Source organism: Papaver somniferum, chromosome 2 (assembly GCF_003573695.1).
Source record: "Papaver somniferum cultivar HN1 chromosome 2, ASM357369v1, whole genome shotgun sequence".
NCBI classification, from domain to species: domain Eukaryota; kingdom Viridiplantae; phylum Streptophyta; class Magnoliopsida; order Ranunculales; family Papaveraceae; genus Papaver; species Papaver somniferum.
In genome coordinates, this window is record NC_039359.1 from 200,117,969 (window position 1) to 200,190,057 (window position 72,089).

The 72,089-nt window shown below is 37.0% G+C and overlaps 2 protein-coding genes and 2 long non-coding RNA genes across 7 annotated transcripts; 2 read left to right on the top strand and 2 right to left on the bottom strand.

Annotated features, from left to right (window-relative positions):
- The first annotated feature begins 9,268 nt into the window (after positions 1-9,268).
- LOC113352574 lies at positions 9,269-11,331 on the top strand. Its single transcript, XM_026596383.1, has 4 exons — positions 9,269-9,686; positions 10,218-10,561; positions 10,664-10,751; positions 10,886-11,331. Exons 1-4 carry the CDS (start codon positions 9,269-9,271, stop codon positions 11,329-11,331), a joined length of 1,296 nt encoding a protein of 431 aa, XP_026452168.1.
- A 9,260-nt stretch (positions 11,332-20,591) lies between these two features.
- LOC113352575 (ethylene-responsive transcription factor ERF086-like) lies at positions 20,592-21,698 on the bottom strand. Its single transcript, XM_026596384.1, has one exon. It carries the CDS (start codon positions 21,696-21,698, stop codon positions 20,592-20,594), a length of 1,107 nt encoding a protein of 368 aa, XP_026452169.1.
- A 19,509-nt stretch (positions 21,699-41,207) lies between these two features.
- LOC113354371 lies at positions 41,208-46,757 on the bottom strand. 3 transcript variants are annotated; one of them, XR_003361843.1, is made up of 6 exons: positions 46,582-46,757; positions 46,055-46,451; positions 45,707-45,961; positions 44,547-44,615; positions 44,163-44,233; positions 43,331-43,844 (listed from the first exon to the last, which is right to left on the bottom strand). It is a non-coding gene; the product is annotated as an uncharacterized LOC113354371 (long non-coding RNA). The 3 variants fall into 3 exon arrangements; XR_003361844.1 differs by lacking the exon at positions 43,331-43,844 and adding an exon at positions 41,208-41,905 and having other exon boundaries at positions 46,055-46,757; XR_003361842.1 differs by having other exon boundaries at positions 46,055-46,757.
- A 2,974-nt stretch (positions 46,758-49,731) lies between these two features.
- LOC113350211 lies at positions 49,732-51,748 on the top strand. 2 transcript variants are annotated; one of them, XR_003360672.1, is made up of 2 exons: positions 49,732-50,099; positions 51,176-51,748. It is a non-coding gene; the product is annotated as an uncharacterized LOC113350211 (long non-coding RNA). The 2 variants fall into 2 exon arrangements; XR_003360673.1 differs by having other exon boundaries at positions 49,738-50,099; positions 51,437-51,748.
- Positions 51,749-72,089: the final 20,341 nt, after the last annotated feature.

Genomic DNA, 72,089 nt, shown 5'->3' on the forward strand with positions numbered 1-72,089 from the left:
TATGATTCAATTGCGATAAAATTATTTCTATGAAGTAATTTGGATTTGATCAATTCTCTAATTAACACTAGACTAATTTGATCACATAATTGTGACTCAAGATTAATGTCTTAGTGAACATGAAAATGAGTGTTAAGCTTTTAAGTTCAAAATGGCTAGTTTCGGCTAACCATGTTGAACATAGTCTTTATACACGGTTCGGTAACGGTTTACCTAACCAGAGTGTATATCTTGTATATATGAACAAGATTCAAAGATTTCATCTAACGATGGATATTGTTTGCTTGGTTCCAAAGCTATCTTAGCTTAAACCTAAAGCAACCTAGGCTTTGAAGTCTATATAAAGGGAACTCTTGGAAACTAGGATCTTTGAATCCCGACGCTACTTTTTATGTGTCCTAGTTGTATCTAGAGTCGTCCTCTCCAGAAACCTTTTTAGGGTTTTGCGACTACAAAGACTTCACTAGTGTTGATGGTGGATTTTCAATAACGTCTAAAATCGTAAAATCATGATACTTCATGTTTCTGACCCGGCTTCAGGAACGCATGTGACGATTCATATTTTATGATCCGTGAACCGTTTCACGATCTTTGACTGAGTGAGCATTCCTCTTAGGTCCATGATGAATATGTTTCTCGAAGATCCTCCCCGGCTGAGCGTTCGATGCTACACACATTTCATCATGACCTCTACGTAGAATCAAATGATTGGGCAATTCTCTGGACATAATTGTTTGTCGTAGAGCTTAACGCCTTCAGAACGTCGACGTTGCACGTTGTTCCCTGACTACATAGAGAGACCCACCTCTACAAAGAATAATGATTGGGCGGCTCTCTAGACATAATTGTTTGTTAGAGGGCTTAACGCCTTCAGGACGTCACGATACTTGTTTTTCCCTGACTATGTAGAGAGACCGTGTATAGATTCAGGCGACTCTCTAGACATAATTGTTTGTTAGAGGGATTAACACCTTCAGGACGTCGACGCTGCACGTTGTTCCCTGACCATGCACCCTTCAGAACGAGTATGATGCTTCAACTATCTCATATCTCGATTCTGTAATGGATTAATTCTAACATGATATTCACCGGCTGAATTCCTAGAAAGTAGTCTATTTTATATCATTACTCCGTTCCATGGCTGATCCCCGACTGCTTCCATGGATTAGTAATAGATAACCAATTTATCTCATTACTCCGTTCCCTGAATCCCTCGGCTGGATTTCATGGATTAGTAATAGATACTTAACTCATTTTATTATTTCGTTTCATGAATCATTCCCAGTTGAATTTCATGAATTAGTAATAAAGATTCAACAATCGGGCGTCTGGACTATCACCGAGTAAGCCCCAAGAAAATGGTGCAAGTGTACTTAACGATGATGCACGAACGAGCACCCAAATGCATGAATGAGCATTCAAAAATATGGACAAACGAGGAATCCTACACAAAATAGGAGAAATAAAATAATAATAATAAAATAAAAAGAGGCACCTAGGGAGCGGGCCCATCGGCCGGCCGGTCATGCCACCGTGGCCGGTCCCCCACGCCTCTTCTTTTATTTTTTCTTATTTTCTTATTTTCATAATCTCATGAAGACTCCTTCATTCGGGCAAATTTCCTTGTTTGAGCAAAACTCACGGTTTCTCCATATTTTCTCTCAAACGATGAAAAATAATAAAAATAGGGGAAGATGTCATGGGACCGGGCTACTTAGCCAGATGGTCATGCCCTAGCCGTGTCCGGTCCCCCACTTTGCAATCCCTTGTTTTCATAATTATTATTTCCCTCATCTCATGAAACTCCTCCGTTTGAGTAAAAACCTTGATTTCTTCATATTTTATCAAATATTGCTCAAACCATGAAAAAGTCAAATGGTCAAACGAGCAAAGTTCACAAAAAATATTAAAATATTATTATTTTAATATTCTCTAAATATTGATCAAATGAGCAAAGTTCTACTTGCTCATTAATCAAGAATTTCAGTCAAAGATCAAACTCTTCTGAAAATACAAAATATTGCTCAAACGTACACCAGAAAATACCAAAACTCTCAGAACTGAGACACTGACATTATGGTGACACGGGCATGCTTCCTTGACCGACCAAGGCCGGCCCTAAGGCTTGCAAGGTGCCGTTCCCACACATCTTTATAATTTTGACCTAATTTGCTCATATCGGGTCCAAACTCTTTCCAACCAACTTGGAATTTGCTCAAACGACCATCAGCTGGTACCACGACCACCAAGGGCCGGTCTCATGACCTCTTGGTCGGTCCCTCACTTCTCCAAAATTAGGTTTTATCACCTAATGCTCAGACGAGCACTATTCTAATAAATGATCAAACCAGCATTTAATTTTCCCTTCACCAATTGGTCAACAAAGGACTTTGGTGCATGCTCACACAAGCACCTGGGAACTACATGGTCATCCATCATCCCATTTAGCCGGTCCCTCCTCCACTCAGTGATTGATCTTCAATAAATCACCAACTGATCATCAATTGATCAAAATTAGGGTTTCGAACTAAATTCTCTGCAAATCGTAAATTTGAGCAAGCTTAAACTCTAATAGTTTTATGTTGATTCAGAAATCAACATCTTAATTAATTATATAATATTCGGTCCAGCTACCAATATTTTAATTAATATTTTATTTGGTCATGCTACCAATAATTCATCAAACGAGCAATATTCGCTCAGACGAGCAATATTTGCTCAAACGAGGAATATTGATTTAACCATCAATATTCAATAATTTTACTCGGACGCGATCAACTTTGCTCGGAGTGATAATATTGATTCAACTATCAATATTTAACGATTTATTACATGAGCAATATTTGCTCAGACGAGCATCATGTTGATTCAAGAACTATACGTCTCACCAGACATGTTCAATCCATGAATCACTGAGCATTCGTCAGTCATGCTCGATTCAACAAAACTTAGACTCACTGTCTAATCAAGTCAACGACTGACTAATCAAATACACGTCTGCTTTGCAGACTCCACGTTCGTGAGACATCAATCACGTCACATGGGGGATATCAATTAGGGTTTTGGTCTGGCGGCCTACATCACGTGTGTTCATCCACGATAATAAATGTGAGTAAGTCGTGCAAGCAGTAGAGGGAGTTATCAAAGTAGTGGGTGGACAATCAACCAAGTCTTCGCACGACCTGGAACTGGTTAACACACAATTTCCCGCTTTTCACTCTTTCACTCGAGCAACCATCACACTTACTGGAGATCAATGTGACTAATATTCTGGCAATATAAATAAGTCTCTGAATCCACGATTGAAACACACAATTTTTCGAGTAATCACTCTCAAGAATTCCATCAATCGACCAAGAACTTATTTGAACTCAACAGTTCACAGAAAACTTGCAGAAACCCACAACAAATCCACAATCCTTGATCATCATTGATCCCACATACTTCTCAGCTTCCCTCATACAGATCAACCCATCTCCCTCTTTGTGACCGAATTGACTATGAAACGACCATTGACTTGGTTTAGGCCGGAGTCCTACAGATTGATCTCTCGAACTCAAAGCACTCACGTGCGGTGCATCTGTTTGAGGTTAAGCAGTTTGCTCGGTTGAGGAGTCTAGTTCGCACGGTCGTCTCTTTACTTTCCTAAAAAACCAGCAAATCGTTTTCCCCCATCTACAGATTGGCGACCACAGTGGGAGATTAATCTCTCGGTTGCAATCTCAAACTTTCACAAAATGGTTGATCTTAGGTCAAGTTCAGTTACAAATCCTAATACAAACAACGCTAGCACTAGCAACAACGGTGGTACTCCAGAAACTACTCCTGCTTCCAACATCGGTGCTGGTGATACCACTCCTCCTCAAACAAAAATTGGAGACCATCCCATGTTCGGCCGCTCTCCTGAAGAAATCAGAGAAAATCCACCTACCATAGGTGATCTCATGAGGGTGCAAGAGACTCTCGCCAAAAACCAGATTGACATGGCTGCAACACAGAAAGAGCTGTGCAATTATCTCAAAACTCTCACTGATAAGATGTTAGAGAAAACCCAGGCGAAAGGAAAAGCCAAAGAAACACCTTCAACCGCTGATCCTGAAGTCACTCAAATCCATGTAGTAAACGATGATGAAGTCCTTAAGGCTGCAGATAATCCATCAACGAAGGAACCTGCAGGCTTCATCACCCGTGAAGACCTGGAATGCTTCATGGAGGACCGAGAAATAGAAAAAACACCATCTGTTCACCGTCATCAACCTCCATATCCTGTTACTATGCAAATAATTCCTCTCCCGAAAGTCTAATCCTATCCAATGTTTACGTTGTACAACGGAACGAGGAATGCTCTAGAACATGTCTCTCGATTCCTGGAGGCACTAGATGAGCACGAACACAACCATGTCGTCCGTATGAAGGAATTCTCGAAATATCTGACAGGCCGAGCATACACATGGTACAACAACATTGCACCTGGGAGCATCGCTAGTTTGGGAGAAATGGTTAATGCCTTTTACAGGAAATACTTCTTCGTCTCAGAGCAGATTACTCTTTCTGACTTAGGAACAATGAACATCCGAACGACTATGTGAAGAGGTTCAGAATCCAAGCTTTGGATTGTCATGACCCTAATGTTACTGAATAACAACTGGTGGACTTGTGTATCAACGGAATGATCCCGGTTTACAGAGCTTTAATGGAGATAATGCGATTCCAGACTTTCTCAGAACTTCATGAAGCAACCAAGCGATCAGCAACTACTGCACCAACTTTACTGGAAAGAACAAGAACTGCAAAAGTCGAGGAACCACGAGAAACTCGAGGTAGTGCCATGCGCCTAATCAACAAGAAGTAAAATCTCCAACCTTCCATGAATGTTGCTTAAGGAAGCAAGAGGAAAGCTGAAGCACAACAGTATAAGAATGTTCCAATGTCCCACCCTACAAAAACACCAAGGAACGACAGTCAGTCCCGAAACACAAGAGCACCGACTCAGCGTCAACAGAATGACCAGGAAGAACTAGAATTTTCTTTTCCCATTGAAGAGTTAATCGAGTTATTAGAAGTCTGGATTCAAGAGTGTGCGATCAAACTACCTCCCGGCAGGAGAGAGCCGACAGAGGAATAAATGGGGAATCCGCGCTACTGCCGATTTCATAGGTATGTCAGTCATCCAATAAGTGATTGCAGAACTTTGAAACTCATATTCAAAGAAAAGGCCGATTCAGGAGAAATGGAGACTGGAGGAGTACACAAGAATCCCCTCTCAATCAAAAACTTCACACTCTCTAAACAACCAGTCAAAGAAGCAGTTCAGTAATTGATCGAGCATATCTGCAAATTACTTTATCTATTAAAGGCTCAAAGGATGGACATGTTTGCGGCTTTGAACCATATAATGTCCGGAAAACGACTGTACAATCCATAAACCCTCCCTGAGCCTCCAGTCACTGACAAAGAGATGTATGACTGGGGACTGCTCACCAAGTCAATCTGAAAGAAAATGAATTCAACGAGCGTTGGTCGATGTTGGAATTTCTGTGAATATCATACCTTTGGAAACTCTCAGAGCTGCAGGCATCACTCGACAAGAAGCCACTCATGCTACTGTTTCAGTCAGAGACCATGAAGGAGTCTCCAGGGATGCGTATGGTTACATCATTCTCAAGATGAAAACTGGTTCAACCTGGGCGGAAATCAAATTTCACATAATTAGGGAGGACCCAAGATATGATATGATCCTTGGAAGAAAATGGATTCATGCTGAAAAAGTAACTCCAACATCTTCAATCGCACATTTCTTTGTTGAAGAAAGCTACGATTCAGAAGAAAAAGAGGATACTCCATTATTCGAGCATATGGAGGAAGTCAAAGCCTTTATGGAACTGATGCAAAAACCTAAAGAAAATGTGCATGCTTTCGTCAAAATGTTCCGCACTCAGGCAAGTCTTATTTCCCCTCATGCGTCCATATTATCAACTTTCAAACATGTTACCCTGGCCCGGGGACTCAATCTTGTTAATAACCTATTTCTCCTGGTCTAAGCCGCCATTGATGAAAAAAGAAAAAGAAAAATAAACTTTTTATTTTGGGTTTGATTTTGATGGATAGGGTCCTGTATGGGCCGGGTCCATGAAGCATATCCGTTTTATGTTCCTGGGTTGGCTAACCTATTCAATAGATCCGTGAAGAATCTGGATCTTTATTTGTCATGAAATTTTGCATCTGTGCTACCTGTAATAACAAGAAAATACTACCCCTTGCTCATAGAATCCAAACAACCCCAAGATCTATCATTACTCATCATGTATTTATACGTTGTTTTCCTAGCATTTATTTTAAAATTAGTATTAGTTAAATCTGTATTTCAGCTAGTATCCATTTTGTATGTTGTCCAAACTTATAACTCTCAATTACTTAGAAAAATGAGATCTCCTATGAAAAAACTTGATGTTGAAATTACTGTTGGAAATGTAACTAAATCAGAGAAGGCTGAAAGGTCTCTCTCAACCCATAAATTTTCGATTGAGAGGAAGGCTAAAACGCCGTTCCCAGTCACTAAGAAGACTTTGTTTTATCCTGTATAGGCCATCGTGACACTTTTATCAATTTTGATAGAAGGGCTCAGAACCCCATATTGATAGTTCTATCACAAGTAGAGGTGCTCATCTCTCGCAACTTGTTTGTGGATACTTACACATTTCCGGCATTAGAATACAACTCAATGGGTATCGAGGGAGAACGAAGAAGTACTATGTGTTTTAAGAATTATAAATGTTGTTTGTTTCAGTTAATTTTAGATGTAATGTTCTTTATCTTCTTATAACATGCTACATTTACATAGTCTGTGCAACCGTATTTACTTAATTTTATAGTGGGAATTATATAAATGCCCTTCTTTTTCATGGGCTTCACAATTACCCTTACGACACAATAAATATACCCCTATCAATCCAAAGCCCATCGGAGGTCCATTAAGAAATATTCAAGATTAAATTATACCCTTCATATATATTTAATAATCTAAACCCAAAAAACAGTTATCAACGGAAAGAAAAACAGAACTGGAGAGAGAGAGAGAGAGAGAGTTACTCGAGTTCCGTCAGCTGAGAAGAAAAAAAATCGATTTTTTTTTACGAAATCTTGGTTTTCAATCAGTAGAAGAATATCCGTCAGTTGATTCATCATCTTCTTCTTCTACTAAATCCATGTTCATTGATTTAATCGTTCGATCCTTTAAATCTGAGATATGAATTGAGTTTCTTCATCAACAACAGATTCAACCGAAAATTCCTCGCAACAAATTGGTAATGGTTATTAGTTATTGAAGATGAGTAGAAATTTATATGAGGTTTGCATGTTCAATTTGTAGTTTCTAAATCTTTAATTTCTAAATTCAGTTTTTTTGTTTTTTATGTTGCAAATAACGAGTTTTTGGAAGCTTGATTCTGTGTGTTTGATTATACTGGATTGATTGGTTCATTTACATATTATTTGAATTCGAAATCGTTACTCATCTCTCAAACAGGTATTATTCAATTCTTCAATCTGCAATCTCCGGTTTTTGATTTTTTAATTTCTGTTGTTTTACTTAGATCGGATCATGATTCAATGTTAGGTTTATAGTTCATGAGTTTTGTTGATCTGTTATGTTCTGTTGCTTCAATGTACTTTGCATAGTGTGGATGAATTATTAGTAGTATTATTTGGATAATACTGAGTATTGAAGAATTATTTTTGAGAATACTGAGTGTTGATGAATTAGTTTTGGTATAATTATAAGTTAGATGTTAGTGTAATCAATTAGAAGTTACAATTTAGTGTTTATAAACTCAGTTTGCATATCTTATTTTACTATCTAAAATTCGACAGTGAATATAACTTTCACGAGGGGTCGCAGCCCCCGAGTGATGTGCGACGTAATTTGAATTTGTAGCTTAGGTTAGGTTTAGGCTTTTTCTTATGGTTTGCAGTAAATTTTTTAAATTTTGCATGTATGTTCATGTAGTATTTCATGTTGCAGGTTCACATTTGCACCGATTGCATACTAATGCGATGTGAAGTAACGTATATGATGTTGTTTATGATGTTCTTTTTGTAGAAAAATCCTTGTTGTTGACATAGATTTTTCATTGTTGACACTGAAAATTTGTACTATATCCAGATTATTTGGATCAACACTGGTTGTTGATGCAGGTTTATTGGGTCAACTTTCATTGTTGATGCAAATTACCTGGATAAATTTCTGATTATAGGTTGATGATACCTGTTTTGTTGGATCAACATTGGTTGTTGATGCAGGTTTGTTGGATCAACTTCCATTATTGATGCATATAACTTGGATAATTTTCTGTTTATTATTGTTGACATCTGTTTTTATTGGATCAACACTGTTTTTTGATGCAGGTTTGTTGGATCAACTTTCCTTGTTGATGCATATAACTTAGATAATGAATTTATTATGTTTGTTGACTTCTGTTTTATTTGATCAACATTGGTTGTTGATGCAAGATTGTTGTATCAACTTTCATTGTTGATGCATATAACTTGGATAATGAAATGATTATATTTTGTTGCAGGCCAAAGATGGTTGCTGCAGAGTTCACATTTTGTAATTTGACCGTCTCGCATGCTGTTTCTGAATCAACTACTGTCAGTGACATGATAAGTGTGCTGAAGCAATACTGGCCTTATATCCCTGAAGACCTTGTACTGTTTGGTTACATTGTAGATGAAATATCACATGTTATTAGTCACGATTTGGAGTTGAGGTTTTTCATTCACTACTGCATCTCGAGAGGGATTGATGTTGTCAAGTTTAACATCCAGCTGAAGATTTGTTGATTCTGTTCCTTCTTTTTATTCTTCTTCTTCTTCTGTTGCTCCTTCTTCGTCATCATCAAGTTATGTTTCAAATAATGAATTGGCTGTTGTAGAAGACTTGACGGATGATTCATCTTTGATCAAAATGGTCCCCAAGAAGTCAGATGCTTGGGCCAACATCTTAACTAGAGTAGGGCAGGTTTTTTAGAGTAAAATTGATTGTCGTGATACTGTTAAGAAATACGAATTTCATAGTGGTTACAAACTTGACGTATGTAAGAGTGACAAGAAACGCTACACTGTGCAGTGCAAGAACAAGAAAAGTCAAAATTGTAGCTGGAGGTTTCACGCATCTCTCGTTTCCAATACTAAAGGTGTCTTTCAGTGAAAGAAGTTTCGCGGAGAGCATTCATGTGATTTAGCTTCTTCTGATCCCGCAAAAGTCAGGATGACGAAGTCTTTTCTGAAGGATATCTTAATGGATGAATTTCGAGCATCAAAGAAGAAGAAGACTGCAACTGATGTCCAAGATCTTCTCCATCTGGAATATGGTATTAATCTCACGTATAGTCAGGCATACCATGGTTTAAAGTTCACTAAAGAGTTTCTTTGGGGTGATGACATCAATTCTTATTCAGACCTTCTTTGGTATAAAGAATCTATTGGACGTTATAATCCTGGTAGCGTCGTCAAGTTTGAGTATGATGGTGAAACGAAGCAGTTCCAGAGGTTTTTTGTTGCTTTCAAATCTTCTATGATTGGTTTCAATAAGTATTGTCGTCCGATGTTGTTTATTGATTGTACTTTTCTCAATGGGGAGTTTAAGGGTGGTCTTATGGTTGCTTGCGGGAAAACTGGTAACCAAGGTATGTTTTTTAATCTTTTTTCTCTTTTTTAATTATTATGTATTTCTGTTGATGACACAATAACTTTTGTTGTCTGATATTTCCCTGCAATTCAATCATATGAATCACATAACTTTTGTTGATCTCATAAATATTGTTATTGATCCCATATTTCTGTATTAACTTTTGTTGTAGGTTTGTAGTTTCTATTGTTGATCCCATAATTTCAGTTTGTTGATTCCATAACTTCCATAACTTTGTTGTTGATCCCATAATTTTAGTTGTTGAGCCCATAATTTTTGTTGTTGATCCCATAGTTTTACTTGTTGACCCCCCTAATATGTGTTGTTTATCCTATAATTTTAGTTGTTGATCCCATAATATTTGTTGTTGATCCCCTAATATGTGTTGTTGATCCCATAATTTCAGTTGTTGATCCCATAATATCTGTTGTTGACCCCATAATATTTGTTGTTCACCCCATAACTTGTTCATACATTTCAGTTTTATGGGTCACTTTGTGAATTTTTCGTGTTTATTAGTTTGTTGTAGAGATCTATCCAGTTGCATTTGGAATCGTACCTTGCGAGAATTTTGAGAGTTGGGAATGGTTCTTAACCAATTTGAAGGGTATTATCAGTGAAGACCATCCACTGACCATCATATCAGATCATGGAGCTGGCCTTTTGAAGCATGTCCCTCTTGTCTTTCCAAAAGCTTACCATTCTTTCTGTTTGTACCACATGAAAGGTAATATTCCGGTTCCAAAGGGCAAGAGTAGGAAAATTGTTGTGAAGCTGTTTGAAGAGCGCTACACTGCATTAACAAAGGAGAAGTTTTATGCTGCTGCCAAGAGTATGAGCAATCTGAAGCTGGATTTAGTTATTGATTGGATGGTAAAGATTCCGTTCCAGAACTGTGCTGCTCATGCAGTTATAGGAGAAAGGTTTGGTGAGAACACATCAAATATTGCTGAGAGTTTTAACAGTGTGATTTAGCATGATAAGCGGCTTCCAGCACTTGAGCTTCTAGATTCTATTCGTGCTTATGTAATGGAGCAGAACTACAAGAGGAAGGTAGAGTCTGGTTAGTGGACTAGAAGGATTATTCCCCAGATGCAGGCTAGGCTCAACAAGAGGGTACTGACTTCCGATTTTACAAGTTCTGTATTTCAAGTGATAAAGTTTTCGAGATCATTTCTCCTACTGGAAAACACACAGTCGACTTGGATGCTAAGACATGCACTTGTAATTGGTGGCAGAAGCATAGTTTCCCTTGCACCCATTCGATGAAAGCGATGTTGCAGATTGGTCCAGATGAACCTTACAAGTACATCATACCATATTATACCACCGAGTACTATAAAGGTTTGTATGCTCGTCCTATCTATCATATTCCCGACTGTGAGGGGCCTCCTAAAATCAATGAGGAAGGTTATGTTTTGCCTCCCAATGGCAGTCAAGAGTCAGCTGGAAGACCAACTACTTCAAGGTATAGGGGTTCTCGAGAGAAAGTTCACAAGAAAAGAAAGTGTGGTCAGTGTGGAAGATTTGCCTTCCACAGCCGTCGTAAATGTCGCAGATCTCCTTTGGCTCCTCGTGCACCAGTCTTCCGCAAGGAGTCTAACTCCAGAATGATCAACTTCTTGAGGAGGATGTTGTTCTGAAGTATCAGCAATCATAGTATGCTTGTTCTGATGTTTTCCTATTTTTCTGAACTTTTTTTTTATACCTTTTTATGCTAGTTCTTTGATGATTAACATGGATGTTAGTTCTTTTTATTGTTTTCCTATTTTTCTGGTTGGATTTGTTTTGTTTTTAATGATATACATTCTGCTTTATTTTTTGTTTATGAATGTTATTCTTGTCAGTTTTATGTCAGTTTGCAGGTTCCATGTTTACTGGTTTTTTTATAGGAAAAAGTACTATGTAAACAGTATCAACATATCAATGTTGATCCAAGTCATGGTATCAACTTCCATTGTTGATCCCCCATTACTGGATCAACTTTCATTGTTGATGCTTAATGAAAAGAAAAAAATTGCATGGTTACAAGTTAACTCCATTAGCTGTGCATACCTGCAATCTTTACTAGGTAAACAATATCAACATATTAATGTTGATCCAAGTCATGGCATCAACTTCCAATGTTGATCCCTATTACTGGATCAACTTCCATTGTTGATGCTTACTTAAAAGAAAAAATTTGCATTGTTTTATCTGTATATATACAAGTTAACTCCATCAGTTGTGCATACCTGCAATCTTTACTACCAACATTCATTTACTTGATGAGAAACCAATCAGTTATTCATCAATTATTTTTTTGACCCATTTATTTTCGGGATCAACTCCCATTGTTGATCCCAAAAATGGATCAACTTCCATTGTTGATGTTCAATAAAAAGAAAAAAATTTCATGGTTTCATCTGTATATACAACTCAACTCCATTAGTTGCGCATACCTGCAATCTTTACTATCAACATTCATTCACTTTGATAACAAAACCCTTTATTCACTTTGATAACCACTTGATAACTAATAGTAATATTAATTCATAACAAACTAGTACTAAACATATCCTCCAAATTGTTTCAGAACATAAACAGACTTTCAGACATAAATTTACAGTAACTATAAGATGTCTTGATAATCAATTAGCATACCTACATGGATTAACTAAATTACTTACCAACATATGTAAAACTACACCTAAGTGTGTTTGCACTAATATAATGGTTCAACAGAGTCTTGTATGTTGAGTACCTCTTTGGGTGAGTCTGTAAGTTCTTGTACTTGCTTACCTTCTTCCAAAGTTGGTTTCCATGCATCAAATTCAACTAAAATCCCGGCATCCATCTTCGCTCTCTTCTTGTTTATCTTCTCATGGTATTCAATGCTCTTATCATTTAGATCCCAGCAGTCTCCATGCTTCACCAAACATTTCATGAACATGCATATGTGCATTGCGCAGTCAAAACCCCGTTGCGGTGGTACCTTGTAATTGTCTAAAATTGTAGTTACTGGTCCACCTGTCTTAACATCTTTTATACCCATTTGGTTCACGAAAGGAGTCAATGGTTGTACCATGACATTGTACCACTTGTTGTATCCTCTATAGTGATAAATGGTGTTGAAAATCAACCATCTTCCACGTATCAATGTAAGAAGCACCCAATGGAATGGTTTCTGATCCCTGTCTTGTAGACACATCAGTATTAACAGTATTGCTTCATCGTCATCCACTCGGTAATTTTTCCTTAACATATCTGGAATCCCACATTTATCCACTTTGCTTGCATCTTTGCTAGCTACTGCGCCCCTCATTATTTGTTGCATCATTTTCTTAGCATTTAGTTTGTTTTTTACAGATAACAACAATAAGGTTTCAACTACGATAATGTAGAGTTAAATAAGTTTATGTAACAAGTTATTGAAAAGACAGATTAAGAGTTTTCGTTACTTACATAAGCATTTGTAAACAGAATTAAGTGCTTCTTCCCATAGTATGCCGGCTTAGATGGATTTTGCATCTTTGATTGGAGCATGTTGATGTAGTAATCAATAATTTCGTTGTTAATGTTCTGGTCATCCATTAGAGTTTGGATATGCCTTCCAAAGACGATCTCTTCCACTACATTATTCAAAAAAAAGCTATATGCTCTGGTACTACATTTGCAAAGATTAGGTTAACTCTCTGACATAACATAACATAACATATTATTGTTGAAGCATTATTATCCTGACATAACATATTAGAAATTCTAACTGCAACTTGGATTTACAATCATTTTTTTCGCAGATGTTGCATGGAATCAACTTTAATTGTTTATACCTATGAATAAACATGCAATTTTTTATAGAGTTACATACATTTCTGTTGCTTTCTCAAAGAATGGACGAAGGACATTTTTTTCTTCTTCCTCAGTGCAGGATTTCCATAGTTTGAGATTTTTGGCTTCTTCAGTTTCTTTGGCTCAGGCAGCGTCACATCAATGTAATCATCAAGGTCAATTATTAGCGGTTTTTCAACACCTCCCCCTTCTTCTTTACTTTTCCTCCTTTCGTCCTCTTCTTCACTTTATCATCAGGTGTGAATTTATCTGGAGGATTCCTTGACGACCCTGTGTTATACCTACGTGCTCTTTCAGTAGCGTCAGACTGATTCCTTTGGCTCTGCGTCGCTTCAGAATCATCACTGTATTGGGTGTTGTATTCCTCTTCAGTTGGCCCAGGTATTTCATCTAATTTGTATATCACTTTAATCCCTTCCAACACATTATCATCATATGGAGTTTCAGAATCACTCTCTTCTGTTTTCTGTGTATGAGTATATTTTGTTTGTTGTGTTGGACCATCTTTCATCTGTTCTGGAGGAGTAGGAGTAAATATTCCGGCAGTGATCGCACCGAAGCTTGGGAAGGTTGGGGTGGTACCTGCAGGGAAATAATCCGGTTAGATTAACGGGCAAGAGTCTTATGTAAACAGTATCAACATATCATTGTTGACTCATTGTTTTTTGGGATCAACAATTGTTGTTGATTCTTCTATTGTTAGTAAAAAGGTATCAACATATGTTGTTGATCCTATCTAATGGTATCAACTTCTGTTGTTGATACCATCAAATGGTATCAAATCCTGTTGTTGATTCCATTTTATGTGATCAACTATTGTTGTTGATCTATATAACATTAGCATTAACAAAAACAAAACTAGCATTATATCTCTAGTTTCTATACAACAGAATTTCATATGTTACAGTGTGCATTTGTCATAGTGAAAGAACCTAAACTGAAACTTTTATAATCAACATTATCAACATACTTGCATTTTGCAGAGCATAATCGTACTTGCATACATTTTCAAATTGTGTAGAACATAAATTGACTACTTCTCCAACTGAGTTAGTGAATAGTACTTGTAGGGACATAACATGATCTCTCTGGAAGTATAGCCTTAAGTGGAGGAGTTGAATAAACAAGTACTTCTCCCGCCATCTCCGCTTCTTGCATGTTTGTACTCCTTTCTCCTTCCTTTACTTCATTCTCGTCTTCTAACTGTTGAGCTGAATTACCAGTATCTGCAATCACATTGGTTATTGGAAGATCTTTATCCTCTTCTATCTATTGAACTGAGTTAGCAATATCTGCAATCACATTATGTATTTGAATATCTGCTTCTTCTTGTCTTCTCTTCCTGCATGTAAGCCCTTTGACCAGTTTGTCCTCAAAGCATCTGACACCAAAGGATGTACCTGGAACTTTAGTCCACTTTGATAACCCTTCTGAAAGCTTTTTTTCCAAATCACTTTGACCTGCATTTGAAAGTGACAATGTCAGTTGACTTGATTCTTGTTCTTCTTTTACGTTCAAGTCATCTTCATTCTCCTTTCTAAATGGTTCTTCATTTGTAACAGCTTCCAACTAACCTTCATTTTCCTTTCCAGATGGTTCTTCACCTGTATTCTCCACTGGAGTTGAATCAGTCTCAAACAAATCCTTGACTTCTCTGTTGAATTCCTGTTGAGTACTCTCTGATCTTGCTCTATGGAGATGTTTCTCTTTTTCTTCCCATTCCTTCACTTCTTCAGCAATATCTTTAAGTCTAGCTTCATCTTCAGGCTTCAACTGAATCTTGTCCTTGTTGCTGTCAATAAGTTTCTTCATGAATATTATGTTTCTCATCGATGTATTTGATTGCCCCCTCCTTTGATATTTTATCTTCTGCTTGTCAAGTTCAAGATAAATATTTTGCTCTGTCAGATCCTCATCTGCCTCTCTACTTCCAACTGTCTTGCTGGTGCTGACAGGTCAATCAAATACATCTCTTCATCTGTAACCGGAACAACAAAATCTTCATCAACCTGTAATATCAGTGAGCAACGTTTTTTTTACAATAATCATTTTTTTCTCACAATCTACCCATAATATATCTTTCACGAGGGGGCGTAGGCCCCGAGTGAGGTGCGACGTATATGAAATTGTAGCAATATATAAGTGGAGTACATTTCAGATATGATGTCAACTTTGGTCGTTGATTCCATTCATTGGCATAAACTTCCATTGTTGATATACAAAATGCGTAATACATTTCAGATGGAAAGTCGATATCATTTCTTTGACTCTATCATCTATAATCACACTTGATTTCCTAATCCTAATCTAAACCAGCTCTGATTTAAATACACAAATACAAAAAAAAATTTGCATAATCATACCTAGCTGCAGTAGATTTCAGTTATTTTTCTGTCAACTTTGGTTGTTGATCCATTTTGCTGGGATCAATTACCATTGTTGATACACAAAAAATCAGTATTCTGAACTAGTAAATTTAAATATAGTAACAAAAAAAACCTTATGATCAAACCAAGTCATGTCTATTTTCGCTCCACCTTTTATGTCAAATTCATCTCGAAGTTTTTTGAGCAACGTGTGCTGGTTCCATCTTAGGAATCTTGGAGTTCTGGTTTCAAAACCCTTCCTCTTGTCGATGTAGTCCCCAGTGTGTTCACAGAACCAATACTGGATACAAAAAAATGAAAGATGTTTTTATTTATTTACTGTATGTAACATTTTACTATATACAAATATAAACATTTTTGCTTTGAAATAAATGACTTTCACTTACCGGTAGCATTGAAGTGCATCCAATAACGATCCTTTTTTTTTCCTTTTTGTTTTGATATATGCGAAACCAAATACTCTACAATGTGATCTGGCCATGACACTGCATCCATTTGTAGAACATAAGGTAACCATTTCCTAGCAAAGCTTGTTGTTCCTGAATCTGTGAAGAAAACCACTGCACATAACCACATGACAAAAAGTCTGACAAAATACTCTGGGTCTCACTCATCTCTAGCTGCAATCCGTAGTTTGTTTTCTACCTCAGTCTTCGTTATTTTATCCTGACAATCTTGCTCTTTCTCTGGTCTGAACTTCTTATTCAAGAATTCCCTGCATTCATCTTGGTGCTTTGACTTAAGTTTCCTCCTGAACTCTTCACTCTCTAAAATTCTTTTTATTTTGAAGATCAGCGCAAATTCCCTTGCATCGAGAGAGCACTTTGTATAATTATTTTTGGGATCTCCAAATGTCATCTTCTTCCTTTCTTTATCAAATCCACTAAGCAGCAGCTGTATTGCTAAATTGATTTTCTCTAACCATTTAGTAGTCACTATAATGTTGTTGTATGATGTGTAGAATAGGATGAAGAAGTCCCAGAAAGGATTTGTCTTAAGTGCGTTTGCAAGGATTGGTTTCTTCGGATTCCTTCTTCTTCTTCTTCTTCTTCTTCAAACATCTTGTGTAGAAAACTCCTTATTTCAACCAATGGAATGAGACCTCCTTTAAATGCAACTTCATCTTCCCTTGGCCTACCTGAATAAATGCAACTCAACCATTGACATATTTCTTTTTTAATAGTTAAACAACTTATTTCATTAATATTGCAGCATAAAACACAAATCAATATTGTTACCTTTTAGTTCATTTTTCGGCTTCACATCTGATAATTCATTTACTTTTTCTTCCTATGATTCTTCTCCCTCCTCCTCTGATTCGTTCTCTTCTTCGTCTGAATCTTCTTCTTCCTCTTCTTCTGATTCTTCAATTACCACCTTTTTCTTTCCCTTTTTACTTGTTCTTCTTCAATCTTCTTCTTATGTACCTTTGCTTTCTTCTTGTTCTCACTTTTTTTTTCGCTTTGTTGCTCTAACTTTCTCAATGCTTTGTGATTCTTCTTCTTCTGAATTTTCTTGTATCTCCTTTGCCAGTCTATCATTTTTCTTGTTCACCCTCTTCCTTTTGGTTGGTACATCTTCTTCAGTTTCTTGTTGTTCTTCTATTAATAACTACTTGATCACCCTCTTCCTTTTGGTGGCTACATTTTCATCAATTGGTTGTGTACTTTTCGAATTTATCCTTGGTGATATTCTCGTTTCTTTCATCTATTTCAAACAGTATTAATCTAGTCAGCCTTCTTATAATCACAACAATAACAATTGAACAGTTAGTAAAAAGGGATCAACATCTGTTGTTGATCCCCTCTAATTGGATCAACTCCTGTTGTTGATTCCATTTTATGTGATCAACTACTGTTGTTGATACTATCAAATGGTATCAACTCCTATTGTTGATACCATCAAATGGTATCAACTCCTGTTGTTGATTCCATTTTATGTGATCAACTACTGTTGTTGATACTAACAAATGGTATCAACTCCTGTTGTTGATTATCATCGAACTACTGTCGTTTATCTATATAACATTAGACTTGGATACTAGTTCCATATCTAATATAATACGGAAAAACAAACACATCTACAAACAATTTTAAGGGATCAACAACAACAACTGAAACATCAACTCCTATTCTAATTCCTTCGAAGTTTACAGAATCATTATCAATATTCAACTTTCAACAAATAGCTGTAACATTAATTATCAACATTCACCACATATTGTAGAATCAACAAAGCATTTTATGGATGTTGATCAACTCCAATTGTTGATCCCATCTATTATCATCAACATCATCTGAAACTGTTTTTTTTTTGACAATTTTTGTCATCAACATGTAAAGAACTTACACAACACACAGAACAAAACATTTTATGGTATCAACTCCAATTGTTGATCCCATCTATTAACATCAACATCAACTGAAACTGTTTTTTTTCACAATTTTGACATCAACATACGCATACAGAAAAACAAACACATACAAAGAACAACAAAGTGGGTGAAAATCAAAATTAACTGAAGAAATTATTTCTTACCTCTTTCATCTGAAATTGCAACTGCTGGAACTCAAAATCAACTCCAACTAACCTAAAATCAAAATAAATCAATTAGATACAAAACTAAGTAGATACCAAGTCAAATCAAACACATTAGAAGCAGGAATTGTTCATAAATCGTACATGCAACAACTTTTTTTTCTTCAAAGAAATAAATCTGATTTTGTAAACCGTAAGAAATCAGCGTCAAAATGTTAAAAAATCATCATCGAAACCAATATCTTCATCAATAGCAGTAAATAGAAGATGAGAATCGTGTTTACCTCTTTGAATTTTGTCTTTGAATCTTCAAAATCAGTAAAACCTAGTTTTCTATCATTTCTTTTCTGATTTTTTGATTCTTGAAATTGAAAATGATTATAACCAAATCGGTTACTAAGATATATACAAAACGACGGTTTCTTTTTCAGTTTGGATTGACGGTTTCGAATTTGATTTTTGTTTCTGCAGTTACAGAAGAGCGAGGTAGAAGATAAGCAGGAGAGAGATCGTGGAATGAATAGTAAGGCTACTGCACTAAATGAAATCTAACGTTATAATTGTGGAATATATTCAGGGGCATTATATTAATCTACCTGTCCGTTTTTTTGAGGGGAGGGTATTTGTGTTGGACCTCTATAACATGGGCATTTAATTAATATGCCAAATTTTATATGAGTACCCTTATTTACAAACAAACCAAAAAAAAAGAACCATGTCAAAAGCTTTAAAATATCTATTTTTACGGCTAAATAATCTTTTTTGCTTTAAATGTTTGCACAGAATGGAAGAGTTCACGAGCAATGATAATGTTATTAGTAATTTGTCTTCCTGAAAATGGTTTCAAAATCCCCATTTTATAAAAGTAACAAAACTTCGAATTTATAAACTTAAATAATAACGTAAGAACACTAAAACACTTAAAATATGAGTACAACAACCTGTAACATTGAGCTGATGAAACGGTATCATGTGGTTGTTACGAAGTGTAGTTAATACCAAGTGAGTTATATGCTTCTTAAGTTCAGACTTTTATAAATCTAGAAATTATAAGATGAATATATCTTCTAAAAACAAATTCTGAACACATCCTTAAACTAGCGGATATAGGTGTCCAATAATTTTTAAATTTGTCCCGGCATTTATTCTAAAATCTATTCCTTCGTTTTAAAATAATAGGTAGGTTTTTTTTTTAAATATTTTAATTTATACACCTGCCTATTATTTTGAAACGGAGGTAGTATTAGATTTCAAAAAATGCACCGCATCTGATCCAGCATCCGATCCATTAGTGCATGAGTTATGCATTACCCGCAAAAAAAAAAAAAGTCTGGTACAGATTGGATGACAAATACTCGCCCTGGTTTAATAGTTAATACTGTGTTTGGTTCAAAGAATTCAAGGCCCGGTAATTTAATTCTGAGAGAAGCAGCCCAATTATCCGAACCCAACAGATTTCTGGAATGCAAATTGATTTACAGAGAGAATTCAATTGTACTCGTCCAACTGTGCAATGTGATTCCAAAGGAATCGACTGTAATTCTCTCAAAATTAATGTCTGAAATGTCCTTCCTTAACCAAACTTATCGCACACTTCCTCTCATTTTCGGAAATCCATTTTCAGAGCTCGAGAGCAAAAATGAGATAGGGTATTGAGATCTGCCATGGATCTTTCTCTATATTGATGAGGGATCAGAAGTTTACTGTTATTACATAGGCATCTACTGGTGTTTTGAGTAGTAATGGTAAGGTAGTCAGTTGTCATAAGATCAAAGTAGAGATAGTATATGATATATATCACGACCATCTGACTTGTTACAAAAATTACCAGAGCTTTCTTTCAAAAGTCACTTTTTATATTAAAGCTCAATCCAAAACCAAAAACAACTACACCAATAAAGCCTCACTCATGATCATCTCTCTCTGACTGTCTCTGCTTTCTAATTTAGAAGCATGTACTACTAAATACTTCGCAACAAAAAAGGGTCTGAAAAAGAAGCACAAGGAATGTAAAAAAGTAAAGAACTACAGTGTAATATAATAATATGTTTGTTTACTTGAGACTAAAACTATTCTCAATAAGAACTACTTCAATATCCTCAAAAACAGTAGAATTTAAGACATACTATAATAACATAACATATAAATTAAAAGAAAAATGAAGGAGAATAAATGTCCGAAGATGAAGAGGCTTGTGATGACATGAAAGTGCTGTAAGTAGGATATAAAGCTCCCATACATCCATCTTCCACCATTAATGGATTGTCACTAAGTGCATGGTGATGATCAACAGGTAAAATTTGGCTGTAACTATTTGTTGATGAATTCATTTCCCATGCTTGTTGTTGTTCATGATCACTACCCCAAAAACCATAATTGTTAAACTCATCTAGGAAAGACGAGCTGTTCTCGGAGTTTGAAGATTTAGATAACCCGATTAATGCATCTTCCAAAGTTCCATTACTACTTCTGTTGAGTTGCGTTTCATCAGTTGGAGACAACGATGATGCGTGATGAAACATAGCGTCAACAGTGCTAGTACAAAAGTTTTGATCACCACTGGCGCCAGACACTATCTTCTCGAAGCTCAAATGGGCATGGTTAAGATTGGACGAGGGTAATGGTTTCAGATAACTATCAGGAACTATACTACTTAAATAACCAGAACCATTATCAGATGAAGAGAAAAAGAAGTTGTTAATGTCACTGTTATCAGACTCGTACGATGAAGCTTGAGGTGCACAAGAAGTAATATGGTTATGGTATTGAATGGGTATGGCTGCTTGATGAAATGTATTGTTTTGTCTAATGGGTTCATGGGTTTGAGCAGGAGGTGGTGGTGGAGTAAGATGGGTTGCTTGTGGCAGGTAATTTTGCGTGCTAAATGGTGTAAGAAGTGTGTGAAAGTTGGTGTTATCAGTGTACATAAAGTTGGTTCTAGCTTGTGTTCCTTTCATGGATAAAGCAGCTCTATCATAAGCAAGAGCTGCTTCTTGTGCAGTGTCAAAAGTTCCAAGCCAGTGCCGTTCTTTAGTAGTAGGATCTCTGATTTCGGCTGCATATCGACCCCATGGACGCCTTCGAACACCGAGAAATCTCCCTGGTTCGGCTTGTTTTCGCCTGCCTCTCCTTTCATTTGTTTGGGTTGGAGGAGAAGTGTTGGTATTAACTGGATGAGCTAGTGTAAAACCAGTTTGAACAAAACTTGTTCCATCTGGTTTGTAAGGTTTATCAAAGATTCTGGAGTTTGGCATTGGATGAAGAATGCAAGTTTAGAAGATAAAGAGTTCCAGAAGTGAAAGAAGAAAATATGTGTGGGTTTGAGTAAGAGTACCAGTGAAGCTAAGAAGGTTCTTATAAAGACTCTGGTTCTGAATATTTTAAATATAAATATAAATTGTATTGATTTAATTTGCTTTTCAGAAAAGATACATAAAATTAGTAACTGAGATTCTACATGAAGTTCTCTAGCCCCTAGTTAGCAATTCGGGATTCGGCAAACGTACGGAACGACAAACGTACGAGTATTATACGGTTTTGTAAAACCCAAATTCGGTCCAAAATTCGATCAACAGAACGTGATTCGTCAGTAATTCGGAACGACATACGTACGTGTATAATTCGATTTATAAATCTGAGTTCGGATCTGAAAATTCGATATCTATATATAATAAACAATTAATATTTATAAGGTCGTAGACTAATTTTTATGAATACATGTGAGTTATTTAAAGAAAAAATAAACTTAATATGATGATATTAATAATATATACAACATTAGTCATCAAAGAGGACGTGGTATAGTGGTTTAGATCTCTCTCACCTTCACCTTCAAATCTCTTATGTCATTTTTGTTTCATAAAAATTACAACGTCTAATATTGGGCCGTGTATGCTTGGGAGGCAATAAAGTCCAAAACAATGGGGCCTTTGAAAACATAAAAGCTAAAGAATTTTTGGCGAATTAAACGGACGTATCATTCGGGATACGTAAAGTTCGTGAACGATTCGCGAATAATCCGGGAATACCACGTACTACGTCTACGCGTCTTGGATTCGGAGTTGCAAACGTACGCGAATAAAACGAAAAAATTCGCGGTACAGAAAAATTCGTGAATAATTCGCGAATCATTCGCGAACTTACTAACTAGGCTCTAGCCCCGTATAAAAGGATACTTCACTATTACATTTTTTTTTTCCTGAATCGAATTGCAAATGCAAATATTTTTCCCGTTGGATTACCACCACCATAAAATAAGCGTCTCATTCGAGCGCGAAATGGAAGAATGTTCGATTGTACACATATTTAATAAATTAAACTTTTTTTTTTTTTGAAGCATTATAATTCTTGGACAGAAATTAAACTTGATCGATAAAATTTCGATCAGAAATTAATATTCTTGGACAGTTTAATTTTTTCACCCGAAGAAATATCATGACTATTTGATATTGATAATTTTGGATTAGTTAACATCAAGGACAAATTGTAAAATTAAATCTTCGTTATTTTTCAAAGGGAGTAGTTAGATTTCGTAAGACTTGATTAATTACTGCATTGTAAATAAAACACATAAACCAAACTCAAATCATTATCATCAACTCCCATAATACTAGGGTTCTTTCTTTTGTATTATGTAGGTCCTTTTAAGTCAAAGACATGAACATGTTCTGTTTGTCTGCTTTCAAATTTCACCAGTGTAAGATCAAATAGTTTGATCATAATCTCAACAGTATCCATTTTTCTCTCTGGAAATACATTATATTAGGAAATAAACAAATCAAATTCGTACGAAAGTAGTTAACTCTAATCGGACCGGTACCACGTGTACAAAAAGTTATACTAATATTTGAAGGAAAACTTCATCTTAATTATATTATTAGTAGAAGATGGCATGGGAATATGGTCTCCAAGAGTAGAAAAAAGATGTGAGGGTTTGAGGGTCAAAAGCAAAATCAATCAAAAGGTGGTTAAAGATTATTAAAAATTTGGATGATCAAATCATAAAAGAAACAACAATTAGTGGGACACTTAACCTATATGATTTGGGTTCAAAATGGCATGGGGAACTACATAGAAATGTATTGTTTAAGCGAATTAAAATGGGTCAACTTCCTTTTGTTGTCATTAGCATTTAGCATTTCTACAAATGCTAAAACCCTTTTATCCATACAATAATACTAGTAATAGTGTAGATTCACCAACATTCTCTTAGAGTACACTTGTGCTAGCTCAAATGGCTTTGATCATTATTGAGATCAACCCATGTGGTAGTCAAGGAAAATCCTATGGTCATGTAATAGTATCCTCTTTGGGAGGGTTATCAGCAAGAAAAGATGTTCATTAGGAAATAATAGTATTTTTAATGTAACCAAAACCAAGTACTTAAGATAGAATCCATGACTATGGAGTCTTGACTACTCCACTAACTGAAAGGATTTTGAAACCCATGTTCTCTAAATATACTATATATGTTCTTTTCTTCATAATTAATTACATGTCGGGCTACCCCATATGTGTTGATCTAATAACGTCATTAAAATCAAGGGATATATACGTTAAACCACTTTGTTAGTGTTACACCACGTTAATTTACTTGCAGTCCTAGAACTAATACGTAAAGAGGTGAACTCGACCTTCTTTAACAAAAATTTACTTTTGTAGTATAAAGTATAAACCGGCAAAAGACTGTTTTTTTCGTTCCTTATACATAGTTGTAGGTTGATTAGGATGTACTTGTATAGTTGTATAAGCTGATTATGGTATACTAGTTTAGAAGTAAACAACCCCATTTGAGGCATTCCATACATTACACGTGGCAGTCAAGGTGTCTCCCTTTAACTCTGAAAGAAGTAGCTTACTTTTCAGGAAAGGGTGAAACACTTTCTCATGCTGGGTTGGGGTGACGCGGACACGAACAAATTCTCAAAAAATTAGGACACGAATACGTTATGAAATTAGTGACATGTCGCTCTAAAATGTTTATATCATGAATGTAATTTCTTAACAATGCTAATAAACTATTGATAAATAACAAATTTGTAGAAGCATATATACTAATAAAACAATACATATACAAAAATTCAGGCATTTTTAGTAGACATTTACATTAAAATAGTATGTGACATATGCATGTGATGTCACCGATTGTGTATGTAAGAACGCGAATCTGACACATACACGTGGCCATTATCAGTGCGTACGTGCTACCCAGAATATATGTGTCATGAGCCGTATCAGGATACATTGTTTAGTCCCATATACACATACAGGAAATCACGTGACCTCTAAGATTCTACTAAAAAGATGTGACCTACCAAATAATCTAGCCTTCTAAGGGGTTACGGTTCGGCTCACTCGACAAGTTTTGACTTTCCAAGATGTCATTTGAGGAACCAAACTTTACTTTACTGAAGACTTTCTCTTTTCATCAGGTTTGTCTCTCGTTGATTTATAAACAAAAATAACTCTTATTTGGAGGGTAATCGAATCTGTCAAACTACTTTATTGTTTCATACATCATTTCTGATATTTATTAAAACCAAACATAACTATTATTTCGATGGTAATCGAATCCTTCAGTTAGTCACTTGTTCTTTGCAGATTGACTGTTTGATTTCACTAAAGCCTTTGAGAAATGTGCTAAGAGTTTGGATCAAATACTCAGTCAATCCATATGTTTTGGGAAAACAGGAATAACCTTTAGTGCTAAGAATGATTCAGGAGTATAGTCTCAAATTATTGTTATTTTGCAAATTAAGAGATTAGGGTTATAAGATAAGTACCTAGGTGTACCATAATTAATTCAAAGAAATAAAATAGATAATTTTGGATATGTTATAGGCAATTTTGATAGTAGATGACTAATTGGATGAGTAAACACCTTCCAATTTGGGAGAACTGTTTCAGTTTGTCCTTGATTCCCTAGCCTCCCATCATTTATATGTTTTTTCCATGCCAAAGAGGATTCACTGACGGGCATATGCCATCCAAAAAAGATTCAGATGAACAAAAAAAAAACAATACAAGAGTTGTATACTTGACTAGTTGGAACAAAGTCACTAAGCCCTTAAATCGTGACGAATTAAACATTAAAAGAACTGAGTGTTTGAATACTGCTTTGTTGACTAAGTTTTGGTTACTGAACGTGATACTTTTGTGGACCAAAATACTAGAACATAAACACTTTCCTGAAAACAGTTCCTTACATTGTGTAGATGATAGTGGGGTTCTTGGGTTTGGAGAGGAATATGATGGGGATTAGAAGCAGTCAAAAGAAACTACTACTGGAAAATAGGAGATGTCACCAAAGTTCATATTTGGAAGGATAATTGGATCCCTAATATGTCTACGCCTAGAGCTGGCAAACCAGCCAAAACCCGCGGATAAATCCGACCCGGCCCGTGAAAACCCGTACCCGGCTTGGCTGGTTGTATTAACAAGCCGGGTTAGGGTTGGAGAAACGCCGGCTTGTGTGAGAACGGATAAACCCGGCCCGTCCCGTAAATCCGCGGATATAACCCGTATACCTGCAGTCCATTTATGCCGCGTGTCCCTATCAGTTTCTATACGTGTCTGAGTCTAAGCCTGAGCATAAATAAAACATAAAAGAAAAAGAGAAGAGACCCTAGCAGTAGCAGCGTTATCTTCTCTGAATCTCTACTTGATTTCTTTCTTCTTCTCCGTCCGCAGCGGCAATCACCTGACCGAACTCCTGGGTAAACAGTAAATTAATGAATTGGTTGGTTATAAATAAAGCGAAATACCTTTTTCGTTTCCCTTCTCTTCTTCTGCAACATCTTCAAAGGAAAATCATCATCTCTTACAGACAACTTATAATAATCTACATGTATCTTCTTCATCTCTTTATCTTTTGGTCTTCATCTTTATTATGTAAACTGATCATTAGAAGAACAATTTTAGAGATTCTGATTTTTTTAATTTCATCATTTTAATTTTTCGAACGATTTTGCTTCAATGTTTATATGTATGAATTGAAGATCATTCAACAGAAACATGTTTAAATTACATGGATACTACATTGTCTTCATAGATCTGATGATTTTGGTTTTGACCTTTAGCTTCAACCTGAAATTACTGTCAACTCCTCTATTTTGTTTAATTTCTTAGGATGTTATTCATATATTTTGATTCATGGTATCCAAAATTATGTTGTTTGTATATTGGTTGTAGAAGAAAATAGGCGGGGAAAACATGGATCCCAAACATAACAACTAAATGTGATTTATAATTGATTTTAATCTTCAAAACAACGAGTCTTCTTCTCCATCTTAACTTCTGCAAATAGTGATTCGATTAGTTTGAGTTTTTTCAGATTTTCGAATTGGGGTTTTGTTAATAATCTCTGCTAATTCTTCATCTTGTTGTGGAAGATTCAGAGTTGAGGACAGGTAATCTTCTAAGTTCTAATCCTAGATTGGTTATATTTATCTAATTCATGTCATGTCTGATAATTTCTCTAGATTGGTTATGTTTCAAACTTTCACTGCTCAATCAATGACCAAAGTTGATGATTGAGTCATTTTGCAAGGTAAATATTTATGTAAGTAAATTAGTATAGCCTTTAGTTCATTATTAAGATTATGTGAATGCTTATGAGGTTAAGAATTATGTCGATATAAAATGGAGCTGTATTGATTGGGGTTTAGGTTTATTTTGATTTACATAGGTTGGTACTTATTAAGAATGAAACAGAAACTGAGTTTTAGAAGTGGTATTGACATCAGTTACACAAAACTTTGTTTGTTGTAGTGAACTGGACAAGGAAATGGTAATGGTGATAGCTTTAGTGTGGCTGTTGGGTTGTTGTATAGTGACTGAGAAGATGTTGATGAAGAATTTACTTGTTCTGTGTGTATTTTGAGTGATCTAGTGGTGCAGGAATGGATAAGTTAAACTACATTTGGTGATGATGTTGTTGTGGTGAGGTCATAGTTGTGATGGAGCTGAACTGATAGTGCAGGACTTAGAGGTACTATAGTGATCCATATTGTTTGTGCTGTGCAATTGAAGCCTTATAGTGATCCATATTATTTGAGCACACCTGAAAAACATATATAGCTGCGCTCGTTTGAGCCCCAGTTTTATATTTTATGAATCGAGATTCATACTGACTTTAATTTTCTTTGGCATCTCACAAAAGTGAAACTAGCCATTGTTGTTTACAAGAACTTTACTCTGCCTTCACCTTTTCTTTTCTGTTGTAGTATCCAAGGAGTTTCGTTAGACTTTATGAACTTATCTATATTACCAGCACTTTCTGACTCTGATTTTTAAATGGAACTTACGATTTATGGTTTTCAGCAAGTCATTTTGCAAATCAATTGCTGATGTTAGTCCATGAACCATGATAGTAGACAGTTGTAACAATCTGATGGATTTTGTTTTCTTGATCCTTTCATTAAGTTTTTAAATTTCGGTGCGACACTGAGTCACTGACTGTTGAATCTGTAATCTATTGATTGAATTGAATGGAAATGTCAAATGAATTAGATGAATGTTGGGTTGAAGAGGAGTTTTTGATGGCCTGAATGTGGTCGGAAAAAATCCAGAAATCAGAGGAAACTAAGCAGAAACCAGCTAACCCATGAACCCGCAGGTTTAACCCGTTACGGGTGAGGGTTGATGAAATGACCACCCGTGAAGAATATCAACCCGCGGGTTTTGACCCGTGTCAACCCGAACCCGTGTAACCCGTAACAAGCCAGCCCCGGCCGGCCCGTTTGCCAGCTCTAATCTGAATCCCAGCAGGACTCTACACACTTGATTCCCTTAGTTGATCTCACCCACAACTAAGAGTTGCTACGACCCAAAGTCGAAGACTTGATAAACAAATCTGTCTCACATAGAAACGTCTATTTAATAGATAAATCTGTCTCCCACAGAAATACCTACGAGTTTTTGTTCCGTCTTTTGATAAATCAAGGTGAACAGGAACCAATTGATACACCATACTTATATTCCATAAGAACATCCTAGTAATATCAATCACCTCACAATGATCTTAACCGTATGGTAGCGGAACAAGATATTGTGGAATCACAAACGATGAGACGAAGATGTGTGTGACTACTTTTTATCTTACCTATCGAAGATTGAATCTCGAGAAAATCTTAGAAAACATAGTACTCAATACGATAAAACAAAGTAAGATCAAAAAACGCAACTACAGAGAAAATAGTTGGGTCTGGCTTCAGAATCCCAATGAAGTCTTTAAGTCATTAACCTATAATGGTTTTAGAAAAACCTAGGTTAAAGGAGAATCGTCTCTAGTCGCAACTAGTATCACAAATGATGTGTGGGTATTAGGTTTCCAGTTGCTAGAGTTATCCCTTATATAGTCTTCAAATCAGGGTTTGGAATCAATTCTACCTTGGTAACAAAGCATTCAATATTCACCGTTAAATGAAAACCTTATTAGATTCAAACTAATATCTTTGAACCATTAGATTGAACTTAGCTTGTTACACACAAATGAAAGGTGCTTTCATTTACATATGGGTAACCGTACCTAAACGTGTACACATGGTTGGCTCAACAATAGTTAACCGAAGTTAGCCATATGAACACTTTCATATCAACCTTGTTCATCTTTATCACAACTAGTTCAAATGACTCAAATGAAACTAGTTATAGAGTTGTTCCATTGTTTATATTCTCATAGAAGTATACAAAACACAATTGAAGCAAAACCGATTTTGATTCACTCGAATCAATTCATGAACATTATAGGCACAGTTTGTAAAAGATTGCATTCCTTATTATATAAAAGTATTTGTTCATGAATATAATGATTTTAGAATTTAACCCACTCAAGTATGCAAATGGGTACGCATACTTAGAGTTCCAGACTTGGTCTGTCCGCCAGTATGCGAACGAGTACGCCTACTGTCATTCACGACCGAACTCAATTGATTTAGTATGCAAACGGGTATGCATACTAAATTCCAGGACCCGAACTGTTAAGCCAGTACGCATAGGGTATGCATACTAAGTTCTCGGACTTCAACTGTTAAACCAGTACGCATACGGGTATGCATACTATGGTTCCCGAACTTGGAGTAACTGACAACAGTTAGCATACAAGTACGCATACTGTGATATATCAATGGTTAATTTTTCTAAACTCCACTTTAATCATTGAAACATTCTTATAAGATGGGAATAGCTGTCTCACACAAACTATTAGCTTCAAAGCGATTTTCAAGTGATCAATAGATCAATACGAAACATTCCGAGTCTACGTCAAATGACCGTCTCACACAAATCATGTAAGATATTACCAGGCGATTTTCACATGATCATCTTTTGATTTTCGTCAATAATGAAAGATGAACTTGGTTAAAGCGAAAGATTACCAACACATATTTCGAGAAATATGTAAGCGAGTTAAACTCAGCTCGAAATATCAAATGTGTATAAAGTAAAGTCTATATATCTATACGACTTTTGTCTCAATATATAGGAGATAGAATAGAAATAGACTTATGAGTGATAGATGAGTTCAAGTCTTCATATATCTTTTGTTGATGAAGTTCCACAAGCTCCCCTTAGTAGTTCTTCGTCTTCAATCAATAAACGTCGTGAAGTCTAAATCTCAACTACAAATTATATCCTAATCCGAGACATAGATATAAGTAGACTCAAAATCAAGACTTATACTTTTGGAAACTAAACTTGACAAACAAGCTTGAGATAGAAACGCTTGCGAGTTCGATCGAGCAATGCTCTAACAATATCTAGCAATCATATTTGTAGCAGGTAAAAAATCTGTCACACACTTATATAGAAAGTGTTTTATCTTAAGAGGTAATCTAGCATTCCAAGGAAGAGTTATCTGCACCCAGCGGCGAATCCAGATGGGGGCACACTTTATTCTTGAAGATAACTAAACATGTAACTGAAAAAAATTCTCATATGTTAGCATAAAAGTAAACTTAATACCATAAAGTTCATTCAAACCGGAAAATACTTATATTATTGAATAAAACTTGTAAAGAAAAGAAAGTTTTATCTAGCTAAATCACTAAATAGAATTCAAAAGAAATATGCAACAAAGTATGATCTAGCTAAGTCACCGTATAATGATCATTAATCCATGAAAGAACAATTTTAAGTAAAAAGGAACTTAATTTTTTTTGTCATAGCAAGACCAATCAATGACACACACCGACTATTTGCAAAATTGCAGATACACTTTTCCCTTAAAATTTATCAGTTTGTTCGAATCTGAAACAAAATCCAAACCCAATAAACCCAAATTGCATCAATCATTAAGAAAAGATACAAAATTAAGTGAATAAAAAAAAACAATAAAAAGTTAGAGTACTTAACCTTTACTTGGAAATAAAATCGATATATACGGAAATTGATTAGCCTTTAATGGTTCATTTGAATCATATAAGAACTTCAAACCTAAAGACAACATTTTGGTTTCGGTAGAACATGGATTATCTATAAGGTATCCTTAATTTTGGGGCCGCTTTAGTTCGTGGAATTGGTTTATACGAATTAGGTTGGAATTAGTTTCAGAAATATGTCTTATACAGGTTTTGGCATAAATATTAAGGGAGCACAAGCTTCTATCTAGTGAAAATTACATGGGAATTGTTTTTATTCCAAAAACTTAGATAGAGGGCAATAGCCCTACTACCCCCAATGTGGATCCGCTCATGCCTGCACCTGCACATACACATCATCAGCGATAACCTTGTATGGAGATTTAATCATAAATAAACCATTATTAGTAGGTTTTCATCTATTAGTATCACTACCACGAGATAGTGACCGAATGACACTGATTTCCCTAATAATGTTGCTATCAAATTAATAATGCATTTAACATATCCATCTTCCATATGTACTCATTCTTAACAATCAATTGATTGATAATTATCATAGAAGAAAAAGAAGAAGCAAAAGTGTAGTCAATAGGCGTAGATAGAGCTGGCAAACGGGCGGGTCGGGGCTGGCTTGTTCAGGGTTACACGGGTTCGGGTTGACACGGGTCAAAACCCGCGGGTTGATATTCTTCACGGGTGGTCATTTCATCAACCCGCACCCGTAACGGGTTAAACCTGCGGGTTCACGGGTTAGCTGGTTTCTGCTTAGTTTCCTCTGATTTCTGGATTTTTTCCGACCATATTCAGGCCATCAAAAACTCCTCTGCAACCTAACATTCATCTAATTCATTTGACATTTCCATTCAATTCAATCAATAGATTACAGATTCAACAGTCAGTGACTCGGTGTCGCACCGAAATTTAAAAACTTAATGAAAGGATCAAGAAAACAAAATCCATCAGATTGTTACAACTGTCTACTATCATGGTTCATGGACTAACATCAGCAATTGATTTGCAAAATGACTTGCTGAAGACCATAAATCGTAAGTTCCATTTAAAAATCAGAGTCAGAAAGTGCTGGTAATATAGATAAGTTCATAAAGTCTAACGAAACTCCTTGGATACTACAACAGAAAAGAAAAGGTGAAGGCAGAGTAAAGTTCTTGTAAACAACAATGGCTAGTTTCACTTTTGTGAGATGCCAAAGAAAATTAAAGACAGTATGAATCTCGATTCATAAAATATAAAACTGGGGCTCAAACGAGCGCAGCTATATATGTTTTTCAGGTGTGCTCAAATAATATGGATCACTATAAGGCTTCAATTGCACAGCACAAACAATATGGATCACTATAGTACCTCTAACTCCTGCACTATCAGTTCAGCTCCATCACAACTATGACCTCACCACAACAACATCATCACCAAATGTAGTTTAACTTATCCATTCCTGCACCACTAGATCACTCAAAATACACACAGAACAAGTAAATTCTTCATCAACATCTTCTCAGTCACTATACAACAACCCAACAGCCACACTAAAGCTATCACCATTACCATTTCCTTGTCCAGTTCACTTCAACAAACAAAGTTTTGTATAACTGATGTCAATACCACTTCTAAAACTCAGTTTCTGTTTCATTCTTAATAAGTACCAACCTATGTAAATCAAAATAAACCTAAACCCCAATCAATACAGCTCCATTTTATATCGACATAATTCTTAACCTCATAAGCATTCACATAATCTTAATAATGAACTGAAGGCTATACTAATTTACTTACATAAATATTTACCTTGCAAAATGACTCAATCATCAACTTTGGTCATTGATTGAGCAGTGAAAGTTTGAAACATAACCAATCTAGAGAAATTATCAGACATGACATGAATTACATAAACATAACCAATCTAGGATTAGAACTTAGAAGATTACCTGTCCTCAACTCTGAATCTTCCACAACAAGATGAAGAATTAGCAGAGATTATTAACAAAACCCCAATTCGAAAATCTGAAAAAACTCAAACTAATCGAATCACTATTTGCAGAAGTTAAGATGGAGAAGAAGACTCGTTGTTTTGAAGATTAAAATCTATTAGAAATCACATTTAGTTGTTATGTTTGGGATCCATGTTTCCCCCGCCTATTTTCTTCTACAACCAATATACAAAAAACATAATTATGGATACCATGAATCAAAATATACGAATAACATCCTAAGAAATTAAACAAAATAGAGGAGTTGACAGTAATTTCAGGTTGAAGCTAAAGGTCAAAACCAAAATCATCAGATCTATGAAGACAATGTAGTATCCATGTAATTTAAACCTGTTTCTGTTGAATGATCTTCAATTCATACATATAAACATTGAAAGCAAAATCGTTCGAAAAATTAAAATGATGAAATTAAAAAAATCAGAATCTCTAAAATTGTTCTTCTAATGATCAGTTTACATAATAAAGATGAAGACCAAAAGATAAAGAGATGAAGAAGATACTTGTAGATTATTATAAGTTGTCTGTAAGAGATGATGATTTTCCTTTGAAGATGTTGCAGAAGAAGAGAAGGGAAACGAAAAAGGTATTTCGCTTTATTTATAACCAACCAATTCATTAATTTACTGTTTACCCAGGAGTTCGGTCAGGTGATTGCCGCTGCGGACGGAGAAGAAGAAAGAAATCAAGTAGAGATTCAGAGAAGATAACGCTGCTACTGCTAGGGTCTCTTCTCTTTTTCTTTTATGTTTTATTTATGCTCAGGCTCAGACTCAGACACGTATAGAAACTGATAGGGACACGCGGCATAAATGGACTGCGGGTATACGGGTTATATCCGCGGATTTACGGGACGGGTCGGGTTTATCCGTTCTCACACAAGCCGGCGTTTCTCCAACCCTAACCCGGCTTGTTAATACAACCAGCCAAGCCGGGTACGGGTTTTCACGGGCCGGGTCGGATTTATCCGCGGGTTTTGGCTGGTTTGCCAGCTCTAATTCAGATGCGTAAGGAACGCGACTGTACCTTAATCAGTGTGAGATTGGTTAGGGCTCAACAACATTCCAGTCTGGAGTTAACTTGTAGTAGGATAAAGTCTGTAGTGGCTTAATACAGTGTAGTGTTCAAATATGGACTAGGTCCCGGGGTTTTTCTGCATTTACAGTTTCCTCGTTAACAAAATTTCTAGTGTCTTTGTTATTTCTTTTTTGCATTATATTTTCTATATAATTGATATATAACAGGTTCTCCGTAGTTCAATCAATTGGTGAATCCAACCTTTGGTTGTTGATTGAAATTGATTGACGCTTGGATATTGGTCTTTGGTACCATCCAAGTTATTTCTCATATTAATTCGGCTCACAGAAAACCTATCTGTTCGATTGCAGATTAATTTGAGAAATTGAGATATAACTCTTGGATTTATTTTCCTTGATTAAGTCTGACTGTCTAGTTGATTCTCTTGGAAATATATTAGAGTTCCATGCAGATTGCCTAAACAAAATATTAGGTGTGGTTGTTAGACCCCCACTTTTTAATATGTTCACGGTGTGGCTGATAATTGTGTGTTTTGTAATTGTACCCTCGAAACTGTAGAACATTTATTTTTTGATTGTATCTTGGCTGTAATGTTACTAAAAGTATTTGGCAGGTCTTAGATGGTAATCTTGCATGAAGAATAAATCGATTGCAGCTAAAAGAGTGGATCAGTTCCTGGTTCCCTATTATGGTGCTAATATAGCTAGCCAGCAACAGATGGTCACCTTTGCAGGCTTTGTTCTATCGCACATTTGGAAATTGAGATGTGCAATGATTTTTGAGAGAGACTCTTTCAATATGGACACATTTTTCAGAGAAGTTAACCAGTCCATAGCAAACTGGACTAGGGTACATGATACACTATGTAGTGTTAATCAAGGTGTACACCAACCAAGAAATCACCTGTAGAAGAAACTTCCTAATAAAGGTTATGTTGAAATAAATTTCGATGCTTTATTTCTTAAAGAGATAAATATTGTGGGTGAAAGACTAATTGTGATGTATGATATAGGGACATATGATGGTGGTGGTGGGGTGGGTTTGTGTGGAGGGGGGAGGGGGGAGGGGGGAAGGGGGTATGCAAACACAGAGTAGCGCAGGATGAGGAGCAGGCAAAGGATTTGACGACTTTTAAGGCTATCAGATGGGCAAAAAGAGCTGCAGTGGTGGATCTGCTTTTGGAAGGAGATTTCTTGAACGTATAAATGCAATGAATGGCAGTCTAGGGTCTGTAAAATAGAACAATAATAATACTACCTCCAAAAAGTGTTACTTTCACTTTTTTAATTTGATCTATTTTTAGGCTAAAATAAAAAAGTGAAAATAAATTTTTTTCTGAAACGGAGGGAGTATTGTTTTAGACTATAAACATCTGTTAAGTTTCTTTAACATGTGGAAGTGCACACATGTGCCTAGATATCTTAATGAAGTTATAGATACCTTGGCAAGAAATAAGAGTACGAATATTTTATAATAAGACTTCTAAGATTTATTTTGCTGAAAAATAATGATAATTTCTTTCATAAAAGGATAGAGTCTCCAAGTGATGTTGAAATATCCTTCTGTAACTGCTTCCACCACCAACTTAGATCTGTACCAAAATTCAAATTACTTTAAGCTTATTGCCCATTTGATAGGTTCTGTAAGGCGATACTTTTGACCTCCTTTGGACACGATGCTCCATTGATGTGGATATATTTGACTCATTTGCACTCCCTGCAAATTTCTAGTTATTAATCTAATCCCACCATTTTCATTGACATCATGCACAGAGCAATCACAATTGAAAGTTAGAGTTCCTGGATTAATCCATTTTAAGTTAATGCATTTTGTTTCAATTGTATTCCCAGCACATTAGACAATTAACAACAGATTCTCTCTAGTGGAACATTTAGTCCTGTCAATCGAAGTCCGAATGTTTGTATGACTCTTTCAAATCAAATAATCTAGGCAATTGGTCATTTTCCCATCTTCTTCATTAAAAATAAATCCTTCTAGAGAATTATCTAGCATATTGATTATGCACGGTAAAATATTTATCTACTAGTTATTGAACCTTCCCAACGTATCAAACCAAGTATCTCTAGAAACACAGGAAAGGCAAATTTTGTAGCATTCTTGCAAAAAGGATGCTACCTCCAGATTCCAGATAGCATAAAAAATTCTTTTTCATGTAGGTAAGATATCATTGAGGCACTTCCGTAAATAAATATTTAACCCTTGGGATGAATAGTAACATATTCAGATTTGAATTGTTTTTGTTCTATATTTCCTCATAGTATTTCCTGTAAGCAAATTTGACAGTAAAATACCTATTTTTCTCAAGAATCCATATTAGGGTGTCAGTTTGAGTAGGATAAATGCTTCAAAAGGGTAGGGGTATCATCTACACCACAACCTTTTTCGTTACAGATTCTATAGATTATTTTTTGCGTGAACTTCAATCCAATTATTAAAGAAGGCAAGAAAATATCCTGGATAATCTCTTAAAGAGATTCTTGAATCACAACGATTGATTAATGTACAACTTGCTTGTAATTTTAATTATAAAGATAAAATCAATATAATACGGAAATAAAAATAAAGTAAGACACCAGAAATTTTATAAATTAACGAGGAAACCTGCTAGCTTGCAGTAAAACCTCAAGACTTCGTCCAGTTTGAACACACTGTATTCAGCGCTACAAACACCAGCATACTATAAGACTTGGACTGAAATATAATTGAGACATAATAAACCCTCCAAGATACTCTGCTGCAGTCATGACCATGTGTCTCTTGATTCTTGCAAGAACCTACGCACTAGCTAATGTCCTTAACATCCTTAGAGGTTGGTCTACAGTCCTTCGTGAAGACTATCATTACCCTTCCTCTAACAGGACACCTAGTGATTACCTTTCGATTCTATATCAAGGATAAAAATCTAGAATCAAAGGATAGAGTCCCTCTTTATATGGGACCGAGGAAGTGTATATTTACAAAAATAAAGTAAAATTATTAATAGTGCTACTTACTTGTGTTAATGGATATCAAAGTACAAATATATTGTTCTCACATAAGAATAACCCGTAGACATTTGCTTTAATTTGTTTTTATATTCTACATCCAGTTTACAATATTTTCTGAAAGGAAGGATCTGGGCACAGATCTTAGTCACACACTATCTCATCAAAATTTGCGCAGATTCTTTATAAAACTCAAAAGACAATGAATTTTGAGATAATATTTTTATTATATGTTCCTCTTACAAAATTCTAAGTTCCTACAAAATGAGTACAATCTGAGACGTATAACACCACCATCCACCACTTTAAAAATTGTATGTAGGAATATACAATTTTGTAGGAGGAATGTATCATCAAAGTATTAGCTTCAAATTTATTGTCGTCTGAGTTTTATATAAATGCTGGCACAAATTTTGTGAAATAGTGTGCAAATAAGATTATGCACATATCCTACCTCCTCTTCCGAATCCTTAATTAAGTACCAGAGAACCCTAAATATTTTAATTCATCGATGTTAGCTAATGTTTCTTGGAGAGTAAGCTTTCTAAAGTTAAATATTACAATAACTCTATTTATTTGGTTTATTCGGTTCAAACAAATACCTTTTGGATTTGGTCAAAGTATTAGAAAAGGAATAAAAATTCTTAGACCAAATTGCGTATGAGATCTTTGTCCAGACTCTGCTAGAGATAAATGAAAATTGGATCTAGACATTGAATTTCATAGTTACCCTTTAAAATAGGAAACTCTTATCAAAGTGGACGATTTTTTAACTGATAATGATAAATGGGATATCGAGGTTCTGAGTATATATATATTTTAGCCATGATATATATTTGCCGCGAAGTTCTTACTCTTCCCATTTCTTGTGCATATTGTGATGAGCTTAAATGAGTCCATACTAAAGATGAAATTTCATCTTTTAAGTCTGTGTATGAAGTCCTCGCATATGATTTAGGGAATTCAAATCATATTTGGAGGAAAATATGGGGCCTTCAACGCCAACCTAAAATACAGTTGTTCCTATGAAAAAAGTTCTTTAATGCTCTGCCATTAGGCAATATTTTATCTAAATTTACAGTATCTTGTTTTTATTATCTATGTGATAACGAGGTGGAAAAATCTTTGCATCTATTATTGAGGTTTGGTTTAGAGTTGAACCACATGCATGCGTCACCAATAATATCTCAATCCAGAATTAAATTGAAAGTTTGTTTGTTTCTAACGTTAAGAATTGAGTTGAAAATGTAATATTGTTGCTTAGTTCATTTGGAAACATAGATATAGTTCCATATTCAAGAGAAAACAACACGACCCTATGCACTTACCGTATAAGGGACATTGAGTTCAATTTATCTTATTACTCTATGACTAAAATCTAGAAAATCTTAAACATAAATGCTAGCACTAACATCTCTGATTTGAATAGTTTGATTGGAAAAGATATGAAAATTATTACAATAAATGCTTATTTTATAAACTTTCAGAAAATTTTTATTACTTTTCAAGAGAATATAGAGCAGGTACAATCCACTTGGATACATATAGTGGATTCATCGATATCAAGCAATCTCAGGACTAAAACTGGACCTAAAAAAGCAGGATGTATTGTTGCTAATGAAGCTATCTTATAGGCTATGAAACTCAAAAACTTATTTTTTCCCTAGGTGATTGTATAAATTTTGAACTTTTTACTTATTCTAGTAACTCTTTAGGTCGGAGAGCTAGAAAAATTATGAGTTACTGTCGATCAGCAGGCGGTGGTCTTACAAATAGTTCACATGCTGTTTTTGATAAAGACCACCTTGTCATGGATGATATGACCACGAAAGGAATAAAGAATGCACCAATTTCTTCTTTCCACTCTTGTCATCTGTGTATTGTTGACAGAAATTATTTCTTTTAACAATTTGGACAAATTTAAGTTAATTCAACATAGATTGATATGAATAGATGTAGTACTATCACACTATAATACCAATAATTCTAGATCCATCGGGATAAAAATCTCGTGGGGGAAAGACAAATATTGTGGATAAAAACCATCCCTTATAATTTTTCCAGGTGGGTCCCAGAGGCTGTTTCACTCGGGATTTAACTCCGGATTCTACGGCATCAACGTAGAATCACTCCTATAATACAGACAAATACAACGATGATACCTATGTTTTAAGATCTTATATCAAGAAAGGAAGACCGACAATGATATCCCCTGGACCCTACCGCCATCCCCTCGCTCTTTTTAACAACACTAGTTGGTCACCCGTGTTAGGCCAGTGTCTGGCTTATGATGTTTTAAAATTAAATAAGCTTATGATCCTGAAAATTAATAAAACATCCAATAAACTAATAAAAAGGCAATGTAATAAAAGAAAACAAATTAAAAAGTTATGCCTTTCAGACTTTTTCTAGTTTTGATATTTTTTTAATTTCTGGAGTTTATGCTATTCTTTTTTTGCTTTTTAATGTATTTTATTTTTGCATTTTCTGGTCCATTCAATCATTATATGCATGTACTTCATCAGCAAAAGCGTCATAGAGATCGCGATACATGATAATCTTCTCAAAAGATTCTCGTTTGGCCATTTGATTTTTTATAAGCTCCCCAGTTTCGATGATGTCCTTCGATATTTTTGGTATATCATTGAGGTTAAATAGATGTAGTAATTTTTTCGATAACTTAATAAATTTTCCTGGTCTTCTTTCTTTGCATAAAACTAAAAATACTTTAAATGAAAATTAATCACTAAATAAAGAATAATCAGAACTAAAATAACATAGAAAAATCAGAATCAAATACTCTCTCTGTCTTCTATTATGTTTTGGTATGTCCTTTTTATCTATCCGTTCTTTTTATAGACATATTTTCTCATTAAACTAATCATTTTTAATATAAACTTAATCCTAAATTTTAAATTGTATCTCAATATATAAATAAACAAATCTATTTAAGATGTTTCTTATCAACTTTCATTCCTTTTTAAATAAATAAAAATATTAACTATCAGATTCTTTATAAAGCTTTTTATCTATCTCCATTCCCTTTCTAAATAAAAATATTTGTGGCGATATTTTCTAAATAAAAATATTTATGGCTATAAGACTCTTTTAAACATTCCCCAGAATAATAAAATTACCTGATACATTTCTTTTTATCAGTAATAATATAACATTTAATATGGTTGGTCACGAGATTCTCACCGGTCTCTTTAATAACTTGACTTAATCAAATAAGACAGTTAATAAAAGACATAAGAAATGCAAAATAGAAATTACAAACATTCAAGGATCCACATAAGTTATTAATTAATTCAGAAAACATACTTACACAATGTTGTAACCCACTTGTATTTCTGATGGAGCAAATCATGTTGAACCGGAAACACTTTCATTTGTTCATGTACTTTGATTTATGTAGAAACTATAATTACTTCCCTGGCGCAAGGTCGTCTTACTCGTTTAGGGTGTCCTATGCGAACTTGAAATTTGGGGTTTTTTATGGGTTACCAAATCATTGTAAGAGTTAAAATTTTAGATTATAGGAAAATAGATTTTGTATGTTTAACGCGATAACTTGAATTAGGCTATGGCCGTAGTAAAAATTTCAGCTCTTTTGGTTAGATTTTGGGTTCTAAGCCGAAATTTTGGCATAAACTACCGCCCAAACTGGTTGCTGTTTTCAAAAGCTAAGATTTTAAATAACTTTTGTAGCTGTTACAAACCATTTGCTAACAACTATAAGTGTTACAAATTATCTGTAATGCAAAAAAGTAATACAGAACACTTTACTCATTATATGTTACACATTAACTACTATAAGAAGAATCTTTTTTTATTTTGACCCCTTAAAATTTGGGGCCTTAGGCGACCTTGACCCTAAGACGGCCCTTCCTTGGCGATTTCCACTAAAAAGATTTACAGAGTCTCTCCAAATCATCACCGTATTTTCAAATAAAAATGTATTTGCGTTCAAAAATCTCAGACATATAGTATACGCCAAGAAATAGTGGAGCGAGGAATTATTGTTCCTTAGTGGGGGAGAGGGAGTTGATTAACCAAACCAAGGCAAGTTTTTTGATAAGCTTGTTTTACGACTGTATCTAGTTCATGTTTTCCGTACAACGGTCTCATAGATTTAAACTTATACATGCAATTTATAAAACAATATCTGATCTTTTTCAATTTTTAGTTTGGAATTTTGGTTCAGGTTCCATCATAAAGTTGGGTGCTCACATTTCCTTTAAAAACAACATTATTCGAGTATCTTAGTCACCCAAGTTATATACACCATAGAAAAACAACATTATCCATGCATCTTATATGTTAAATGCAGTTCATAATATGGTTAATCATTTGAAATCCAAACCGACGCATTTTTAGTATTTGATGTCACTGTCACAGTGGAATAATCCAAGTACAATACGTGCTTCTCTATAAGTCTTGCACAGGGCTACGCGGTCCTTCGAAAATGTTCAGCATACGAAAATACCTTTCTACTGCATGCAGTAGGATGAGCATTGTACATTATTTTTTTATTTTTTTTTGATAAGCTAGATGCATCTAGCACACTGAGGATTCAAGTTCCTGAACAACCGAGTCTACCAAATTCATTTCGTTTTTTTCTTCTTCTTATCATCCATTTTGTTGTTTTCTTCTACTCCATTGTGTCAGGTTATTTCCCCAAATGAACTTTGTTGGAAAGCCTGCGTAAGTCAGTTCTCTGATCAGCTCCCAAATGAAAATTCCCTTCTGCATCAACTACATATTTCAAGGACAAATGACTATCCCTGATAAGTGTTCGTCCCTTGACTATCCTTACAACCTAAAAGCATGATACTCACGCGTGCCCGACGCTTCATCGTGGCATCGTTGAGATATATGTTTTGTGTATTTAATTTAGGAATTACAGACAAACTCAACCTGTACCCAAATCAAATCTTTGGTATCTCTTCACATGATTACATCTCTATTCATGTTACGATTTACCCTTGCTTCTTCTGAATCCATCCTTGGAGATCTCGGAACTACTCCTATAACTGTATTCCTCCTTCGGACACTAAAAATGCATTTAAAATAGTAATTTAATATTTCATGCAAGTTGAAAAATAATACACACATATATGTACATACATCTCACCGAGACGTATTCCACGTGTTCTCTTATTTTTCCTCTCTAATATCACACCCTACGTCGCAAACCATTTAATCTTGCTTGTAACGGAGTTACCGGCTCCAACATCCTAACTTGTTTAATTGATTTTCTGCATCAATTATTGCATTAACAAAAAATAAAATTTGTTCCCATGAAACTCAAGAATACCAAAGCATGCATCGGAATCGTAAATATGTGTATGCCAAACGTACATTCGGTTGATATCGCTAACTAAATGAAATTTTTAGTTTGTTTTCCGCCACAATTTCGCAATTATCTATAAACTTTTTAGGGTTGTTCCAAGGTACTGTGAGTTGCAATTTCAGGTTGATATCTTGTTGAAGCTTGTGTATACCCCGACAGTAGTCTTGATTGGAAATTTTCCCACCATCTAATATATTTCAGGTATCTCTTGATACAATTGGAAATACGTGTTAGGAACCGTATATAGTAATCAGTCCTAGCACCAACACTACCTTTGGATTCTCTTTAACATACTAAAATTTTTTAACAAAAAGACGCGACTCTGGGCAGGATATCAACAGACGGATTATTGTAAGAACCCACAATATCAATAGGGAACCACCCACTAATTCGTAACTCTGAGTTATCCTTAACTTGTAACTCAATTTTATCTTATCTGTTGGATGTGCTGTATGCAAAAATGATATTCCTAAAGTAGGTTCTTGTAGTTTGGAATTACTCTAGTTTGAACAATTATTGACGCCGCTAACCACACCGATGCATAAGGCCCTTTTGCATGTCAAAGAAACATTCCGTTAGAGAGACTTTTTATTATTAAAGTACCTGGAATCAGTTTTTTACGAACCCAAAACTCCATTGTATGCTGAAGTGTAAAAAATCTAATCAGCTGCATATCCATCAGCTCGTTTGTCACTTTCCTTGCACGACTTATGGTTAATACAGATGTCCCATTGGGCAGGCGGAGGAGGACTAAGATTTGTTGGAGTAAACAGAAGAAGTAAGTTTTGTTTTCGAGGCTTCGGGGAAGATAAGTATCAGGTATGTCTGGGGACATTATAACTCTTTTTTAGGAATAAGACGCTTGGATGTTACCTTCTTATCCCCAATTAAGTCCTCAAGAGTATCATACAATATAATATTAGAGTGATGATACACACCGAAGGTGTGTACCACGATCTGCACCGCAAACAAATCCAAGGGATGTTAGGGCAGCCCTAGGGGGATTTGCAGGGGGTGGGGCCAAAGGTGGGGCCCTTTTTTTGGCTCTCTCGCACGGTGCAGTCGCGAGATTTCCTCCACAGTACACCAATCATTTTCGATAATATTAAGTCTGCACCAGTGTTATATATGCCATATCACCTATAATATTTCGTCTTCAAATCGATTGGGATTCGAGTGCAACCCTTACAACTATTGGTATTTTATATGAATGCAGATAAGCCAAGAACTTATAATGCAGTCGACAAACATGAAAGAGTTTATATCAGTGAACTGACTAAAGCTTAAGACAAACCAAAGAAACTCAACATATAATGTAACCGTGATGAACTCCTACGCCATATCACTTATTAGACCCCTTTGTCGAACCCTTGGATGCCACCCCATACAAATTCAGGGTCTTCATAAACACAAAGAACCTAAATTAACCTTTACGCAAAAGAAACGATTTAGTCGAACCAAACCAACAACATGAAAACACGCATTTGTTATCTACTTGAAAGTCAAAATTTCCTTCATCTAATATAACCCAAAAAAGTTTTCACAAATCTTTCTATTTCCAACATTCTCTTTCTGTTTCTTGATCTTAAAAACCTTCTTGACAATCTCTTGCTCTTAAACCAAGAAAAAACAGATAATCCTACAAATAACAAAGAAATTTATATTTAACAACATTCATTCAAGTTACCGCAAATCTGCAATGGTCTCATATATGACAATCTTCTTGACATATATTGTTGATTTAAAAATATTCAAATTGATTACGTTTCTCATATGATCATAAAACCTAAAAAAAATAGTGTGATGGTATATGTGACAGCTTAATCTAAGATAGCCTAAGCGATTATTCCCTTTATGAAGTACATTTAGCATTTCTTGCAAGAATGTATTTGCGATTTTAAGGTGCAATATCGATTGCATATAATTAAGTAGATTCAAAGATTCAAAAGAGATATACCAAATCCTTGCGAAAATTTATCAGGATTCCCATAAGTACTTTCGAGCTTCCCATGAAAAGCTTGAGCATACCTGCAAAACAAATGCATATTAGTAATCAACCAACAATAAGAAAAAGAAAAAACACGACCAATACCGTAGATGAAAAGCTTTTGAGTGTACTTGCAAAACAAAAACAAAAACTACGATCAATACTGAAGAACAAAAAAGCAATGTGCAATATTTTGTCCAATTTTAAGGTGCAACGTCAACTTACAAACAGAAACGAGCCGGCGTTATCACCCACAATGCCAAATTTAAGATTCAACTTATATTGGGTATCACAATATTTAATCAATTTTCATATAAGAAGATTCAAAAATTCCAAAGAGATATAATCCTTTACCTCTTGCTGAAATTGATCAGGATTCCCATAAACACTTTCGAGTTTCCCATGAAACTCTTTTGAACGTACCTGGAAAATAAAAAACAAACGCAAATCATTGGTCAACAAATAATGATAAAAAAAAACTCGAACAATACCGTAGAAGAAAAAGAGACGTGCAAACAATGTCTTGTCCTATTGTTGAGTGCTTTATATAGAGCAAAGCCTGCAAAATTCATTAACTTAGTTTTGGAAATAATATAATAAATTTTTTATAGTTTTTAGTATATTTTTGGATAGCAGAATATTTTCCGATAACTATGTTATTTGTTGCAATATTTTGTCTAATTAATCCCTTATTTAACGATCAAAAAAATATATTTTGTACAAAAAATGTTAAATATCTATTTTCACATCCAGAAATATAATTAATATTTTTTATTTTATTTTTTGTGTTTGCTTTTGTACACAATTGAGATGCATTTTCTACACATTTAAGAATGATAATCTTTTTTTTATGGAATGAAAAATAATACTCCCTCTGTTTCAAAAAAACCATCCTCTATTCTATTTACGTCAGTTTCAAGATTGTGTCTAGCTTCTGTTTATAGGCGTATTTTTTCAATGAACTCTCTATTATAGCCTTTAATTTTTTATACTCAAAAACGCATATTAATGAGATCTAATCTAAAATATTAAAAAAATTTGTACAATTAAGGAAACAAATATATCCTTCATTTCTTTTAAACGACAATATATATGGCTCTAAGAATTAAATTCCCTAAAGAGTTTATACTCCATATATTCGATATCTTTTGATTTTCCATTTTTATTTCCTATTTACAATCCTCTTAACAATTTTAGGAAGTTTTTAATACTTGCATTTTTATTAACATAAAATAAGTAAATAGTTAAGGTTAGTCAAGTAAAGTATTGAAGTCTCCTTAATATTTTGACAAAGTCAAACCGGACTATCTTTTTGAAACGGAGGGAGTATTGAAACTCATTCATCATTTTGTATCTCATTCATCCTTGAATTGCTTCGATCACATATCACAAAAGTGAAGCAGCAGGGACAAAATCATAGGCGCAAAATCATAAAAGGGAAAAAAATTATAGGAACGATAGCAATAAAGATATGAAACAAAGATAACCATGGAAAAAGATGCTCAATACCTCACCTGTACACTCGTACGAAAGTAAACGTCCAAATTTAATTTTATTGTCTCAATATTGACTATGAGGAACGATTACGATCAACTGCAAAACAAAACCAAATATAAATTAAAAGGAACAAAAATACTAAACAATAAACGGAATAAAGGAATAAAAAAAACTATGGTTGCGTAATAGAAGATGTTTAAAGAAAAACTGTGAACTATGAAAGATAAAAGTTCATCGCTTCATCCTTCGCTGCGAGGATATATCACCATCATCTGCAAAAAAAATCAATTTCCAAAATAAAAAACCAAAAAACAATAAAATTATAGGAGAAGAAAAAAACAATAGGGTAAATGATAAGAGTTTACCTTTGTACGAGTGCTTTATATAGAATTCGACCAAGCCCGGAAATTCCGTAAATAGAAGACGATTTATTGGAAATAATATCAATTCATGGTAGCCATATTTATCTTCTGAAGAAGGCAAAAACTAAATCTTGGAAATAATATCGATTGATATTCGTAAATTTCTTACCATAATCTGGTTGAAAAGAAACTGCATCATGCATTAACGAGGAAACAAAAAAAAAGATTATGAATTGGGAAAAGAAAAATAGAATAAGTCATGCTACTGTTGAAGGCAGCAAATGCAGGAAACAAACAAAAAAAATTAAGATTGGGAAAAGAAAAATAAAGTAAGTCATGCTACCGCTGAAGGTAGTAAATGATGAACCCAAAATTTAGAAAAAGCACGAATTTTGATTGCCTGTGTAAGAATAAACAGAAAGTTGATCTGGTTTCAGGTACACATATTATTCGCCCCAAATTCTTTTTCCCATCGAAACTAAAAATGCTCAAAACACAGATTCTAAGAAACAAAATATCAAACTCATCACCTCATCTTTACACGACATCATTGAATGCTGATTTATCGCCACTAAAGCAAAGAGATTCACAACCAACATCTCCAAATCAAAAACCAAACATCATCAAAAAGATCCGATATTCATTATTATTATTAACAATAATAAAAAAATGAATAATAATAAAGCAAGAAGAAAAAACCTTAGAGGAAAAAACTCACCACGTGATCCCAACCTTGCAGAGCACTTTATATAGATAGCATGAGCATGAAATTTCCAGGAAAACAAAACCTCAAAATAGGTAAAACAATATTTAATTTAAAGAATAAAATCGTGATAGGTATAAAAATCTCTTTAAATTTTGGACATATATATTATATCCATATCATCATAATCAGTGGTTGGAAGGGCATATCAAGACATAACAAAATTAACAATTCACCTTATTTAATCTTTCTTTTTTTAATTTATTTTACATCTACTTTGTTTTAATTATGGTATAAAAAAAATTAAAAAAAAGTAACGTGTAAATGACGTTAACTAATTCAATAATATTGCTCGCTTTTTTTATGATTGTTTTGTATGAGCTTAGCCCGTTATTTTTTTTGTTTGTTTGCTCGATTAATTATATGCTAATCAATATTTGTTCCTATTATTTTGTTTCAAATTCTAACGATTGCACAATTTTTTTGTTGTCAAACAGGATTAACAATAAAGTTATTTACAAGAGAGACACATTCTCTGATCGAAAGGTTAGTATCCACAATCAATTTAATCATTTTTTTAAGTTTCTCATTATCGGAAGTGTTATCGGGAATAATTGATTTTAATTGATAGAACAAAATTGTAATTAGAAAAAGAGAAATTCGAAGAATTGTACCAGGACATTGGATATATTTTTCATATTTTTTTTTTAATTTATTAATGTTATAATCGATGATGCGATTGATTGCGTGATTATTTTCATGATTGATGCATGATTTATTTAATTTTTGGGTGAAACCGTGAATTCATGACTTAATTATTTTTGTTAATATTTTATTTTTTGAGATAACTTCTATTGGTAACAAAATATTTGTTTCCAAAAAAATCCATGGAATTTTTTTACACTTTTCTTTATGATACACGTCAAATAAATTTTGTTTTCAAAAATTCGGTGGAGTCAGAATCAACCAAAAGCTCCGATTAACCACGTCACTCGAAAATACTCTGTTTTTATATAAAGAATTTTGGTCATGCACGAAATCCTTTACTTCCTCTTCTCTTGTGTTATAGCAATATAGGCGATCTTCTCTAACTTGACCCAAGTGAAATTTCGTTTACAATCATATGCAGGAGTAGTCCAATAGGCAATAACCACTGGCATGCTATTCACGTGACTTTGCAAGAGGCTCGGATCAGAGATTCAGAGGGCAAGGGTATATTTTCATCGTTCAATTTGGCGAGTCATGTGGTCAAAGGACTGGTGAGACCCACATGACGCAAGACACAACACCACATTCCACATAGAATTTGGTCTTGAGTGCACAGATAACTAAAGCGCAAAATGATTAAAACAAGCTCTTGTTTGTTATTTTGTTTTTATTAGATGTATGTAAAAGGTCCCCCAGAATTTGGGGAGAAAAGGTGAGTATAACTTTTCTTGTGGTCTTGACTTTGACCTTGACTAAGAACATGGAAAGACGGAGAATGATTGAATGGGTGAGTTACAGATACATATAAGACGAGAAAAAACCGTCACAACAAACCTTAAAACATGGTTTAGTGACTGCCAACTCCCTTTTAATTTTAAAACAGTCACACTCGATAATCAAACAATCATTATTTATTGTGTTTATGAAAAAAAAATAATACAATTATTACGTATTACTAGATGACCGTTGCCACGGAGAAACGGCCGACCGAAGAAATCGACGTAAAAGTATCATTTTTTCTAGCACGTGGCGAAAGTTATTATTTTTCCTGATACGACGGAAAAGTATCATTTTTCCTGACACGACAGGAAAGTAGCGGCGCGAAAATATCATTTTGCCTGACACGAGGTGAAAGTATCATTTTTCTTGAAACGGAAAATTACGCGATGCATAAACCAAAATATGATTGCATAATGTGTTATGTATTCTTTGTGGTGGTTTGCATAATGACTATGCATTCAATTTTCGAAATTTGGGCCTAAAGTGAAAGTATCACTTTTCTTGAAACCGAAGGAGTACATTTTTTTATTAGTTGCAACGGAAAATAAGTTGATGCACAAAACAAAATATGGCTATATAAAGTATTATGTATCCTTTGTGGTGGTTTGCATAATGGATATACATTTAATTTTCGAAAATTATGTCTAAAATGATAAACACCTCCGAATTTTGAGTAAAAACTTTAAATTTGATATTGTTGCTTGTACTCATTGCATAGTTTTTTTTTAAACCATTCCAACGAGATAAAATTTGTAAAATTCCGAGGCATGTATTTTTAGATATGTTATATTAAAGTTTGGTTACCAATTATACCCCTAAAAAATAGGATAATAAGGATTTATAGTAATTGGACTAAAATGAACGGATAATTTGGAAATTTCCAGGATATGACACCAAACCACCCAAATCCAATCTTTTTGTGTCAAATTGGAAAAAAAAAACCATGTCCTATACTGACACAAAGTCACCGTATATAGAATTCTCCCTTACTTCGCTCGGTCGGTCTAACTAACATGGTCTGACTGGGACTTGGAGCCCTCCACACCCTACGTTTGCTAAAATATTTGTTGCATCTTATATTTACAAAGAGAATAATTGGGTGGAGTCCAAATTATGCTAAATGATGCAGGTACATTTGGTTGGTGTGTCCCAAGTAATAGCCGAAGCTAGGAACAAACTTACAAAGTAATGCATATTATGTTATCAATTGGGTAAAGAATAAACAAATTACAAATACGCATTTAAAAGAAATTGTCAAACTTAAAATATCCGCATTTTGAAATATATTTTTATTCAACTTAAAAAATAACCTCATTCGAAGCAACTAGTATAACTTATTTTCTAAAGTGAAAGTAACTTTTTCAAATTGGCTCCAAAATTGGAAGCAATTTTCTCAAGATGACTTCAATTTTTATTTATTATCCCTCGAGGTATTTGTATAAGGTCGATAATGGACGGCAAATGGATAAATAATTATATTATTAGGGATTATCTAAAACTTCTTTAGATTTTTATTAAGTGGGTGAGTTATCATGTATCAATAGGGCGACATGCATTTTAACTAAGGAAACAAGTAGCAGCTTTATTCCTATTCATTGGGAGTCTAATTTCTCCTCAAATCTGACCACATATTTTCATCAACTCAGATCCCTTCAATGAAATCCAGGAACCCTTATTTCTCATAAATTGATTAACTCAAAACCCTAAACTTAAACTTCAAAATCAAATCCTAAAGTCGACTTCCATGGCGACCAATTTCAATCAAGAGTAATCCTTAGGACTCCTGGGGGCCGAAAGAAAGATTAAGAGATGGGGTTGTGGAATTGAGGAACTGATGCATGACACAATATTTGAAAGGTATTTTGATTTTTTCCTTCTTAGATTTATTTAGATCTGATTTCCTGATGGTAAGTCTCAGTTTTGATGTTTAGAAAAGGGTCTGTGTTTCATAGTTTATCATGCTCTAGTTCTTTATTAGTAGGTATTGATTGGTGATCTTCTAGGTCATACGTTTAGGGTTGTTAATTGGTTTCCGGTCTTCTCTGTTGCTGCCATCTTCTTGGACTTAATTGACATGTTTCCTTGTTGGGGTTGTTAGTAGATTGGTTCGTAGATTTTTGTTTAGGCTTCTTGATTTTAACCTGAATACTTCTGTTGGTAAATGGTGGTTTGGTGTTTCCAAATTGGTTTTCTGTGACTTGTTGCGAAATTGAAAAGGATGCTATGTGATTTAATGAATTTGGGGTTTAATTAAAAAGAAAATGGCATGTTTCCTTACTGAGATTGTTAGTAGACTGGTTCATAGATTTTTGTTTAGGTTTCTTAATTATTTGACCTGAATACTTCTGTTGGTAAATGAAAGATTGATGTTTCCAAATTGGTTTTCTGTGACTTGATGCGAATTGAAAAGGATGATATGTAATTTAATGAATTTGGGGTTTAATTTAAAGGAAAGGAAAAGAAAAGGGGAAAAAAATGTGGGATCAAAAGGTGTTTTAAAGCAAAGTCTCTTAAATTGGTTCTTAGGGATTATTAGTTTTTGAAGGAAAATGAACACCTTCCTAACAGTCCGTAACTATTTCTTATTGTGTTCGTTATTCCTGTTGGCCTTTTGGCTAGTGCTTTCTGTTCAATATGCTGGTGTAGATGTTGCCTCATGTATGTTGGCTGGTTTATTATGTTGACTGCTCGTATGTTAGTGTAAAAGCTGTTCTGCTTTGTGTCATTGGTCGTACAAGGAATCTGCTAGATAAATAGATGTGTAATCTATAACTGTAGCCTTGTTTTGTAATCCTCGCATGCAATTTGATTAATTTTAGATCCCAGTTCCTTTATATAGTTTTCTACTTAATAGTATCAAGTTTTACCTGATCTTTCCTCTTGTCCTCTCTTTACGTGAAAGTTTATCTATTAAAGATAGTTTATTTTTCTAGATTGTGGTGTTGTACACTCTTTGCCTGATGTTCTGAAGATGGGTTGAGCTTCTGCTGGTTCCCTTCCCTTTTTCCTCCCTGTGGTTTTATCACTTCGTCTCTTCTTTTGGTTTGAGTTTGAATTATAATTTTATTTCTTTTTTGTGTAGCCTGTGTTCTTCTATTTATAAGTTTAATCTTAAAAGTGAGAACCCTTTTAAACATCTGCTTTGCATTTTTTTTTTTGTTTTTTTGCCTCCAAATATGTGTGTCCAAATGAAGATTTCAACCTCAACTCCCAACCCTAAGCTCCTCTGATCAATCTAAGCCCCCAAGTAAGTTCGTTTAAACTAGTTTTTTATCCCCATCTCTATTCTGTTAGCGTTTCTCAATCTTTCTTTCTCTTGTGATATTCCTTGTAAGTGTTGTATTATAAAGCACACCTTCAAAGTTTTAGTTGTTCTTCATTTTTGTAAGTGTTGTCTTAAAAAGCACACCTTCTAGGTTACAATTATAAAAGGCACCATACTTCAAAAGATATCTCTTGTAAGTGTTGTGATATAAAGCACACCTTCTTATAATTTTTTGTTTTTCTTTTATGGTTACTTCAAATTGCTAAGGATTTTGTTTCCAAGCTTTAAGAAGATTCACAGTCAGATCTCACTTCCTCTTCTCAAGTCTAAAACATTATAAGTTAGCACAAAACCACAACCAATTCTTATCCATCGTAAGCAGTTAGCACAAAACCACAACCAATTCTTATCCATCAGAAGCCTGTCAAAAACCGCTTCGATGGGTTGGAACAACTTCCTTTCCCCTATCTCGACTATTCAATCACAGCAGACCCGATCCCTTAACATAAAGCAAACATGAATATTTTGGCATGGAATTGTCAAGGAATTAACAATCCACCCACAATTCAACATTTTAGAGGATTAATTTCACTACATGATATCGTATTTCTTTCTGAAAATTTAGCAAATGAACGACATATGTCGGGAATTGCTCTAACCCTTCAATTTCAAAACCTATCCACCGTGCCCAAAGTTGGAAGACGAGGAGGTCTCTGCCTTATGTGGAGAAATAACATCAACATTCGGGTTCTGTTCCAATCCCAAAGTCACATCCATGTTCTCGTCACTCCCCTTACTCCAGGGATACCCTGGCTTTGCACAGGACTTTACAGCGCTCCACATCCAAACGCTAGAACCGACTTGTGGCAAGATTTTCCTTCCATCTTCCCCAACATCAAAAACTCAACCTCATGGGTGCTAATCGGCGACTTTAATGAAGTAACGAACCAATCCGGAAAAAAAAAGAGGAAGACAGGTCACATACAGTCAAACTCAACCGTTCCTCACCATGATAGATTAAATGGGTCTTATCGATCTTGGCTTCCGTGGAGACCCATACACTTGGAGAAACAATCAGTAGGGTGAAGACAACATTTTGGAAAGACTTGATAGAGCAGTCGCAACACCGCACTGGCGTACGACCAATCTTCATGCAGCGGTCAATCACCTCCCTAGAATTGCTTCTGATCACGCGCCCATTTTGTTAAACACAAAAACAATGGACTGGAATGGACAAAAAATTACAAGTTCGAGCGTATGTGGCTAAACCACCCATAACTCAAGCGAATAGTCGAATCAGCATGGATTCAGCAGCAAGATTCAGAACCAGCTCTAAATCTCCAGCTAAAGTTAATCATAACTGGGAAAATTCTTATGGAATGGAATAAAGAAACATTTGGTCACCTACCAAACTTAATAAGGAAGTCTACGAAGCAAATTCAATAGGCTCAACATCAGTGTGCTACTCGACATGGGAGGGACCTGGAATACTGGTTAGCAAAAGAGAAAGAACTTCGAACCCAACACTTAAGCCTCCTACAATGTCACGCAACATATTGGCAACAAAGATCATGAGTACAATGGCTAACGTCATGAGACAATAACACGACTTTCTTTCATACAAAAGCAACTATCCACCGCAATCACAATAATAATCAGCAAATTCAGGATTCTCAAAACAACTGGGTCAGCGACAAATCTCAAGTAATCCAGATCATCCTCGATCATTTAGCTAACTAATACACGACTCCAACAACATTAATAGATGAGGAACTATTTGCTGAAATCACTCCAAGACTGACATCGAACCAAAATAACAAGCTTACCGCAGAAGTGACAGTAGAAGAAATCAAGCAAGCTCTTTTTTCCATAAATTCTGAAAGTGCTCCTGGCCCCGACGGCTATACCGGTAAGTTTTTCAAGGTTTTTTGGGAAACTACTCAAACTCAACTGATTACCATGGTTCGTAGTTTTTTTAGTTCTCTAAACATTCACCCTCTAATGAATCATACAAATATTACCCTAATACCAAAACGAGACACACCAACTAAACCATCCCACTTCAGACCTATCAGCCTCTGCAATATCACATACAAAGTGATCTCAAAAATCCTAGTAAACCGTTTACGACCTTTACTTCCATTCTTAATAAGTCCTTATCAAAGTGCATTCGTTCCACAAAGATCTATACATGATAACATAGCAATAGCGGGAGAGTTATTTCATCACATAAGAACTTCCACAAACACCAATAGTCCAAAAATAGCTATGAAATTAGATATTGAGAAAGCCTATGATATCCTAGATTGGGGGTTCATTAAAAAAACATTCACTGAACTAGGATTTCCAACCGTTTTTGTGGATTATATCATGTTATGTGTTACCTCAGTCTCATACTCCATCAACATCAGTAGAACACCTCATGGTTTCATCACCCCAACGAGAGGCATTAGGCAAGGAGACCCCATATCATCCTATATTTTCATTATTTGTGCAGAAATCTTATCAACAAATCTGGGCAACCTAGAAGCAAAAAAGTTGATAGGAGGGCTTCGCATTTCTCAAAAAGCTCTACCAATCTTACATCTAATGTATGCGGATGACCTCCTCATCTCATACAAAGCAACTCAAGATAGTAACCATCAACTACAGAAAATTCTTCACTCCTACAACACCTCTGCAGGGCAACATATCAATACAGCAAAATACACAATCATACACCACCCGCATCTACAACCTCATAAAAGAGAATCCCTACAACAATTTTTCAACATGCCAACCACATCAACACCACCTATATATTTGGGAGTTCAATTCAAACATGGAAGAACTTCTCGACATATTTTTGAACCATTACTTCAAAGGCTAGCGCGCAAAGCTCAAGGTTGGATGACAAAATGTCTCACGCCTGCAGGAAGGTTAGTACTTATTAAAACCTCTCTAACTCCAACTTCCAACCATCTTATGCAAACTCAACTTTTTCCCACACACGTCCACAAATAAATAAATAAAATAGCTAGGAATTTTTTCTGGGACCATGATTCTTCCGTTAAGAAACTCCATCCTTTAAGATGGATCAAGCTAAACAAACCAATTGCACAAGGAGGACTAGGCATTAGAAAAAGTTTTCACCACAATAAATCGTTGCTCATGAAACGAATCTGGAACATTCACGAAAAGCCGCACTCAATTTGCACCAAACTATATAACGAGAAATACCTCAATCATCAACCAATATTTCAAGGTCCCATACAAGTTCCAAATACTGGCGGTCCACAAGGGAAACAAATTCAACTCTCATTCCTTATTTCAAACAGCATATTTTTCACCGAATAGGAAATGGTTTAGGAACACCTGTACAGGCTAAATGGATACCTCATTTTCAAAACATTAACCCTACCCAATGCTACCCTATCCAAACCGTAGCAGATATCATTGACCTTATCACCCATAATTGGATACATGAACAATTATTCAACCTTCCACCAACATCAATCCAACATATAATAAACATCCATATCCCAATTAAAAACACCCCAGACAAAATCTATTTGCCACTATCTAAATCAGGTAACTATACAACGACCTCTGGATATAATAGTCTAATACAACAAGATATAAGTTCACAACATAAACCCCTTCCATACACCAAATTCCTATGGACCTTACCATGTCCACAAAAAATCCATCTCTTCTTGTGGAAAGCTATCAACGAAGGTATTCCAACCTTTACTCTTTTACACCATATCAACCTATCCAATTCCAATCTTTTCCCAAGATGTAGAACAGAACCAGAATCAACAGAACATATGCTTATTCACTGCCAAACAACTATGGACACTTGGAGTAGGCTAAACAATCTCATAAGAAAAAACTCTCCCACCGGCAATAGACACTCAATGACCATAACAACTCAAACAAAAATAGCCCAAATACTTCAATCTCCGTCCAATTCGAATGTTATCACGACCTATTGTTATATCTTTTGGTCCCTCTGGACAACCAGAAACGAGCCCGTCTTCAGACAAGTCGACTCTACACCTTAAGACATTCTCTCAAGAGCTTTACAACGACAACATGAATTTGAATGGGCAAAAAGATTCTCCCCTCCAGTGTTACCAGGGTAACATCCAACCAGAATTACTACAGGCAACGTCAGAACAACAATAACAATTTATGTAGGCTGGACCAGACCAGATTCAGAATGGATTAAGGTAAACGCTGATGGAGCAGCTAGGGGACACCCAGGTTTAGCAGGATCAGGAATTATCTGCAGGGACTCAAACTCAACTACGGTTTGGCACTTTGGCTATTGCACAACCTTTAGGAATAACAGATGCCATCACCGCTGAAACATGGGCGACTCTTCTAGCAACCAGAACGGCAACAAAAAGACAATGGAACAAAGTGATATTCGAAACAGACTCAGAAAATCTCATGAGATTCATAAAGACACCAACATAAGCTCCATGGTATATTTCAGAAATGATTACAGAAATAAAACAAAGAATGCACCAAATCCCGATTTGTGATATCCAACACACTTATCGAAAAGGAAATCAAGCGTCAGACGGGCTAGCAAATGAAGCAGCGGACGGAAGCAAAGCGGCAAATTATTCAACTAGAATTTGGGACCAGGCTATCCTACCATGCATCAATCAAATCCTATTAAGTGATACCATGGGAATCAAATTCCCTAGTGTAATAACAGTCTAATCGTTTATTTTCTTTTCATGCTTCAAAAAAAAAATCTCTTATTAGAGAAAAACTTTATGCATATGCAAGTCCCGGTAGAAGTTAAATGGAAATTTCTTCTCCTATTGATAATAAAAATAATGCACATATTAAAAAGTTTAGTCTTTCTGATTTTGATTGATAACAAGAATTTTAATTCGAAACCTCGTTTCATGTGAAACTATCGAAGTAGAAACTACATCAAGTATTTAGATGATGCTTGATTAAATGTAGACATTCTATTGGATGTTACTAATAAGTTATTTTTTCTTGTTACCATTAGCTTTCAAGTTTTAATTTATTTTGGTTTAGAGAACATATTTCATATATTTTAATCCTTCATTTATTAAAAAAATTAGTTTACCGATCCAAAATAAATAAGTTGTCTGTTCTTTTATTAATTTTTCATGTAAGTTTCTAAATAGAAAATGTAGCAAGCAAGCTGATAATATTTGGCATGATAGACCGTCAGATTTTTCTTTTCTTAAAAAATAAATAAATAAACAGTTTAAATTTATAATTTTTTTTTGTTAGAAAACAAACTAAAAATTCTATTAAGTTTATAAACAAACTGACGCTGTATTAATTTTTAATGAATATTTTATTTCGAATTCAATTTTATTTCTTAAATTAGATACATAAGTCGCTTGTTTGGGGTTTGGGGAGGGGGATAAATAGATAGGTTAAATTCATAAATTTTTTGTCCGAAAACAAACTAACATTGTTCCTAATAAGTTTTAATGAAATTTCCATTTCCATTTCACATTCAATTTTATTTTTTAAAAGAAATATGTAAGTCGCTTGCTTAGGGGGAAAATAGCGCTAATAATCTCAAACTGAAATTGTTGACTCATGTCAAAAATTGTGGAATTTTCTTGACTTGCCAGAGTAACATGGTCGACGAAATTAGCACACTTTGTTTTTGTAATAATTCAAAGTTACTTTGATAATATTAAATTTAATTATTTAATCGCCAATTAGCTCAATGATGAGAGGGTTGATCGACAATATATGAGGACCTCAATGTGGTCTAACTTCGATCCATGTTTCATGCGAAAAAGTATTATGACCACCGACCATTCAGAGGAGGCATATAGCTTGTACTTGAAAAAGGTACTCTAGCTGTAGCTTATCATTGAACTTGCAAATTACCATTACTCCGTCCTAGACTCCTAGCTTATCATTTAACAGTAAAAACTAAACAACGAGTCTTTACAAACATACACAAAAAGCCAAAAGTATAGAATTGTTTTGGAAGATAGAATTGTTTGGACAGATTCGAGCTATTAACATTCAAACTTATTTTCGCCTAACTCATAGGGGCGACCTGAAAGAATTTAGGGAGACTTTTTTATTCCCAATTCATAGATACGGTTATGGAATGTCTTAATATTTGGAAATGTGTATACATATATCTCACCATCAGACACGTGTATATAGAAAAATACGTGGAAAATATGCAGGCCAAGACATCAAAATACGATGCACTACGGAGCACCCAATAAACCCCAAGGAGTTACTTTATCTCATCCCAAAAGAAGCTAAGATCAACGGTAGAGAGAAAATTAGCTGACACGGACGTGACAGGGGCAGAAGACACTTGTCTGACACGAGCAGGCATCTCAACCACCCTCATTAAACACTCTGAGCAGTATACGTGTCGATCAACCCGTGGGACGAGCGAGGATGTCTCTGCGTGATCAAGTGGCAAACGCAGACCTCTGCGTGATGGACACAAGACACTAGAAGATAAGGTCCCAACGGCCTTCAGAGATGGGTCCCACACTCTAACCCTATAAATACCCCCTCTCCACCAAGAGGAGGGGGGATCGGAAAAATCAGGAAGGGAAGGAGAGAGAGATTACGAGTGTAAGTTAATCCTTTAGAAGAGATAATACATGTAAACCCAAAAGTCATTCGACTACTCTTGTAACTGTGAAGAACATAGTGAAACAACAAACCCCGTGGATGTAGGCCTTAGTGCTGAACCACGTAATCCTCGGTCTTGTTTACATTTCAGCACTTTATATCTGTCTAACCCCATGGATCTTTACTTGTACGTTTTGCTTTCTTTGTTTTTACCAATATCCCGAGCGCAAACGCCCCGCATGGAGTTGTTAGATGAGGCTGTGATAAACCCGAATGTTTTGAACCAAGGAATCAACACTAGGATATCATCATCACAGATCACTCTAGATTACGATGATTGGTTGTGAGCATTCGGATGCCTTCGTGATTTGTGTGTTCACAATTTGGCGCTAGAAACAGGGACTTCGTCCCGGTAAAAGATTTATCTTGTCCTGTGATTTCGTCTTAAACTGGCATATGATTGCTCTGATTTATTAGCTCGGACCGTATAGATCATTTGTTAACTTCATTATATTCAAAAACGCACCCATTATCTTCGATAAGATTTATTGTTTTGATCCATGGATTTACGTTTTTCTTTAGATCTCGTGCGAACCTGTCCCTCAGGGGGGTTTTCGTAGTTTTTTTTAAAGGATCTACTTGCATTTTAAAAAAAATCTCTTTTAAATAAAACTTTAACCCGTGTATTGTAACTCGTCTGTATTAGTCCTCTCCTGGAAGAAGATATTTCGCAAACTAACCCGATTCACGCGGATATTCCCGTTTTTCGCTATTTGAAATTCCCTTGTGCAGAAAGAACGGATTGCGAGTAAGGAAGGCGAGTTTCTGCGAGATCTCATTGTCGACAAAAGGACCCGTGATGGAAAAGACGCAGGAAGCAGGAAAATCCAAAGCTTTGTCAAAGGAAACACCCAGGACAACCCCGGTCATCACCCGAAGCAAGCAGAAAGGAGACAAAGCTAAAATGACCAGTCAAAGGCAAGATACTGCGGAAATCACTTCACCTATGAACGCTAATTCAGTTGCAGCCGCGGCTCTCAGAGCAGCAGCGACAAAGTACGGTGCGGCTGCGGTAGTACCGAAGGCTGCAGAGGCTAGCAAAACTTGCGCTATGAATCAACTTCATCAACCAAGAGAAAGGGTGGATGAATCAAGAACATTCCAACCCGTGCACCTTCCAACTTTCGGAATGCCACCAACAAATGATCAAAATCAAACCATACCAGCGGCTCTAGCACCGCAGAGGGGCACTCACCCCTATTTGGAAATGCCAGCAACCGAAGCTGAACCTACGCCACCTTTAGTGCAGACCGTAGAGGAAGGCGGCACAATGGCCGTAGTGGCACGAGCTGGGACTCCTAATCAGGGGTCCAACCAATCACATCGACTGATGGCTGAGCTTGAAGAATTGAAGAAGAGCCAGCGGGTTTACGCAGATGCTGTAGCCCTGTTGGCCAGAGAAAATCAAGATTTAAAGGAGCGGATTGCTCTAAGCACGAAGACCAGCCAACAACTTGATGAAGCAAATTCCAAAGCACCAAAGCCAAACCGAGACCGTAGAGTCGTCATAGCGGCTAATGGAGACGCGACTAGGGGAAGTAGCGTATCCGACCCGGATTATGACGACGGAGAATCAGACGGTAACGAGCAGAAGAACTTAGGGCACCACCGCGCGATGGAAGAGCTACGAGATGAGATGATGGCCGAGATCAGGAAATTAAAAAATAGACAAGGCGGGGGGAGGTTAGAAGAGGTCATGAGAGAAGCTAACTCTACGCCCTTAACTCATCGCTTGGCCAACACCCCTATTCCGCTGAAATGCCCTGTCCCAACGTTCGAATGCTATGATGGATCCAGCGACCCTGCTGCACATATTCGGCATTACAACCGTGTCTTAGATAGATGGGGTCAGAACGACGCCGTACTCTGCAGATACTTCCCGTCAAGCCTGAAGGGATCGGCATTATCATGGTTTGATAATCTGCCACCAGACTCCATCCACTCATACAACCAACTCGCAGAGAAATTCTTAAGAACATACATGTACAACAAGACTGTAAACACCGGAATGGATAAACTCTTTTCACTAGCGATTGGCTACAAGGAAACCACGAGGGAATACACTAACAGATGGCACAAGATCTGCCAAGCCATAGGGAGCGTGGACCCAGTGGTAAGCATCAATTGCTACAAATGGGGATTAGACCGAATGAGTCCCCTATTTGGAGATTCATGGAAGCGTGCCTAAGACAGAGGGAGATCTTCGAATAATTATTGAAAAGCATGCTCGACTTGAAGAAATTCAACGGGAAAACCCGAGGGCATATCCACAGAGATCTCACCGAACCAATTCAGCAGAACAAACCAATGGGGACAAAAGGAGTTGCTCAGTGGAGAGACCTCACGAAGATAGGAAGGAACGAAGGGATGAACGAAGAACAGGTGACCGAAAATTCGAAGACCAAGTTTACACGAAACTCAACGCTAGCTATGCTCGTATCCTTCGAGAGATCAAAGGGAGGGAAAACCTGGAGTGGCCATGGTCTAAGGGAAAGCAGCCCCCGAGATCCGAGAAGTCTAAAGATTACTGTGAATATCATTGTTTCAACGGACACCACACCGAAAAGTGCAAGAACCTTAAAATAATGATCCAAAAATTAATTGATGCGGGAGAGCTCAAACATTACGTATGAAAGGATATTACCGAGGATAGATCCAAGCGAACCAAACCAGTCCAACTTCCGGAAGGAAACCGCACAATCAACACCATCTCGTGTTCCGAAGCCACAGGGCCCTCACTTACAGCGCAGATAGGAAAGAGGTTACGAAAGCAATTCGAAGACCGCTGCGAATTGTATAAGGTCGATGGGATAGAGGTGGACGAGCACGAAGAGTGGATGGAATCTCCTATCATCTTCGATGCCGAAGATATCGAAGAAGATATGGAAGACCATAACGATCCCTTGGTCCTAACACTACCAGTAGCTGGATGTAACCTCAAAAAGATCCTCATAGACGGGGGAAGCTCCGTAAACGTCCTATTTTACGATGCATTCAAACGGATGAAGCTCCATGATGAACAGTTAATGACCTCTTATTACACCATCTACGGATTCAATGGAGCACCCACGAAGCCCTTGGGAGACATCGTGTTGCAGGTTAACGCAGGGCCCATGAAACTAGAAACCCGATTCAGTGTGGTGGACACCCCATCCCCCTACAACGCCATTATTGGACGAAAATGGATACATAAACTCAAAGGAGTTGCGGCAACGTACCACCAATATCTCAGATTCCCAACACCTGAGGGAGTAATGGAAATCAAGGGAGATCGGGTCACTACGAGAGAGTGCCAGGCCACTCAGGATCATATCAACAACGAGCAAGAAGAGCAGCGAAAAATCCGAAGAGTAAAAAATAAAGAAACCGCGAAAGAGAAGGCCATAGACCTGTTCCTCAAGGAAACTACAGAGAAGGGCTTGACGAAAGATGATAATGTCCTAAGCACAGAGACAAGTACTTCAACAACCAGCGAAGAACAGAAACACGCTAAATAGCAATTAAAGAACGTCCCAGTCCTCAGAAATCCGAAGCCTGTGTTCACACCAGTGGAGCCCGTAAAAGAAATCAACATAGGAACGGAAGAAAGCCCGAAGATGATCAAAATAGGGACCATAATGGACGAAGGAAGGGAAGATTCTTTAACCAAATTACTTAAGGAATACGCGGATGTGTTCGCCTGGAAGCTAGGAGATATGCCGGGGATTGACCCAAAAGTAATCCAACACGAGCTACGCATCAAACCGGGCACGCCCCCGTTCAGGCAGAAAATACGAAAAGTAGCTCCAGAGTATCATGATGCATTAGAAACAGAACTTCAGAAACTACTAGACGCAGGATTTATCAAGGAAGTCAAATACCCTACCTGGATCTCCAACATGGTCATTGTTCCTAAGAAAAATGGAGGGGTTAGAATATGCATCGACTTTACTAATCTCAACAAGGCATGTCCAAAGGACAGCTATCCCCTACCGAGCATAGATCAGCTGGTAGAAGCAGTAGAAGGATATGAAGAACTGTCATTCATGGATGGACATTCTGGCTACAACCAAGTGGCCCTGGCAGAAGAAGATCATCCACACACAGCGTTCTACACCCCACATGGCCTTTATTTCTACACTAGAATGCCCTTCGGACTTCGAAACGCAGGGGCAACATACCAAAGAATGGTCGATGCTATCTTCAAGCCATGGATTGGAGGAACCTTAGAAGTCTACGTTGACGACATGCTCGTCAAAAGCAAGCTGCGCAAAGATCACCAGCAGGATCTGAGAAATATCTTCGAAGCAATGAGAAAACATCACATGAAAGTGAATCCGGAGAAATGTACTTTCGGTGTCACCTCGGGGAAATTCCTCGGGTATCTGGTAACAAAAAGGGGCATCGAGGTAGACCCAGCAAAGATTCAGGCCATAGTAGAGATGCCGTCCCCGAAGAATTTAAAGGAAGTACAGAAACTCAATGGATCCATAGCAGCTTTGGGCAGATTTATTGCCCGATCCTGGGACAAATGCAAACATTTCTTCAATATTCTCAAAAAAGGGAGCAGGTTCGAATGGACCGCTGAATGCGAGGAAGCATTCCAAAAAATCAAAGAACACCTAGCCTCAATCCCGATCCTGCAGAAGCCAGATCCTGATGAGGTTTTGGCATTGTACATAGCAGCAACAGAAGACGCAGTCAGCGCAGTGTTGGTCAAAACCAATACAAAGATAGAACAACCTATCTATTACGTCAGCAAGACCCTCAATTCTGCGGAAATGAACTATACCAAGATCGAACAGCTCATCCTCGCATTGGTATGGGCTACTCAAAAGCTGAGAACCTACTTCCTAACTCACCTCTTCAGGGTCCCATGCAAAGCACCATTGGAAGCAGTCCTCAAAAGCACGGGAAAAGTGGGCCGAATAGCCAAATGGAACACCCATCTGGACCAATTCAACATCATTCATGAAATTCAACATTCTCGGAAGTCCCAAGTTCTGGCGGATTTCTTAGCAGACCTCCCCCTTGACAACGACGAAGAGATTAAGGGAATACCAGAAGCCGAGGAAGAAAACAAGGATCCAGTAGATATCCTCGAACCTGCGAGTCAAAGACAATGGGAAGTCTTCGTCGACGGATCCAAAAATAAGGAAGGAGCAGGAATAGGCATTGTCATCATCACCCCAACCGGAGAAAGGATTATACAGGCACTTAGGTTATTATTCAAAGAGCATACCAACAACATCGTTGAATACGAAGCTGTCGTACATGCCCTCCGTATAATAATAGAGATGGGGGTAACCGATGTAAGGATGACAAGTGATTCGCAGCTTGTCATACGGCAAATAGGGCTCGAGTATAATGTGTACGATGACACCCTCTCAGCTTACATGGCCTTGGTCCAAACATTGGCATCGCAAATTCCGAACATCAAGTTCCGGCACTTATGCAGAAGGGACCTCAGGCACGCGGATGCCCTAGCATATATATCATCCATGCTGAGGGATAAAAACGTCGAAGCTATTAAAATAGCAAGGGTATACGATCCTTCGATTGCATCTCAATTCTCCTTCGCTACCAATCAAGATACAGTGGAAGAAAATATCAAAGACCAGGTAGGAGAAGACATCCATAACGACTTTGACGAAGAAGATATCCTGTCAAGAGCAAATCAAGACGAAGACTTCAGCAACGAAGATGACTTGAGAGTGATGATCCATGCCTTTCTCGAAAAGGGAAGCTTACCTGCGGATCAGAAACAAGCTAGGAAGATACTCTCCAAAGTAGGAAGATATGATCTTCGGGATGGGGTCCTGTACAAGAAATCCTTCCTCGGACCATTACTATGTTGCTTGTCCCGGAAAGAGGGGCATCGAATTCTAAATGATATCCATTATGGTGACGCGGGGAATCATAGCGGCATGAGATCACTAGCTGACAAAGCAAAAACGCAAGGATATTACTGGCCGACAATGATACATGATGCCGCGAGGATGTCCCGACGGTGTGAAGAATGTCAGCGCTTCGCCAAAAAGATCCACGCGCCGGCAACAATGTTAAACTCCGTCGATAGCCCGTGGACATTTGCAAAATGGGGCGTAGACATCGTCGGGCCTTTCAGAAGGATCAGGGAAAAGACGATTTTTGATAGTAGCCACGGACTACTTCAGTAAATGGGTGGAGGCTAAGGCCTTGGCCAGGATCAGAGACGTGGATGTGTTTACTTTCATATTCCAGAACATCATTTGCAGATTCGGTATACCTGCCGAAATTGTATCTGATAATGGTAAACAATTACAGGGGAAAAATATAGACATGCTCTTCGATACTTTCAAGATAAGAAAGAACAAGTCCACCCCCATATACCCTCAAAGCAACGGGCAAGCGGAAGCTACCAATAAGACCCTCACCCTTATACTCAAAAAACAATTAGACGAGCATAAAAGGAGATGGTGTGAACAGCTGCACAATGTGTTATGGGCATACAGGACAACGCGAAGATCCGCCACTGGGGAATCCCCGTTTCTTCTCACTTATGGAGCTGAAGCAGTCATCCCTACAGAGATATTCATGCCAACCACAAAGACCGAAGCGTGGGAGAAAAATCTCACAACAGACATGATGTTAGAGAGATTGGACGACCTAGAAGAAAGAAGGGAAGCAGCATTGCAGAAGATGGAAAATTACCAACGAAGACTTGCAAGGGAGTACAACAAAAAGGTAAAGCTCCGGAATTTTGTAGAAGGGAAGTATGTGTTAAGAACAATCCCACAGTATCAACGAGAGAAGAGATGGGGAAAGTTAGCACCTACGTGGGGAGGACCTTTTATAATACATGATATTGCGGGAAGCGGTTCCTACTACCTTCGTAATCTGAAAGGCGAAGTCCTCCGACATCCTTGGAATGCTAAGTGGCTCAAACCATACTTCCCATAGGGGCAACGCAGCCTTGCAACTGCGTGAAAGGTACCAGAAGAAGAAGGGAGTGTGACCACTCTACATGTTTCTATCTTTGGAAGAGGAATTGCAGGCCTCAACCTATCAATCAAACAAGCTTTCTATGTATCCACTAAACCTATCGACAATATTGGGGAAAGTAGTTAATCTACAATCTCTCAGGGATCCCCCGTCAGTGTCCATAAGTGTAAGACCATGGGGAAGGCACCCAGCAGAAAGATATACCCAACCAATCTTAAGGCAACGGGTCGACGGAATGGGTGTATGTAAATTTTTTTACCCCATATCCTAGAACGTTGCCTCGGCCCCCACCGTCTGGGAATCCTCTGGCCAAGGGTTCGCCAGCGGGGAGACAAGTCTCAAGCCGATCACGAAGGTACCTCCCTTCGGGATCGCACCCAAACACTTAAAATCCTTTTTTATTTTTAGAGTCTTTCATCACAATGCTTAAAATAAAAACAAACCAACATTGCAGGTATATCAAGAAAAGGATCCATTTCATAAAGGACGATTAAAAAAAGTGGAAGGCCAATTCAAGGAAGAGTACACATCAAAAAATATTCCTTTTACATGATACTAGCAAAAAATATTCTTTTTACATGATTACAAAAAGTGGAAGGATAATGACGCTGCGGTCTCTGCAAAATGCAGCGGTCTCTACCTAGATGATGCCGCCCCATCAGCAGGATCGTTCCGAAGACTTGATGGGACGCTCCCACCAGATGAGGGTCCCGAGGAGCCAGGCAAGGCAGCAGGAACTGGACGACGCGGATAATTCTTCACAAGACCGTGCTCGTTCTTTAGACCAAGTTCTATCTTCTGTAGCATCTTGTTCGTCTCCTCAGCCAATTGACACCGAGCCTTGTGCTTAATAATTGTCGTCCGCTGTTGGGATTGGGATAACAATGAAGACAGACGACTCACTTCTTTAGAAGCAGCACCGACGGCCTCTTCGCGGGATGCCGCTAAACTCTTAAAATGCTTAGTCTGTTCTTCCTGCTGCGCTAAGGAAGATTGAGCCTTTTCAAGTTTTTCATTTGCAACGAGAAGTTGTCCCTCGAGTTCTGAAAAAGACAACACCAGGGATTTAGCACAGAAAAGAAACAATCACACTCGATGGAATAGAGTTATACCTTCGACACAAGCCGAAGCTTCTTCATACTCATTAACAACCGCATCTCGCGCTTCATCAAGATGATCATATTCCGCGGATAATTTCTTATAATCTAGTTGAAGGTTGGTGAGAGTAAATTGACTGGCATCTAATTCTACCTGCTTCATCGAATCCATGTGACGAAGGTGGTCGACTTCTTTGTTTATCTCTGATACCCCCTTGCTCAATCTGTACATACACACTTCAAGATTCCTCTCAGACTCAGCCTGACGAGCTACTTCAACGCGGGACGCGGCAAGGGCCTTGCTTAGAGCATTGGCTTTGGCATGGGCATTGTCCCTTTCTCTGATAAGACACCGCGCACTATCCTCAACTCCTGGAAAAGGGAGGGATCGAGCCTTTTGTAATTCCTCTTCCAGCAGTTGTATCCTAGACTCCAACAAAGAAGTACGCTCACGGGATTCCCGCAGACTATCACGTGTCCACAGCAGCGTACCATTAAATAAAGCACGGTCATGGTTATACATATTTTGCATGTCGACCATCTGAACATGCGTTGCGCGCCATACCTCAGCCCGAGCATCCCATTTCTTGGCTTCACTTTTAATTTTCTGAACAATTTCTTTAATACGAGATTTCTGCCGTGCCCTTTCGTTTCGAAGCCATATAAGCTCGGGGACACCACCCACTGAAGATAGGGTGGGGAGAATCAGACAGAACAACTAAGAAATAGAGGAATGACGACACACTGCGAGGGAAAAAGAGAAAAAAAGAACCAAACCTGTGAAAGCTGAAACTTGGCCGCGAGTTTGCTCTAACTCAGCGCGAACAACAACAAGCTCTGAACGAAGACTGGCCTCCGCTTCACCCAGCTTTTCTTTCTCCTTGAGGCTTTTCTTCAGCTCTTCTATTTCCACCTCAGCCGAAGATAATTCCTTTTCTCTGTGACGAAGCTTAGCCTCGAGCTTCGGAGATTTCGCTTTGAAGAACTGATACAACACGTGGTTACAATGCTCACTCCTCATCATCTACACATCAAGAAGAAAAACATTATTTCACCGAAGAATTGGATCGTCACGTAGAAGTACGTACGAAAATTTACCTCCAAGACATGATGCTGAGGAAAGCCATATTGATACCCGTCGGCTATGGCCATCATATCTGCAACGGAAGTAGGAGGCTCCGACACAAGGGTAGCTTCGGAAACACTCAAATTTCTTCCCCAGGCCTCAGACACCCGCGCCTTGGAAGATATTTCCATCATACGATGGGTATACGCATCAGAATCCTTTTCAACAGCAACAACAGGGGCGGGATGAGGGACAAATAGCAGATTATTTTCCATGAGCCAATCCATTATGGCGTCCTCACCCTAAGATGTAGGCGAATGAGGGAGATCCGCAGCAGGCGAATCAATCACCGACTTCCCCTTTTCTGACACGGCCCCATCAGCACAAATGTCGGCACCCACATGCGCACCATGCTCCTCCGCGCCACCATCTTGAACAGCAGCGTCTCCGTTACTAGCACCCCCGAGGACATCCCAATCATCATTGGGGGACAGTAGAGAGAAGTCCTCAGGAAAATCGAGGGCATCATCCATAAACTCCCCTGTAGAATACAGCCGATCAAAAGAAAACTCTTGAGAAAGGGTGGGGAGAGTCTCCGTGGCATCCCCAACAGGGACAGAAATATCACCAATAACACCGTCATCAGCTACCACGGCGTTGTTTCTCCCTTCATCACCATCTTGACCCACACAGACCTCTTCTTCGACATTGATAGGGGAAGTACCAGTACGTTCCTCCCCATCTGTAATCTCCTCATCCTCAGCAAACTCTTCGTTCACCGGACTTGTAACTTCTTCATGGGCCTCAGCCTCACCCATCACAATGGTAGAAGACTGCTTCGGCTTAATCTTTTTCTTCTTCGACACCTGAAAACCAACACCACAAAAAGAATTATTTTTCCCGAACAGTTGAATTTCTAAAGAAGGAGAAGCGCAACTAGAATCCGCATACCTGAGCAGTCGAGGCACTCCTCGGTGGAAGTATAGCACCAGAACCTTCCTCCTCGTCTCCCTCCACAACGTCAAGGGCATAAGGAAAATTCATACCTGCGAAGTTTAAACGCCAGGGACAGAAATCTCCATAACGAGCAAGAGGAGATTCACGCGGCTTGCTACTCTCAGTAGGACGCCAACCGCGGGGACCAGGGATCCAACCGTACGCCCATGGACCAACCACTTCGATAACGGCAGCGTGCCACTCGTAGTCATGGTCGCGCTTGATCCTCTCGCGAGCCGGGAAAAGTTTCCGCTGACTAGACCCCTCCGTGCCGGGAACATACTTCAGCTTGGCATTGCTGACCTCATTTAACAAACGAATTTCGCCCCGAGGAGCAGCGAGATTCCGGAGGCTGACACTCCACGGCTTACGGTTCCTACTGTTGACGTAATCACCGAAGGAGTTATTGAAATTCTCAGGAGTATACCATTCCTTCTCCGCGGGATTGGGAACGTAACAAGTCATTGTCGTCTCCCCCTTACTCCGCAGATAGCATTCCTTCAGGGCGCGGAGATAATTCCCCGATAGTTGTGATACAGAACGGCTGTGAGTATTGGTGGAAGAGCCTTCACGACTAGCAAGCACATCATAGTAGAAGGAATCACCTGACTTATACAACGGCAGCATAAGACCAGCTTCGAACGCACCAACCGTGGTCAACAAATGAAATTCATCGAACTCATACTTTGAGATAAGCTCATAAGTAATATCATCCTCAGGGGCATAGAAACGAACCTCGAAGGCTTTAAGCTCATGCTTTTCCTTGAAAATATCGAGATCAATATGCTTGAACGTTACTTTTTTCTTGCTGACCGAAACACTGCGTATCAATGGGGCAGCCTGATCCTCCTCGGCGGGACCGGATGAACCAATGAACGCCTCAGAAGCCTTTCTCTTCAAAGAAGGATTTTTTGAAGATTCAGCCCTCGGAACACCACCTTTTGTACTCTTCCTTTTAAAAGAAGTTGTAGGAGGGGGCGGAAGATGATGCTCGGGCACTGCAGAACGTAGAGGAGGAACATCAAAAGCGACAGCATGAGTCGGTGTCTGCGTACTCCTAACATCATCACGAGGACGAGACACCGCGCGATCAAAGACTTTTCGAGCCCCAGAAAGATTTGTCAAAGGAACCTCTTCCCTAGAAGATGAGGCCTTCGCCTCAGAAGAAACTCGACTTCTACGAACATCATCTTGAGACTCTCTACGCGGAGGAGATCTCGATAGACCAGAACCAGGAGTCTGATGAGGAAGCCGCGGACGGTCAAACATGGCTGCGAAAATATTAATCATAAACAAGTCAAAAAAAAACTCAAGGACATTACCAACGATCAAAAAACCACATAAATAGAAATCCACACACGATAACGCAGAAACCCTAAAATTAGCATACATGATCGAAATTCCATAAAATCCCTACCCTAACAATGGCCTCCTTGATTTAAGACAAAGAACAGGGGCAAACTAGCATGCAAGCATTGAAAGAAGTTCTTCATCACAAACAAGGAACAACAGTAGCAGAAAATTTAAAAATCAACATAGCGTAAAACCATGGAAACAAAGAAAAGAAAAACTTACCAGCAAAAACAGCAGCAGAAAGAACAAATCAGAAATAAAGAGGAGGCAAGCGTGATTAATGCTCAGTGGAAAGAATTTAAGGGCTGAAGAATGAAGACTGACAGAGAATTTAAGGGCTGAAGAATGAAGACTGCCAGAGAATTTAAGGGCTGAAGAATGAAGACTGACAGAGAATTTAAGGGCTGAAGAACGAAGAATTAAAATCGAGAGAATGTTTAGGAAGAATGAAATTAATTTTCTTTCTCTCCTTAATATACCCGAAAGAAAGAGAAGGAAATTAATGGAGGAATGGGAAACGTGCCCGTTACATGAGCAGTTAATGCACAAATAAAAGACGTACCCAAGTATCTAGGAAAAGTTATTAGGAGAGATAGAAGAATATGCAACGACTGTTTTCTTCAATGCACCCATTAAACATTCAAGCCCGAAGAAAAGGGGCAAATTGTGTATACATATATCTCACCATCAGACACGTGTATATAGAAAAATACGTGGAAAGCATGCAGGCCAAGACATCAAAATACGATGCACTACGGAACACCCAATAAACCCCAAGGAGTTACTTTATCTCATCACAAAAGAAGCTAAGATCAACGGTAGAGAGAAAGTTAGCTGACACGGACGTGACAGGGGCAGAAGACACTTGTCTGACACGAGCAGGCATCTCAACCACCCTCATTAAACACTCTGAGCAGTCTACGTGTCGATCAACCCGTGGGACGAGCGAGGATGTCTCTGCCTGATCAAGTGGTAAACGCAGACCTCTGCGTGATGGACACAAGACACTAGAAGATAAGGTCCCAACGGCCTTCAGAGATGGGTCCCACACTCTAACCCTATAAATACCCCCTCTCCACCAAGAGGAGGGGGGGTCGGAAAAATCAGGAAGGGAAGGAGAGAGAGATTACGAGTGTAAGTTAATCCTTTAGAAGAGATAATACATGTAAACCCAAAAGTCATTCGACTACTCTTGTAACTGTGAAGAACATAGTGAAACAACAAACCCCGTGGATGTAGGCCTTAGTGCTGAACCACGTAAACCTCGGTCTTGTTTACATTTCAGCACTTTATATCTGTCTAACCCCATGGATCTTTACTTGTACGTTTTGCTTTCTTTGTTTTTACCAATATCCCGTGCGCAAACGCCCCGCATGGAGTTGTTAGATGAGGCTGTGATAAACCCGAAGGTTTTGAGCCAAGGAATCAACACTAGGATATCATCATCACAGATCACTCTAGATTACGATGATTGGTTGTGAGCATTCGGATGCCTTCGTGATTTGTGTGTTCACAGGAAATTACCTAAATGTTCTTACACAATCGGTAGTTAGTATAGTGGTATTATCTACCGATTGTTAAAGTATAAAACTCGAAATGGAACTTGCGGCCGTTAGCAATCGGAAGATAGGTGAATTAAGGGCGATTTTTTTATTCCCAACCCGTGGACACGCTTATGGGATGTCTTTATGTTTGGAGATAACCTAAGTGCGCTTACACAATCGATAGTTAGTATAGTGGTATTATCTACCGATTGTTAAAGTATAAAACTTAAAATGGAACTTGTGGCCGTTAGAAATCGGTAGATAGGTGAAGTTCATAAATAACTTCATAAACTGCCGATTACTCTGACCCAATCTTGAAATTGCCAACTTATTAATCGGACGTTTGGTGAAATTCGTATACTACCGATTATTGTAGTTCCCAAATTCGAAAAAATAGAGATTTTGGCAAAAACAAAATTTGGGGCAACTTCATAATCGGAGCTTACGTTAATTTATTAACCTACCGACTATTGTAGTTCCCAAATTCGAAAAATTCGAGATTTCGGCAAAAACAAAATTTGGAGCAACTTTATAATCGAAAGTTAATAAATATCACGAGTCTAGCGATTGTGAAAATAGAAAAATGCAAAATTCCACTAGTTTTTAAAAAAATTGAATTTGGGGCTACTAGCACAATCGGTAGATAATGAACATCACGAGACTGCCGATTGTACAATCGGTAGATAATAAATATCACGAGTCTACCGATTGTGAAAACAGAAAAATGCAAAATTCCACTAGTATTTGAAAATTTTGAATTTGGGGCTACTAGCACAATCGGTAGATAATGAACATTACGAGACGATCGGTAGATAATAAATATCACGAGTCTACCGATTGTGAAAACAAAAAAATGCAAAATTCCACTAGTGTTTGAAAATTTTGAATTTGGGCTACTAG

Coding starts and splice junctions, on each gene's coding strand:
- LOC113352574 (XM_026596383.1), top strand. CDS start 9,269: ATGACGAAGTCTTTTCTGAAGGATATCTTAATGGATGAATTTCGAGCA. Junction 9,687..10,217: donor CGGGAAAACTGGTAACCAAG/GTATGTTTTTTA, acceptor AGTTTGTTGTAG/AGATCTATCCAGTTGCATTT. Junction 10,752..10,885: donor CAAGAGGAAGGTAGAGTCTG/GTTAGTGGACTA, acceptor GAAAACACACAG/TCGACTTGGATGCTAAGACA.
- LOC113352575 (XM_026596384.1), bottom strand. CDS start 21,698: ATGCCAAACTCCAGAATCTTTGATAAACCTTACAAACCAGATGGAACA.